The sequence below is a fragment of the Mytilus trossulus genome, chromosome 11 (genome assembly GCF_036588685.1).
Source record: "Mytilus trossulus isolate FHL-02 chromosome 11, PNRI_Mtr1.1.1.hap1, whole genome shotgun sequence".
NCBI lineage: Eukaryota > Metazoa > Mollusca > Bivalvia > Mytilida > Mytilidae > Mytilus > Mytilus trossulus.
Window position 1 is genome coordinate 54290505 of NC_086383.1, and position 72089 is coordinate 54362593.

The following is a 72089-nucleotide window of genomic DNA, read 5'->3' on the forward strand; positions in this document are numbered from 1 at the left end:
TAAATTAAACAGTAAAGCAGATGAATTATTTCAGTATTTGCACTTTCAGGCATTTTTTATTAAGCATTTAAATCATCATCATACTGCATTAATTTATATAGAAATAAAAGAAAACATGATTATGACGTCAACATTTTTTTCAACAACATACTATTCAGCCTCAAAAACTGTATCCCATGATGATGCTTTTGTTTTAAAGTCTAAATTGTTTTTGGCAGGAGGATGTTGAAACCAGACGAGCACTATTGTACAGTGAGGTAGAGGAATTATTTAAAGACCACGAGGGAAGAAATCATCTTGTCCTTGACAAACAAATATTTGTCAATGCAACTGATAAAGATGATATAGAAATTAAATCATTAAAGAAAGCCATCACAGAGCTTACTTTCGATCATCCATGTTGGGGAGAGGACATGCCGAACGCTTGTGTTCCCCTTGAACTGGAGATTGCTGAAATGGTAGCTTCAGGAAAGCAAATCTTGTCATTGGTAGAACTTGAAGAATTGAATTCAATCAGCAAGGTGTCCGTTCTGAATTTAGATCAACTTCATGATTTCTTACACTTCCAACATTCCCTTGGCAAGATCATCTACTTTAATACCCTTCAGCTCCGAGATTATGTTATAATTAACCCGCTTCTCATGGTGGAGGTTATGAGATCATTTGTGACAGGTAATTATAAATTGTAAATTATGTTATAGTCGAACATGGTGAAGATGTCATTGGTGTCATCTCTGACATCATACAATATACAAAGAGTGAAGATGTTAACAACTATAATTGGTATTAAAATAAGCAATGCTTTGGTCAGAAAAAACACTGACAAATCAAAATGTATTTTGACTTTTTGATTTGTTTTCGTACTGATTTATTTTTCCTCTGATTTTCCTATATTAATTTCATTGTCAGTTTGTGTGTTGGAATGTAATTCAGAAGTTTGTATACCATTAATTTGACAACAGGGAATTGAAATCAACCCAAATAGCCAGTCAAATGATGTTTTGTTAAATTTACAGGCACCTGTTTAATTTTACTGTTTGTTTTTTTTCAAATGAAAGCTTGTTGTTTTGAAGATTATTAACATGATTAATGTGTCTTGTTTTGAGAATGCGCGACATCTGGATGTGTCTTTTATTTTGGAGAAAATTCAGATTAAAAGTGGAGCAAAACTAGTTTTCTGGTTAAAAATAGCTTATTTTTGATTTATTTGCTTTGGGGATGCATATTTTTTTATACGCTTTGTTAAATTACACCGTTCCAAATTTATTCCTGGTATCAATCAATTTCTATTAGCTTGATCATGTTGATGCAAATGCACAAAACACGTTAAAATTCAAAACAAAACTTTGACATGCAGGTGAAATGACAAGACTTGTATCACATTGAAAACGAATTATAAAAATATTAATAGGTCACCAAATTCAATGTTAAACAAAATCTTTAACCATACATCAAAAAGGGAAAAGCAAGGATGAATATTGGATTAAAAGGTGTAGAATAAATGTATACAATAAACATGGTGAAATTAAACAAAAGTGTTCCTTTATATTTTTACTGAAAATTCAGAAATGTTGTCTGCCTTTATTATTCCAATTTTTAAGAATGAACACAAATAAGGGATTATAATTGCGATTTCAGGAAAATCTGCATCAAGATATTTGAATTGATATAAAATAACTCACTACAGTCGCATTATCGTTATCAATGAAAACTTATCACTAATTACAGAATTTACACTTAACCCTTTGCCTTTCACACCTGTACAGCCCATAATCAATATGAATAAGAAAAATCATGCCGTCCTCAGAGGGTGATTATCTCTGTATGTTTCTTTCAGACATAGGATTTTGGCCAAAGAAAAGAAGAATGCAGGTAATATTCAGTAGAATGTCAGAAAGTGGAATCATACACCGAGAAGACCTGTATCAGATTTGGGAACAAAAGGATTTCCGTCCAATTTTACCGTACAAAGAGTTTATATTCAACATCCTCATTCATTTAGATATTCTGGCAGAGCAAAGAAGATATGACACAGGTACAGGAAGTCGGTTACCAGTAGAGAACTTCTTTGTTCCCTGTATGGTTACAGAAAGAAACACAACCAGCTTTATGGAAAAAGAATGTACACCAGAGAAAGCAATATGTCTAGCCTTTGTTTTTAAAGGAACTGTCATACCACCAGCTTTGCCCAATCGTCTGATCAGTGCGTGTCTGAGCATGTGGACTCTGAAGCAATATGAAGGGAAAAAACTCCTTTTTTCAGGATTTATTGTAGTATCATTTGACAAGGCACATGATGTTGTAGTATGTGTCGAAGGCAACCAGATTCTTCTTTATCTCGTCCATAAAACCTCGGCTGGACTTATAGTACCAGATATTGCCACCGCAGTAAAGGAATGCTTGTTTACAACAATGGAGAGAATATCAGATTTCTATCAGTCCACAATCCATGTAAAACACGGCCAACAATTACCTTTCCATATTGAATATTCATGTTTTGAATTGAAATGCTTCATAAGTGAAGAGGCAGCTTTGCAGATCAGTGAATGGGTTTGTGACAAACATAAACTTACACACAGACAAGGAAACTGGGTTGTTTGGAATCAAGATAAGGTAAACATTATATATATAAATAGTACGGTCAGTAAGCAAATTGCAAATTAATTTAAAGAATAAACAAGATTGAAAACTCAAAAAACAGAACCCCAGTTTTTAAACTCTTTTCTTGTGTAGTAACAAGTAGTTGTAAATAAAACTATAAAGATTCATTTTATCAACGTGCTAATTATCATTAGATAATACACTATTTTTCATATTTTAAATATTACTAAAAAAACATTTGACTGTACAACAACAAATGGCTGTGTTCGTGGTACAAATGTACATAGTTAGTCTACTCTGTTTTGAGTCTGTTCATTGTGTTACTCCCTTTTTGTGTAGGAGTTATGTTCTTCACAAGGTGGAGATTTCCAAAACTGATAATGATAGTAGATTTGGTGCATATTTTGATAAATGAAATATCTCCTATTCTATAGATGATTAAAATTATTGCATGTATGTATGTTTTATTTTTACAGATAAAAGAACAGTGTGAACTTCATTGTCCAGGTAAGATTACTCTAACGTAGCTGCACATAACAAGTTACAAAGTGAATGCATGCTTATCTGAACATAATATATTTACTTTTATGAATTTAAACATTTCACAAAGAACTGATAGACGGCACATTTTCAATTGTTGTCACAAATCTGAACAAAGTTGTAAGGTGATTGCTTATAGAAGTGTTTCCCCTTAAATGCATTTGTCAGTATTTTCTTTATTGTAGATAAATGAAAAGTCACGTTAAAAAGTTAAAATATCTGCAAAACATGATCTATGAATAAGTCGAACTGCTTAATTTGTCAAAAGGTTCAGCATTTAAGTACATCACAACTTTTCCCTTGGTTTTAGCTGATAGATAGGCGAAAAAATAATAGAAACAGATCAAGTTTAAGTTTCGTTCCGCTCCGCTAATTTTTACAGAAATTATGGGCTTTTGTTGAAAAGCACAGTTATATATGGGCTTTTTTCTAAACGCTTTCAGATATTGGGATAATTTTTGGAATGTGAGTTAACCAAGATGAATTACAGATCAAGTTTAAGTTTGGTTTTGCTTTGCTAATTTTTGCCGAAATTATGGGCTATGTACTTTGATAAATTGTTGAAAATCACAATTAAATGAACTTTTTTTCTAAACTCTTTCAGATATCGGGCTGATTTTTTATATGAGCGTTACCCATGATGAGTTCCAGATCAAGTTTAAGTTTTGTTTCACTCGGCTAATTTTTGCTGTAATTTTGGGCTTTGGACTTTGATAAATTTTTGAAAAATTGTGTAATACAGACTTTTTTTCTAAATGCTTACATAAATTGGGCTGTTTTTTGTATGTGAGCTTACTATTATGAGTTGCAGATCAAGTTTAAATTTCGTTTTGCTCAACTAATTTTTGCCAAAATGAAGGGTTAACAACTTTAAAAATTGTTGAAAATCACAGTTTTACAGACTTTTTTTCTATACGCCTCTAGATTTTGAGCTGATTTTTGACATGTGAGACTTCCATCATGTTGGTGTCCTTATGTGTTATTGAAATTGCAAATCTTTTAAATTTTGAGACGGGGCCATTCATGTCGTTTTGACACATAAAGTTTCTAATCTTTTTTCAAAAAATGTTTATGAATCTACTGAACAAATCTAACCAAACTTAGCCCAAATTATTTTTATATTATCTAGTTGCATGTGTCCGTTGACCCCATCTATCAACCAAGATGATTGTAATGGCTTTTAACCTTATTTTCTCTTATGTGTAAAAGCTATAGACGATAGAGAGAAACATTTACATTTGTTATATCGCAAATCTAAATTGATTTATCTTTACAATGGTGTATAACATGCCTACATTTGTTGTCGGAATCATCCGTAGCAATCCTACCAAAGTATGTCAATCGTAATAATTTTGCCAACTGCTAATGAATTGACAATAAACGCGTCACATCTGCTTATATATCACGGTTTCTGATTTGTCAATTTTATGGGAAAGTCTAAATGATTATCAGAGTTATCTGATCTTGTTCGATTTTTATACGTAAAGTTAAGAGAGAGTCTGAATGACATTAATGTCATGGGAACATTTGTATCTAAAAAAGGAACCTCTGAACTTATTAGACATACCACAATAAAACAATTGTGAGGTTTTTTCTCAAGGTATCTTATATAATTTTACTAACTGGCCGGGGGATAAGTTCTATTCAGAGAAAAAATAACAGTTTTTTCCTGAAACAGTTTTTATAATTAATCATTTACTGCGAGACGTTTATTTCCAAATTTTCAGTGGTTGGCAAAATTATTACAATTGACATACTTGGGTAGGATTGCTTCGAATAATTCCGACAACAAATGTAGGCATGTTATACATCATTGTAAAAATAAATCAATTTAGATTTACTATATAACAATTTTAAATGGGGTTGAAAGACTAGAAAGTGTCATATAACAGAATTTACTCACGCCAGACATTTTTCTAAAATGCAAGTTAAGTACCTTGTGTTATATAAAGGTATATAGGAAAAAAAATTCTAAGACAAGTGCCTGTGGAGAGAAAATATAAACAAGAAAAAGATCAGAATCACATTACAAAAGGTATTACCAAAAGAACAATTTTACCATGAATTATATTGCAGTCTACATAGTTAGCAAAACTGAAGATGTACAAAGACCTAAAGGAGTCACACAGGCCTGTATAGCCTCTTGTTTGTGTCTTTTTGTCGGTGTTTTTTCAACCAATGAATTTTGATATAATGGTTAGGTTTACAATTTTGCCTTTGATACATTTAGCCATCTATCCTTTGTAAACTGTACAATTATATCAGAAGATATAATGAACATTCTTTGATTATTCATCCCTAACCATGTTAAACAAAGTAATCTATCAAGATCTTAAATTTTACTAGTATTATGTATCTTTTTTATACAATTATAGGTTTACAAGATAGTGCCTTAAATCAAATTCCAAGTGACGTTGAACTTCATCGATTAGCAGCAGGATGTGACGAAACCACAATACGAGAGTTGGCCATACATATTGGTATGACTCTTCAAGATTGGGATACACTTAGTTCTAATAATGCTCGGATTGAGATTGTAAAGTATAGAATACTGGTCAACTGGCGGGAAAAATACTCAGGAAGATTTAACAGTATAGCAAAAGCTTTAACAGATATGGACTTACCGGTCCATACACTATGTCAGGTAACTAGTTTAGATACACTGCATACACATTATTATATAGATAAAAAAAAGATGTGGTGTGAGTGCCAACATAGATGTTTTTCCCATCATTTTGTTTAATTAAATATCTCGGAAAGGAGCTTGATAACTTATCTGTATTTAAGCTTATTTTGTTCCTTAACTAATCCTCTTCTGACTTATAGTATTCATCATAAATTCTTGATATTGTGTTATTTCATATTAAGGAAGACTAATAATACCGGATTGAACATCCATTACAAATAATTGGAACCGGCTGCAGTTTGATAATGTATAAGGAATGTAGAGGAAAATGTCTGAATTTCTTCAGGATCTACATTTGTTTCAATCAGTAGGCCCTTCACAATTTAGTTGTCAATGGCCAGATGCGGTGGGTCACAGTGTTTTTTAGTTTCATTTTTAGTTACTATCATTTAGTTTCCTGTTTGTGCTACATAATGTAGTAAAGATTACAACTTAGAATAAATGATTATATTTTTTAGTAGTTATTGTAAACACTTCAGTTCATTTTAGTAAAGATATGTAAAAATATTTTATGAAAACAAATGTCTCCCTAAAAGTCCAGTATACCATATTTGATAGGTTTCGGGGTTTTTTGATAATAAATATAACGAGCCATTCCATTTTGATTTACAATGTTCCGAATATTTAAACAAAAAATCACTATTCCATCTTACTATTTCAAAATCATCATGTGCTTTTAAGTTTAAGGGGAAATTATAGTTTGGATCGATACAGTGATTTCGAGTCTGACATTTTGGCTTTGGTTTACACTTTCTCATATCAATATCGTTATATGTGTTTTACTTGCACATAGTATTACACAAAAGCCCACATAATAACATATGAATATAAAATGGTTACCCTGAATATGATCGAGGTAATTATTCTGATACCAAAACCTTTGAATAATTAAAATTGATATGCAGTTATGGTAGACCTCCATTCCCATATATGTTGTATTTGCACACTATGTTTGCCCACTTGGAGTATATGTTTAGAACAACAATTACATTAACACATGAAAGTATCTAGGACTTTTAGTATTCCTTTTAAATATTTAAAGATCTGTTAAAAGAGAGATTAAACTCTGTAAATTCATTGCTATGTCTATAAACAAAGCTGACTTTTGTTAAATTATGGACGAATGTGCTCCATTAAATTGTTCCTACAGATAACGGGTTCATCTGGAAACTTATAACACTATATCATGATCTCATTTTCAACAATCAACAAAAGATGATAAATCAAATTTAGTCATTGTTGATACTGCTCATGGCATGTATATGGTGCATGTATCATCTTAGAATGATTATGGTGTATGTTTCGTTTTGGAATGTGGATGCATGGTACAAATGTATATGTATCGTTTGGTATACATATGGTGTATGTATTGTCTTGGTATGTATTTGGTGTACGTATCGTCTTGGTATATATATGGTTCACGTATTGTCATGGTATGAAGTTTTTTATGTATCGTCTTGGTATATACATATATATGGTGTATATGTTGTCGTGGTATGTGCATGGTATATGTGTTGTCGGTATGTATTTGTGTATGTGTCATCTCGGTATTTATATTATGTATGTGTTGTGACAGTCTTGGTTTGTAGTTTTGTATGTATCGTCTTGATATGTACATAAATATGGTGTATGTGTTGTCTTTGTATGTATATGCTGTACTTGTTGTCTTTAGTATTGGTGTAAAATTGCGTGTTTGAAATTCGCACAGGTAGACATAAAAATAATTTTGTCTTTCAAAGTATGATGGCATACATACATGCAGAGTCAGGTAAAGTAGATATAACAAAAAACAGACTTAACATAAAGTAATAATAATAAATAAAATAATTGTGTGGTTCAAAGTATGACGGGATACATACATGTTTTGATGGTATATGTGTGGTCTTGGTATGTACATATGGTGTATGTGTCGTCTTGGCATGTAGATAGTATATTTGTCGTCTTGGTATGTAGATGGTGTGTGTGTTTTCTGGGTATGCCAGTATGCCAGTACCATTTCAGAAATATGACAGTTGTTATCAATTTGATTTTGCCATTTGATCATGGACTTTCAATTTGAATTTCCTTGGAGATTGTTAGTCTTGTTGATTTACCTTTTTCATAGTGAATGTGTTGTCATAATTTTACTTGTTGTAGGTTAAAAGAGAAAGAAGAGCAGAGACAGGTATGTATTGATGTTGAATGGTAAACATGGTAAACTTCATGTTTTTTCCTTCGAAATATAACACGAACAATTACATTTCCATAGGTGTAAACTATATTCGTCTTGTAAACATGATATATGACGATTTAAACTAACCTATACATGCAGGTATATAGTGTTTCAGTCTGTCCATTTGAAATTATGCAAGCTTTTGTCATCACTTGGTGTCCATCGTTGTACTCTAGTTGGTCTGTAATTGTTTAATTTAAAAAAAAGTCTCCTTTAACCTGATTTTTCAGTAATAATTGCCACGCTTTGGTTTAATATTTCTGGGGTGTCAGGTTTAAAATGTGTTTATCTGGGATTTTTTTCATTAACAAATATGACCCCTGATACATCTTTTTTATGGTCATATTTATTGATCAATTTCATTGTTTGTATACTATATTATGTTGCTGTTGTTGAACACAATATGTGCTTGAGTGTATTAGTAATAAACTTTGTGAAATATAGATATTAAAAAAATGTGGTATGAGACAACTCTACATCCAAGTCAGACTTCTGCAAAAGTAAATCATTATAGGTCAAAGTACGGTTTTTAACAATGAGCCTTGTCGCACATCGAACAGCAAGCTGTAAAGGGTGTAAAAAATGATGTGTTAAACCATTCAAACGGGAAAAAAACAACAGTCTACTCTCTGTAAAAAAAGGTAACGAGAATATGTATGAACCACTTCAAAACGCGACAATTTCTGAACAACATATTCCATTTTAAGCACAGGTGCAAATAATTGAAGCGGGTTAAAACGTCTTCATAGGAAACACCCTTCACAATTATATGAAACAATCGTGAAACGTGATGACGTCACAATATTCAAAAAGACGCTGTAAAATATCAATATCATAACGCTGTTTGTTAGAAAGAGAACATGGCTTATATGTAGTTTTTGACTAGTCCCTCAAACTAGTTAGAACAAATTTGATACAAAACAGGAGAAGAGTTGATCAACATTTCAATTACTATCTGCGGAATTAAAATAAAAATTGTACAGACCATTTTGGAGTCCTACAAACGGAGTTATTACCCTAGAAACTCTTTTATCATTTTTGTTTCATTGGTTAAATGTCAATAATGCAATAACAGTAAACATTTTGTTAAATTGGACAGTTACAATACTTACGTTTATATTGAGATACGTGAGTTGTTTTAATTTGTAATTCAGTCATTGTGCATGGTTAAACTAAAACGCATAAGTCAAGAATACTTCACGTTGATGTGAAAGGTGAAATGGGATGCAATTTATCACAACACTTAAGTACATGTTGACTGTTACGGTATATAAGTCAGAGTAAGTATATTGTAAGATTGTTCTGGTCTCATTACTCATTTTAGGGTATCAAGATCGCCTATAAAAACATCCATACATTATTCAGTCATTTGATGGATCCTGCAATTATGTCAAAGGTGTGTTTAAATACAAGAAAACCTTTTTATTATGCATGATTTATTACATTAGTTTTGCAGATAAACGCCTGATAACTTTACACACAAAACTAGATCTATATTATTGAACATGCGATATTTAAAAAATAATATACATTAATTCATATTAAAATTTCAGACATTCCTTTGGAATATCTAGATTGTATACCGACGGATGAGATACTAGATAAACTAGCACCCCAAATTGGTCAAGTATATTTTCAACTTGGCGCTGCTATTGGGTTGTCAATTGGAATCTTGGAAAATATTCAGAGCAATAATCCCAGAGATTTAGCAGCTCAGAATAGAGAGGTATTATTCGCATGGAGAGAAGACAAAACAGTGAAACCTACAATACAAGTACTGGTACAGGCTTTAGTTAACATTGGGAGAGGAGCTCTTTGTTTACAGGAAGTTTTAACGAATGTTGATCATAATACCCTTAGAGAATCAGAAAAAGTGAGAGATAAAGGTGCAATATCCAAGAAATTAAACAAATGTTCAATAGCTTGAAAGCGGTTACCACAGAGTACAGTTACAACAACAATGCAGGAGAAAAAGAATACTGCAGCTAAGGAGAAAACTATAAAATGCAATCCGGTTTTATAGTTTCTAAAATACCTTCACTTTTGCATTTTACTTGTTCCATATTTTCTGCGTGCGGCAGGTGACATAGGTATAGTCTTATCCTGTCTGTTGTTCTTCCTTCTGATACAACAATGCTAAGAGACTGTCTGACAGAAAGCTTTCATACAATGTTCTTTATCATTTATTTTCATATATTTGTTTTCCGTACTGTATTGTTATTTAGATTTCACAATTGAAAGCGGATTTAATAAGATTTTTTGGACATTGTAACGCAATTATTTTTTTCTTTTGGAATTGGTTTGATCAGTAAAGACAGAATAAACTCGTGTTTACTGTTCCAGTGTTATGTTACTTGAATGTTTGAAAATAACTAAGTTTTGATGTTTCTGTATAATCAATGGAGAAAACCATTTTCATAATTGATTCGTAAAATTCTGAAATAGTGGCAAGCTCGTGCAATATAAAACAATACTCTAAACATTATTCATGCAATAAACCATACTGTTGGAAAATGTAAGTGTATGTTCCCTCATATGATAATGTAGTATAATAATGCAGATACTGTTCATTTTGTGAAATAGTTTGTATATATAAACATGAACATGGACATGATTGCTTTTTATACGACCGCAAAAATTGAAAATATTGCTATCACGTTGGTGTCGTCTTCGTCGTCGTCGTCCAAATACTTTTAGTTTTCGCACTCTAACTTTATTAAAAATGAATAGAAATCTATGAAATTTTAACACAAGGTTGAAGACCACAAAAGTAAGGTTGGGATTGATTTTGGGAGTTTTGATCCCAACATTTTAGGAATTAGGGGCCAAAAAGGGCCCAAATAAGCATTTTCTTGATTTTCGCACAATAACTTAAATTTAAGTATATAGAAATCGATGAAATTTAAACACAAGGTTGATGACCACAAAAGAAAGGTTGGGATTGATTTTGGGAGTTTTGGTCCCAACAGTTTAGGAATTAGGGGACAAAAAGGAGCCCAAATAAGCATTTTTCTTGGTTTTCGCACCATAACTTTAGTATAAGTAAATGGAAATCTATGAAATTTAAACACAAGGTTTATGACCATTAAAGGAAGGTTGGGATTGATTTTGGGAGTTTTGGTTTAAACAGTTTAGGAATAAGGGGCCAAAAGGGTCCAAAATTATACTTTTTTTTGTTTGATTTCATCAAAAATTGAATAATTGGGGTTCTTTGATATGCCGAATCTAACTGTGTATGTAGATTCTTAATTTTTGGTCCCGTTTTCAAATTGGTCTACATTAAGGTCCAAAGGGTCCAAAATTAAACTTAGTTTGATTTTGACAAAAATTGAATCATTGGGGTTCTTTGATATGCTGAATCTAAAAATGTACTTAGATTTTTGATTATTGGTCCAGTTTTCAAGTTGGTACAAATCGGGGTCCAAAATTAAACTTTGTTTGATTTCATCAAAAATTGAATAAATGGGGTTCTTTGATATGCAAAATGTAACTGTGTATGTAGATTCTTAATTTTTGGCCCTGTTTTCAAATTGGTATACATTAAAAGTCCAAAGGATCCAAAATTAAACTTAGTTTGATTTTAACAAAAATTGAATTCTTGGGGTTCTTTGATATGCTGAATCCAAACATGTACCTAGATTTTTAATTATGGGCCCAGTTTTCAAGTTGGTCCAAATCAGATCCAAAATTATTATATTAAGTATTGTGTGATTATTGTGCAATAGCAAGAAATTTTCAATTGCACAGTACTCAGCAATAACAAGAAATCTTCAATTGCACAGTATTGTGCAATAGCAAGAAATTTTCAATTGCACAGTATTGGGCAATAGCAAGAAATCTTCAATTGCACAGTATTGTGCAATAGCAAGTATTTTCAATTGCACAGTATTGCGCAATAGCAAGAAATATCTAATTGCACAATTTCAATTGGAGTTATCTTTCTTTACATATAGGAAGATGTGGTGTGAGTGCCAATGAGACAACTCTCCATCCAAATAACAATTTAAAAAGTAAACCATTATAGGTTAAAGTACGGCCTTCAACACGGAGCCTTGGCTCACACCGAACAACAAACTATAAAGGGCCCCAAAATTACTAGTGTAAAACCATTCAACCTGGAAAACCAACGGTCTAATCTATATAAACAAAACAAGAAACACGTATATATTACATAAACAAACGACAACTACTGTACATCAGATTCCTGACTTAGGACAGGTGCATACATTTGCAGCGAGATTTAACGTTTTAATGGATCCAAACCTTCTCCCTTTTTCTGAAACAATAGCATAACATCACAACATAGAAAAACACACGATAAAATATCAATTGGCAGACTTAACTCAATCAAAACACGTATGATTACAAAAGTTTGTCCAGAATAGTAGTTGAATCAACTTAAATCATTGTTTTATACAATATGCAAAGTATATTCACTTTTACTACCAACTGATAAATTAAAACAATCTTTACCATTCAGTGATAACAAGCACTTTTTTTACATTTTAATATTTTATGATGTAGTTAAATGAATTATTGTTGCAAACTCCATTAGAAATTTGAATTGAGATCGGTTTTGGAATAAAGGAAAAGGGGATGTGAAAAAAAATTTGAGGGGGGGGGGGGGGGGGTTCAATTTTTTATACGACCGCAAATTTTGAAAAAATTTTCGTCGTATATTGCTATCACGTTGGCGTCGTCGTCGTCGTCGTCGTCGTCGTCGTCGTCGTCGTCGTCGTCGTCGTCGTCGTCGTCGTCCGAATACTTTTAGTTTTCGCACTCTAACTTTAGTAAAAGTGAATAGAAATCTATGAAATTTTAACACAAGGTTTATGACCATAAAAGGAAGGCTGGTATTGATTTTGGGAGTTTTGGTCCCAACATTGTAGGAATTAGGGGCCAAAAAGGGCCCAAATAAGCATTTTCTTGGTTTTCGCACTATAACTTTAGTTTAAGTTAATAGAAATCTATGAAATTTTGACACAAGGTTTATGACCACAAAAGAAAGGTTGGGATTGATTTTGGGAGTTTTGGTTTCAACAGTTTAGGAATTAGGGGCCAAAAAAGGGCCCAAATAAGCATTATTCTTGGTTTTCGCACAATAACTTTAGTTAAAGTAAATAGAAATCAATGAAATTTAAACACAATGTTTATGACCACAAAAGGAAGGTTGGTATTGATTTTGGGAGTTTCGGTCCCAACAGTTTAGGAATTAGGGGCCAAAAAGGGACCCAAATAAGCATTTTTCTTGGTTTTCGCACCATAGCGTTAGTATAAGTAAATTGAAATCTATGAAATTTAAACACAAGGTTTATGACTATAAAAGGAAGGTTGGTATTGATTTTGGGAGTTTTGGTCCCAACAGTTAAGGAAAAAGGGGCCCAAAGGGTCCAAAATTAAACTTTGTTTGATTTCATCAAAATTGAATAATTGGGGTTCTTTAATATGCCGAATCTAACTGTGTATGTAGATTCTTAATTTTGGTCCCGTTTTCAAATTGGTCTACATTAAGGTCCAAAGGGTCCAAAATTAAACTTAGTTTGATTTTAACAAAAATTGAAACCTTGGGGTTCTTTGATATGCTGAATCTAAAAATGTACTTAGATTTTTGATTATTGGCCCAGTTTTCAAGATGGCCCAAATCGAGGTCCAAAATTAAACATTGTTTGATTTCATCAAAAATTGAATAATTGGGGTTCTTTGATATGCCAAATCTAACTGTGTATGTAGATTCTTAATTTTTGGTCCAGTTTTAAAATTGGTCTAAATTAAAGTGCAAAGGGTCCAAAATTAAACTAAGTTTGATTTTAACAAAAATTAAATTCTTGGGCCTCTTTGATATGCTGAATCTAAACATGTACTTAGATTTTTGATTATGGTCCCAGTTTTCAAGTTGGTCCAAATCAGGATCTAAAATTATTATATTAAGTATTGTGCAATAGCAAGTCTTTTCAATTGCACAGTGTTGTGCAATGGCAAGAAATATCTAATTTCACAATATTGTGAAATAACAAATTTATTTTTAATTAAGAGTTATCTTTCTTTGTCCAGTATAGTAAGCAAGAAATATCTGCAAGATTTTTTTTAATTGGAGTTATCTTTCTTTGTCCAGAATCAACTTAAATCTTTGTTATATACAATATACAATGTATATTCACTTTTTACTACCAACTGATAAATTTAAATAATCTTTACCATTCAGTGATAACAAGCAGTTTTTTACATCTTAATATTTTATGATGTATTTAAATGAGTAGTAATTGTTGCAAACTCCATTAGAATATTTTAATTGAAATTAGTTTTGGAATAAGGGAAAGGGGGATGTGATTAAAAAATTGGGTTTAATTTTTCTCATTTGAAATTTCATAAATAAAAAGAAAATTTCTTCAAACATTTTTTTGAGAGGATTAATATTCAACAGCATAGTGAATTGCTCTAAGAGAAAACAAAAATTTTAAGTTCATTTGAATACATTCATTCTGTGTCAGAAACCTATGCTGTGTCAACTATTTAATCACAATCCAAATTTAGAGCGGAATCCAGCTTGAATGTTGTGTCCATACTTGCCCCAACCGTTCAGGGTTCAACCTCTGCGGTCGTATAAAGCTACGCCCTGCGGAGCATCTGGTCTCATTTGAAATTTCATAAATAAAAAGAAAATTTCTTCAAATTTTTTTTTAAGGATTAATATTCAACAGCATAGTGAATTGCTCAAAGGCAAAACAAAAATTTTAAGTTTATTAGACCACATTCATTCTGTGTCAGAAACCTATGCTGTATCAACTAATTAATCACAATCCAAATATAGAGCTGAATCCAGCTTGAATGTTGTGTCCGTACTTGCCCCAACCGTTCAGGGTTCAACCTCTGCGGTCATATAAAGCTGTGCCCTGCAGAGCATCTGGTTCTCATTCTGGAAACATTTCATTAATTTCAGGACTGTTTGTTCAAATCTTTTGTCTTTAATATAAAGTTTGTAATTACAACTAGAAACAGATTATGTAACTTCTTAGTTTCCCTTTTGCAGCAGCAATAATAGCTAACTTAAATAAAAGTTTCCTCTTCCTGAAGCAAGGAGTATTTACTCAAGAACTTGCTGATGACCTCAATATTCAAAGAGCAGGAATATAGTGTACATGTATTTCAGCAGGAGCAAGCCAGACTAGGCCGTATATTTCTATATTTCAACAAATAGAGACCTGTTTTTTTGTAATAATCACTGATCAGAATGAAAAATAATGAGATAGTGTGTGATTCAATGAGAAAACTATCCACCAAATGGTAAAATCATGTGAATTTAAGCAACTAAAGCAGAATGTACCGCATTCATCAAAAAGCAAAATCGATTTATTGTAAGCTAAAAAAAAAAGGCCCTACATGAAAAAAGGTGAAACAATTCAAACTGATTTATGATCAAACAAATAACTACTAAAAAGGTGGTTTTTACTGACCTTCACTTCCCATTAGGGTGCAACATGATCGGTCTCCTTTTTTTATATTTTTTTTTTTATTGCAGAAATGCATATCTAAAAGGTTGTCTCCCTTTATATAGGACACCATCTATAAGTACACATAGTATTAATAATGAAATTTGTATATATATGTTCACCATAATTTTAACATATAAACAAGCTGTGTTTTTATTGTGTGATTATCATTATGTATTATCATGTATAGTTATTGTGTATTATAAATGTATTAAAATTGTCAACATTTTAACAGTTTTTTTTCTTTTAATACGATATCATTAATGCACCTGTATTTTAATAACAAACCCACATTTGCTTGAGGATACTTTCACCGCTACATGCAACATGTTAAACCCCGCCATATGCTGTATGTGTATGCCTGTCCCAAGTCAGGAGCCTGTCTATACAGTTTTTTTTTATATATATATATATAAAGGACATTCCATAAGCATCAAAAATATTGTTAAAACTGAAAAAGTTGCAGATCAAAGATACAGAAGGGCATTTAAAAGTTGTCTTAAAGAAAGGCAGACGACGCAATGGCTATGAAAGAAAGAAAAAATCAAAAATCAAACATCAGTGCACACAACTCCTCACAGAAAAGCTAAGACATGAGAAACATCAACTTAATCAAAAACGGGTGATCACATGAGCTCCAGAAGGGTAAGAATATTCTGGTTCACTAGTGAAACCTGTCATATTTTTTTCTTGGTAAGCAAACATTTGGTGAAAAGTGACATACGTTGATGTCACCGTCAAAGAAAATAAATTAGATTGTGACTTAGACATTTAGACCAAATCCGTGGTCCTCCTTTACACAGATGTTCTTAACGATAACAAATGATGGCGTCTTGTATGTTATAAGTAATGACTTCAACTAAATAGTGTTCAATAAATTTATTTATTGCAGCAAGCCTCTTTAATAAAAATAATGAATGGAGTTCATGTCATTAGTGGAATAGCTAGTTCCTCCTCTGATTTAAGGGAGTTAATGTCATTAGTGGAAAAGCTAGTTCCTCCTCTGATTTCAGGTAGTACATGTCATAAGTGGAATAGCTTGTTCCTCTTCTGATTTAAGGGAGATCTTGTCATTAGTGGAATAGCTAGTTTATCCTCTGATTTTAGGTAGTTTATGTCATTGGTGGAATAGCTAGTTCCTCCTCTGATTTTAGGGAGTTCATGTCATTCGTGGAATAGCTAGTTCCTCCTCTGATTTTAGGGAGTTCATGACATTAGTGGAATAGCTAGTTCTTCCTCTGATTTTAGGGAGTTCATGACATTAGTGGAATAGCTAGTTCCTCCTCTGATTTAAGGGAGTTAATGTCATTAGTGGAAAAGCTAGTTCCTCCTCTGATTTCAGGTAGTACATGTCATAAGTGGAATAGCTTGTTCCTCTTCTGATTTAAGGGAGATCTTGTCATTAGTGGAATAGCTAGTTTATTCTCTGATTTTAGGTAGTTTATGTCATTGGTGGAATAGCTAGTTCCTCCTCTGATTTTAGGGAGTTCATGTCATTCGTGGAATAGCTAGTTCCTCCTCTGATTTTAGGGAGTTCATGACATTAGTGGAATAGCTAGTTCTTCCTCGGATTTTAGGGAGTTCATGACATTAGTGGAATAGCTAGTTCTTCCTCTGATTTTAGGGAGTTCGTGTCATTAGTGGAATAGCTAGTTCCTCCTCTGATTTTAGGTAGTTAATGTCATTAGTGGAACAGCTAGATCCTCCTCTGATTTTAGGATGTGCATGTCATTAGTGGAATAGCTAGTTCCACCTCTGATTTTAGGGAGTTCATGTCATTAGTGGAAAAGTTAGTTCCTCCTCTGATTTAAGGGAGTTCATGTCATAAGTGGAATAGCTAGTTCCACCTCTGATATTAGGGAGTTCATGTCATTAGTGGAATAGGTAGTTCCACATCTGATTTTAGGGAGTTCATGTCATTAGTGGAATAGCTAGTTCCTCCTCTCAATTCAGGGAGTTCATGTCATTAGTGGAATAGTTAGTTCCTCCTCTGAGTTTAGGGAGTTCGTGTCATTAGTGGAATAGCTTAAGTTCCTCCTCTCAATTCAGGGAGTTCATGTCATTAGTGGAATATCATGTCATAAGTGGAATAGCTAGTTCCACCTCTGATATTAGGGAGTTCATGTCATTAGTGGAATAGGTAGTTCCACATCTGATTTTAGGGAGTTCATGTCATTAGTGGAATAGCTAGTTCCTCCTCTCAATTCAGGGAGTTCATGTCATTAGTGGAATAGTTAGTTCCTCCTCTGAGTTTATGGAGTTCGTGTCATTAGTGGAATAGCTAGTTCCTCCTCTCAATTCAGGGAGTTCATGTCATTAGTGGAATAGGTAGTCCCTCCTCTGATTTTATGGAGTTCATGTCATTAGTGGAATAGCTAGTTCCTCCATTCAGGAGTTCATGTCATTAGTGGAATAGCTAGTTCCTCCTCTGATTTTATGTAGTTCATGTCATTAGAGGAACAGCTAGATCCTCCTTTCAGGAGTTCATGTCATTAGTGGAATAGCTAGTTCCTCCTCTGATTTTAGGGAGTTCATGTCATTAGTGGAATAGCTAGTTCCTCCTCTTATTTTAGGGATTTCATGTAATTAGTGGAATAGCTAGTTCCTCCTCTGATCTAAGAAAGTTCATGTCATTAGTGGAATAGCTAGTTCCTCCTCTTATTTTAGGGAGATCGTGTCATTAATGGAATAGCTAGTTCCTCCTCTGATTTTAGGGATTTCATGTCATAAGTGGAATAGCTAGTTCCACCTCTGATATTAGGGAGTTCATGTCATTAGTGGAATAGCTAGTTCCACATCTGATTTTAGGGAGTTCATGTCATTAGTGGAATAGCTAGTTCCTCCTCTGATTTTAGGTAGTTCATGTCATTATTGGAATAGCTAGTTCCTCCTCTGATTTTAGGGAGATCATGTCATTTAGTGGAATATCTAGTTCCTCCTCTGATTTAATGGAGATCATGTCAGTAGTGGAACAGCTAGTTCCTCCTTAAAGAGTTCATGTCATTAGTGGTATAGCTCGTTCCCCCTCTGATTTTATGATGTTCATGTCATAAGTGGAATAGCTAGTTCCACCTCTGATTTTAGGGGGTTCATGTCATTAGTGGAATAGTTAGTTCCTCCTCTGATCTTAGAGAGTTCATGTCATTAGTTGAATAGCTAGTTCCTCTTCTGATTTTATGGAGTTCATGTCATTAGTGGAATAGCTAGTTCCTCCTCTGATTTTAGGTAGTTCATGTCATTAGTGGAACAGCTAGTTCCTCCTCTGATTTTAGGGAGTTCATGTCATTAGTGGAATAGCTAGTTCCTCCTCTGATTTTAGGGAGTTCATGTCATTCGTGGAATAGCTAGTTCCTCCTCTGATTTTAGGGAGTTCATGACATTAGTGGAATAGCTAGTTCTTCCTCGGATTTTAGGGAGTTCATGACATTAGTGGAATAGCTAGTTCTTCCTCTGATTTTAGGGAGTTCATGTCATTAGTGGAATAGCTAGTTCCTCCTCTGATTTTAGGTAGTTAATGTCATTAGTGGAACAGCTAGATCCTCCTCTGATTTTAGGATGTGCATGTCATTAGTGGAATAGCTAGTTCCACCTCTGATTTTAGGGAGTTCATGTCATTAGTGGAAAAGTTAGTTCCTCCTCTGATTTAAGGGAGTTCATGTCATAAGTGGAATAGCTAGTTCCACCTCTGATATTAGGGAGTTCAAGTCATTAGTGGAATAGGTAGTTCCACATCTGATTTTAGGGAGTTCATATCATTAGTGGAATAGCTAGTTCCTCCTCTCAATTCAGGGAGTTCATGTCATTAGTGGAATAGTTAGTTCCTCCTCTGAGTTTAGGGAGTTCGTGTCATTAGTGGAATAGCTAGTTCCTCCTCTCAATTCAGGGAGTTCATGTCATTAGTGGAATATCATGTCATAAGTGGAATAGCTAGTTCCACCTCTGATATTAGGGAGTTCATGTCATTAGTGGAATAGGTAGTTCCACATCTGATTTTAGGGAGTTCATGTCATTAGTGGAATAGCTAGTTCCTCCTCTCAATTCTAGGAGTTCATGTCATTAGTGGAATAGTTAGTTCCTCCTCTGAGTTTAGGGAGTTCGTGTCATTAGTGGAATAGCTAGTTCCTCCTCTCAATTCAGGGAGTTCATGTCATTAGTGGAATAGGTAGTCCCTCCTCTGATTTTATGGAGTTCATGTCATTAGTGGAATAGTTAGTTCCTCCTTTCAGGAGTTCATGTCATTAGTGGAATAGCTAGTTCCTCCTCTGATTTTATGTAGTTCATGTCATTAGAGGAACAGCTAGATCCTCCTTTCAGGAGTTCATGTCATTAGTGGAATAGCTAGTTCCTCCTGTGATTTTAGGGAGTTCATGTCATTAGTGGAATAGCTAGTTCCTCCTCTTATTTTAGGGATTTCATGTAATTAGTGGAATAGCTAGTTCCTCCTCTGATCTAAGAAAGTTCATGTCATTAGTGGAATAGCTAGTTCCTCCCCTTATTTTAGGGAGATCGTGTCATTAATGGAATAGCTAGTTCCTCCTCTGATTTTAGGGAGTTCATGTCATTAGTGGAATAGCTAGTTCCTCCTCTGATTTTAGAGAGTTCATGTCATTAGTTGAATAAATAGTTCCTCCTCTGATTTTTAGGGAGTTCATGTCATTAGTGGAATAGCTAGTTCCTCCTCTGATTTTAGGGATTTCATGTCATAAGTGGAATAGCTAGTTCCACCTCTGATATTAGGGAGTTCATGTCATTAGTGGAATAGCTAGTTCCACATCTGATTTTAGGGAGTTCATGTCATTAGTGGAATAGCTAGTTCCTCCTCTGATTTAAGGTAGTTCATGTCATTATTGGAATAGCTAGTTCCTCCTCTGATTTTAGGGAGATCATGTCATTTAGTGGAATATCTAGTTCCTCCTCTGATTTAATGGAGATCATGTCAGTAGTGGAACAGCTAGTTCCTCCTTAAAGAGTTCATGTCATTAGTGGTATAGCTCGTTCCCCCTCTGATTTTATGATGTTCATGTCATAAGTGGAATAGCTAGCTAGTTCCACCTCTGATTTTAGGGAGTTCATGTCATTAGTGGAATAGTTAGTTCCTCCTCTGATTTTAGAGAGTTCATGTCATTAGTTGAATAGCTAGTTCCTCTTCTGATTTTATGGAGTTCATGTCATTATTGGAATAGCTAGTTCCTCCTCTGATTTTAGGTAGTTCATGTCATTAGTGGAACAGCTAGTTCCTCCTCTGATTTTAGGGAGTTCATGTCATTAGTGGAATAGCTAGTTCCTCCTCTGATTTTAGGGAGTTCATGTCATAAGTGGAATAGCTAGTTCCTCCTTTGATTTTAGGTAGTTCATGTCATTAGTGGAATAGCTAGTTCCTCCTCGGATTTTAGGGAGTTCGTGTCATTAGTGGAATAGCTAGTTCCTCCTATGCTTTTAGGGAGTTCATGTCATTAGTGGAATAACTAGTTCTTCTGATTTTAGGGATTTCAGGTCACTTTTTGAACAGCTTGTTCCTCCTTTAGTAGCATGCATCAATTTAGGAATAGCTAGTTACTCCTCTGATTTTTGGGAGTTCATGTCACTTTTGAAACAGCTAGTTCCTACACAGGTTTAAAAGAGTACAAGTCCCAATTGAAGCAGCATGACCTTCTACGGGTTTAAGGGAGTTCGTGTTTCAAGCGATTCAGCTAGTTTCTCCACAGGTTTAATTGAGTCCATGTTCCTTGTAGAGCAGCTCGTTCCCATACTGGATTGATCGAGTTCATGTCACTTGTGGATCAGTTATTTCCTCCACAGGTTAAACATAGTTCATGTCACTTGTGAAGCAGCTAGTTCCATCATTTGTTTAGATGATGATGCACGATTATGAAAGGGGCCAACGTTTTGGTGGGATATGCAAAACGTCTATACGTTAGCCATATATGTAGCTCTATAAGGGAGGCTGCTCCCCCCTTAACCCGTCTCTTTATAGAAGGTCAGAGTTGGCTGTCTGAATACTTATTAGTAGATACTTTGTCCGAGCTGTCCATATTCAATGACAAGTTTAACGATAGAAAATATGGGGTAACACGAGTGTTGTCTATTACTTTGCAAACTGTTATAGATAAAAAATCTAACTGCTGCAGAGATGGTAAGAAAATCTCAAATCTACCTGGATGTACTGAAGTCTAGGAGACAAAAGCTGTCAGCCACCTCAGATCTACCTGGATGTACTGAAGTCTAGGAGACAAAAGCTGTCAGACCACTTATTTTCCTTTAATGCCTTTCTAACATTTATAGCATTTGGATGAACACGTGTACTTTTAAAAACTGTAATAGAAAATGAGGAAGTGTAAGAAACAAGAATGAGCAACAGGACAACATCTACCAAAAAGTTAAAAGACTAAAATCGGTTGTCAACTCCATATTGCCCCTGAATGACAATTTTTACCCATTTTTCGTATTTTTGTGGGAACTATCAGATAGAGCAAAACTGTAAAAATATCATCAACAGGAGAAGATCTATTCGTTGGTTAACACAAAACTTCAGTCATCATTATAGGAGAGATTTTTTTTAAATGATGATTTTATTTTGGCTAGAAACTGAAAAAAGTAAAAATAATCGGCAAGACTAGATGTACAAATAAGTCAACGTAGCTTTAATATTCAGTCAGTTCATAGGTCTGGACTTAATTTATATATTTTTTTTCAGTATTTTTGGGATTATGTTGCAGATGAATATAAAAAGAAACTAATTAAAACCATGATCAGCTAAACCAGACCTATTTATGTGTCAAGGTTGAAATAGCCAGGCATCTTCTCATGGAAGTCAATGATTGCACATAATTGGTGATCATAATTATACCATTTTTTAGGGAAACTATTGTAGATTACAGAATGTGTAAAAAATAAATAAAAAATAAGCAGAACAAATCTACAAAAAGTTACATGGAACAAATATATGATAACTGACTTTATAATTTTAACATTCAGTTTAGTTTTTTTAAATAGTAACTTACCTTAATATAGATATATGCCTAAAATCAACACCGTTTTTCTGTGACGAAACTATTTGGCTGTTCATTTTTTGTGTTGTTGAGTTGCTGTCTCATTCAGGTATAATAAACTGTCTAATAGGTCTAGAATGACCTGTTACAATGCAACATTTTTGTCTGTTTCAAACATTCCCGTCATTTTTCAGTGGCAGTCTAAATTTCCCGCTCTTTATCTTCAGGTCGACCTACATGTACCTTGCAGCACCTACCTATAGCATCAGTATGTCTTGCCCTTCATCCTGGATGAACTATTTACCACTGGACATTAAGCAAACACAAAACAATCAAACGATCAGTGACGTATACCCTAGATCTACTTTTTAGTCAAATGTTTTATACATTGTGTTGTATTTCTTACAATATAACAACGTAATTATTTCATGGAACGTTTGTTGATATCAGCTTACTAAATGAAGGTCAACTTCATCAATCCTTAATACCTCGTATCATCAGTATGTCAACTAGAAACTTATATGTGGGACACTACAGTGTGAACCACAAAGTACACATATGGTGATGTAACACTATACACTGTTATAACTATTGTAAGTCATCTTTTTGGCGCATTATCAAATGATTTTTAGTTAATTCAAGACTCGAGGCAATGAAATACTCCACATATTGAAGAGAACTCCGCCAAAAGCTTTACGTCCGTTTTTTTAAATTTTTAGATTGGTTTGGTTTATGTCTAGTGTCTAGCGTTTTAGTCCTTATTTTGATCTCTATAGATTGTTCTAATTTTTGTGTAGAAGTGTCTAATGTTTTAGTCCGTATCTGATTTCTAGATTGGTTTATTTTCTGTGTTGTTGTGTCTAATGTTTTAAGTCCGTATTTTAGTCTCTATAGATTGGTCTAATTTCTGTGTAGTTGTGTCTAATGTTTTTAAGTCCGGATTTTGATCCCAAGATTGGTCTAATTGCTGTGTAGTTGTGTCTGATGATTTAATCTCATATTTTGATCTCTATAGTTTGGTCAAATTTCTATGTAGCAGTGTTAAATTTTTATGTCCGTATTTCGATTTCTAGATTGGTTTGATTTCTATATAGTTGTGTCTAATGTTTTATGTCCGTATTTTGATCCCAAGATTGGTCTACATTTAATTTCTATATAGTTGTGTCTAATGTTTTAAGTCCGTATTTTGATCCCAAGATTGGTCTAATTTCTATACAGTTTTGTCTAATGTTTTAAGTCCGTATTTTGATCTCTAGATTGGTTTAATTTCTATATAGTTTTGTCTAATGTTTTAAGTCCGTATTTTGATATGTAGATTGGTTTAATTTCTATATAGTTTTGTCTAATGTTTTAAGTCTGTATTTGATCTCTAGATTGGTATAATTTCTATATAGGTGTGTCTTATGTTTTAAGTCCGTATTTTGATCTCTAGATTGATTTGAATTCTGTGTAGTTGTGTCTTTTGTTTTAAGTCCATATTTTGATCCCAAGATTGGTTTAAATTCTATATAGTTGTGTCTAATGTTTTAAGTCCGTATTTTGATCCCAAGATTGGTTTAAATTCTATATAGTTGTGTCTAATGTTTTAAGTCCTTATTTTGATCCCAAGCTTGTTTTAATTTCTATATAGTTGTGTCAAAAGTTTTAAGTCCGTATTTTGATCCAAAGATTGGTTTAAATTCTATATAATTGTTTCTTATGTTTAAAGTCCGTAATTTGGGTCTCTAGATTGGTCTAATTTCTATATAGTTGTGTCTAATGTTTTAAGTCCGTATTTTGACATCTAGATTGTTTTAATTTCTATTTAGTTGTGTCTAATGTTTCAGGTCCATATTTTGATTTCTAGATATGTCTAAATTTTTTGTAGTTGTGTCTAATGTTTTAAGTCAATATTTTGATTTCTTTAGATTGGTTTAATTTCTGTGAAGTTGTGTTTAATGTTTTAAGTCCATATTTTGATCTCGAGATTGGTTTAATTTATGTGAAGTTGTGTCTAATTTTTCAGGTCCATATTTTGATTTCTAGATATGTCTAAATTTTTTGTAGTTGTGTCTAATGTTTTAAGTCAATATTTTGATTTCTTTAGATTGGTTTAATTTCTGTGTAGTTGTGTCTTATGTTTTAAGTCCATATTTTGATCTCTAGATTGTCATGTGTGAGCTAGGTGTAGAATTGAGAATTGAAACGGGAAATATGTCAAAAAGATAACAACCAGACCAAAGAGCAAAAAATAGCTCAAGGCTAACAATGGTTCTTTAATACAGAGAGACAATCTTGCACTCAGAGGCGGTCTTCAGCTGACCCCTAAATAATAATGTATACTAGTTCAGCAAAATGGACGCTACACTAAACTCCGAAACATACAAATAAAAAAACACAAGACTAACAAAGACTAAACAGGTTCCTGACTTGGGACAGGCGCAAAAATGTGGCGGTTTTAAACATGTTCTGTGAGATCTTAACCCTTCTTAACCCTTCTGTATACTTCTATCCAATGTGGAATAAACAAATGCACAGCAATACGCACAATAAAACTCAGTTTTAAAGAAGTCCGAGTCCGATGTTAAAAAAGGTAACTGAAGAAACTACGCAAAATTACAATGATCAACATGAATTAACAAAAGACTAATGGCAGTTACTGACATGCCATCTCCAGACGTCAGATCGACAGATTAAGTCTTCATCATATGGGTTGCAGATGGTGAACCATCTTGGATTTTGAGAAAATCCTATGCAAAATTGAACTAGTTAAAATATTTATGTTTCAAAGTAAAGTGCAGAAACGTTTTTAAGTATTGGTACATCAAGTATGTAAAAATTATGTTCGAGTAAAGTAAACATTTTGGATATAAGACCGATGACACACGAAACAAGTAATTGAAATAGCGATCATCTGGGATCAACCATATGTGGAAAAAGAAATTGTAAACATTGGATAGAGCTATGTTATTTAGGTTTGGAAGTTTAGATATTTTTCTTCTCCAAGGACAAACTAGATCTCGGGGAGGATGTCTTCTTGAATATTGGAAAATTCCTTGTAAACTAAGTTTAGTAGCAGTCTACAACTTGAAAATTGAACTGATCCTTTGTAACCTAAGCTTAGGGTTAATAAACATCAGTAATAAATCATGGCAAACTATATAAACATTATAATAGAAGTGATAAACATATTTCATATTCGGCAGATGTTCGTTAGTTTCAGGAACAGTGATGAAGATCGTACGTTGACCTCTAGATGTCTGAGTTTGTTTGGTCGCGTGGTTGCTGTCTTAAATTATTAACTTTCACCAAACTCTTACTTGTATGTATTATATGTAACGGTCAACATCGTATTTTAATTCTAAAATCATTGATTCTTACATTTCGCGAGATTAACTTTCAATCAGTAATTGACTGTTGTTTAAAAGGATAAAATGCGAAAATGTGTTTCTTTCTAGATTTGAAGTACACACATGTATGTGTATGCCCAAGATTTCTTTTTTAAATTTTACGAAATACATGTTAGAACAATCTTTTTTTACGTTTCTCTTTTACGTTGTGATATTTCTTACTTTCACCTGGACATTGTCAGTTAGAAGTTTTCATTGCTCACTTTCAAGTTAACATTTCTTAGTTTAAACTTTATCGGTTGTTTATCTGAGGAATCCATGACAGCTTCATCTGCACTAGGAACGGAACACATCGTGTTACTGCACGGGTTGTTTGTCTCATCCATGACTGCTCACTCTGTTTTCGGAACACATTGCATTACTGCATGGGAAGAACATAACAATGCATTTCGTTAGTATCCATGACAACGCCCTCTGCATTAGGAACACATCATGATACTGTACGGGAAAAACCTTACAACTGCGTTCGGATTCATGACATCGCCGTCTGCATTAAGTGTCTCATCCATGATAGCTCAATTAATTGTGTTCGTGATACAGATGGAGCGTCATTGATTCCTGAAACAGACAACTATGCAGTTAAAAGATGAGAACACAATGGATCTGTCATGGATGAGACAAACAGCGCATGCAGTAACACGATGTTGTCCTATTAATACAAAACCTTAAAACTGCACTCCTTTCTGTCTATATGACATCGATATCTGCAAAAAGAACACATCTTGCTATTGCACGGGTTATTTCTCTCATCCATAACAGCTCCATTATGTTCTTAAAAGAGATTGAGCTGTCATCGATGAGATTAACATCGAATGCGGTAACACGATATGTTCCTAACGCAGATAAAAGTGTCATGGACGAGACCAACAACAAATGTGTTCCTAATAAATGTGGAGCTGTCACGGAATCATGTGGAAAACAACCTATTTGCCTATTATTTTCTATTCTTTATTAATATTGCCTTTTTTTTTCTTCTTTTTTTTAAATTTTTGTTGCCATGTATTCTGTCCTTTTTGCTCATTATTCTCTATTTTGTAAATCCAAACAGATCCTCATACAAGTGGGTTTGAAAAGCACCACTGACTCATGCCATGGACTTGTTCATATACCTCAAGTCAAATTTATAAATAGAGCGACAACAAAGGAGTTCCTGTGTAGTCCATATTAAATAAGAATACGACGTGTTCCTTATGAAAATTGAGTTTGCATGTATGACCCAAATAACCCATAACAACATAATGTGTTCCTTTTGGAGATGCAGCTTTCGTGGATTCGTGAAACATACAACCAATGGCTGCAGTAACACGATGTGTTCCTAATGCATGTGAAGCTGTCGTGGATGAGACCAACAACCCATGTAATAACATGATGTGTTCCTTATACATGGGGTGCTCTCATTGATGAGACAAACAACCCATGTGGTAACACGATGTGTTCCTTATACAGGGGGTGCTCTCATTGATGAGACAAACAACCCATGCAGTAACAAGATGTGTTCCTTATACAGAGGGGTGCTCTCATTGATGAGACCAACAACCCATGCAGTAACACGATATGTTCCTTATACAGGGGGTGCTCTCATTGATGAGACAAACAACCCATGCAGTAACACGATGTGTTCCTTATACAGAGGGGTGCTCTCATTGATGAGACCAACAACCCATGCAGTAACACGATATGTTTCTTATACAGGGGGTGCTCTCATTAATGAGACAAACAACCCATGCAGTAGTACGATGTGTTCCTTATACAGAGGGTGCTCTCATTGATGAGACAAACAACCCATGCAGTAACACGATGTGTTCCTTATACACGGGATGCTCTCATTGATGAGACAAACAACCCATGTGGTAACACGATGTGTTCCTTATACAGGGGGTTAACTCATTGATGAGACAAACAACCCATGCAGTAGAACGATGTGTTCCTTATACACGGGGTGCATCATTGATGAGACAAACAACCCATGTAGTAACACGATGTGTTCCTTATACATGGGATGCTCTTATTGATGAGACAAACAACCCATGTGGTAACACGATTGTTCCTTTTACAGGGGGTGCTCTCATTGATGAGACAAACAACCCATGCAGTAACACGATGTGTTCCTTATACATGGGATGCTCTTATTGATGAGACAAACAACCCATGCAGTAACACGATGTGTTCCTTATAAAGGGGGTGCTCTCATTGATGAGACAAACAACCCATGCAGTAACACGATGTGTTCCTTATACAGGGGGTGCTCTCATTGATGAGACAAACAACCCATGCAGAAGTACGATGTGTTCCTTATACAGGGGGTGCTCTCATTGATGAGACAAACAACCCATGCAGTAACACGATGTGTTCCTTATACATGGGATGCTCTTCTTGATGAGACAAACAACCCATGTGGTAACACGATGTGTTCCTTATACAGGGGGTGCTCTCATCGATGAGACAAACAACCCATGTAGTAAGACGATGTGTTTCTTCTTCAGAAGGTGCTCTCATTGATGAGACAAACAACCCATGCAGTAGTACGATGTGTTCCTTATACAGGGGGTGCTCTCATTGATGAGACAAACAACCCATGCAGTAACACGATGTGTTCCTTATACACGGGATACTCTCATTGATGAGACAAACAACCCATGCAGTAACACGATGTGTTCCTTATACAGGGGGTGCTCTCATCGATGAGACAAACAACCCATGTAGTAAGACGATGTGTTTCTTCTTCAGAAGGTGCTCTCATTGATGAGACAAACAACCCATGCAGTAGTACGATGTGTTCCTTATACAGGGGGTGCTCTCATTGATGAGACAAACAACCCATGCAGTAGAACGATGTGTTCCTTATACACGGGGTGCATCATTGATGAGACAAACAACCCATGTAGTAACACGATGTGTTCCTTATACCGAGGGGTGCTCTCATTAATGAGACAAACAACCCATGCAGTAACACGATGTGCTACTTATACACGGGATGCTCTCATTGATGAGACAAACAACCCATGCAGTAACACGATGTGTTACTTATACAGGGGGTGCTCTCATTGATAAGACAAACAACCCATGCAGTAACACGATGTGTTCCTTATACAGGGGGTGCTCTAATTGGTGAGACAAACAACCCATGCAGTAACACGATGTGTTCCTTATACACGGTGTGCTCTCATTGATGAGACAAACAACCCATGCAGTAACACGATGTGTTCCTTATACACGGGGTGCTCTCATTGATGAGACAAACAACTCATGCAGTAACACGATGTGTTCCTTATACAGGGGGTGCTCTCATTGATGAGACAAACAACCCATGCAGTAACACGATGTGTTCCTTATACACGGGGTGCTCTCATTGATGAGACAAACAACCCATGTGGTAACACGATGTGTTCCTTATACAGGGGGTTCTCTCATTGATGAGACAAACAACCCATGCAGTAACACGATGTGTTCCTTATACACGGGATGCTCTTATTGATGAGACAAACAACCCATGTGGTAACACGATGTGTTCCTTATACAGGGGGTTCTCTCATTGATGAGACAAACAACCCATGCAGTAACACGATGTGTTCCTTATACATGGGATGCTCTTATTGATGAGACAAACAACCCGTGTGGTAACACGATGTGTTCCTTTTACAGGGGGTGCTCTCATTGATGAGACAAACAACCCATGCAGTAACACGATGTGTTCCTTATACATGGGATGCTCTAATTGATGAGACAAACAACCCATGCAGTAACACGATGTGTTCCTTATACAGGGGGTCCTCTCATTGATGAGACAAACAACCCATGCAGAAGTACGATGTGTTCCTTATACAGGGGGTGCTCTCATTGATGAGACAAACAACCCATGCAGTAACACGATGTGTTCCTTATACATGGGATGCTCTCATTGATGAGACAAACAACCCATGCAGTAACACGATATGTTCCTTATACAGGGGGTGCTCTCATTGATGAGACAAACAACCCATGTGGTAACACGATGTGTTCCTTATACACGGGGTGCTCTCATTGATGACACAAACAACCCGGCATGCAGTAACACGATGTGTCCCTCATGCAAGGGGTGCTTTCATTGATGAGACAAACAACCCATGCAGTAGAACGATGTGTTCCTTATACAGAGGGGTGCTCTCATTGATGAGACAAACAACCCATGTGGTAACACGATGTGTTCCTTATACAGGGGGTTCTCTCATTGATGAGACAAACAACCCATGCAGTAGTACGATGTGTTCCTTATACACGGGATGCTCTCATTGATGAGACAAACAACCCATGCAGTAACACGATGTGTTCCTTATACAGGGGGTGCATCATTGATGAGACAAACAACCCATGTAGTAACACGATGTGTTCCTTATACCGAGGGGTGCTCTCATTAATGAGACAAACAACCCATGCAGTAACACGATGTGTTCCGTATACACGGGATGCTCTCATTGATGAGACAAACAACCCATGCAGTAACACGATGTGTTACTTATACAGGGGGTGCTCTCATTGATGAGACAAACAACCCATGCAGTAACACGATGTGTTCCTTATACAGGGGGTGCTCTAATTGGTGAGACAAACAACCCATGCAGTAACACGATGTGTTCCTTATACACGGGGTGCTCTCATTGATGAGACAAACAACCCATGCAGTAACACGATGTGTTCCTTATACAGGGGGTGCTCTCATTGATGAGACCAACAACCCATGCAGTAACACGATGTGTTCCTTATACACGGGGTGCTCTCATTGATGAGACCAACAATCCATGCAGTAACACGATGTGTTCCTTATACAGGGGGTGCTCTCATTGATGAGACAAACAACCCATGCAGTAACACGATGTGTTCCTTATACACGGGGTGCTCTCATTGATGAGACAAACAACCCATGCAGTAACACAATGTGTTCCTTATACAGGGGGTGCTCTCATTGATGAGACCAACAACCCATGCAGTAACACGATGTGTTCCTTATACACGTGGTGCTCTTATTGATGAGACCAACAATCCATGCAGTAACACGATGTGTTCCTTATACAGGGGGTGCTCTCATTGATGAGACAAACAACCCATGCAGTAACACGATGTGTTCCTTATACACGGGGTGCTCTCATTGATGAGACAAACAACCCATGTAGTAACACGATGTGTTCCTTATACAGGGGGTGCTCTCATTAATGAGACAAACAACCCATGCAGTAGAACGATGTGTTCCTTATACACGGGATGCTCTCATTGATGAGACAAACAACCCATGCAGTAACACGATGTGTTCCTTATACACGGGATGCTCTCATTAATGAGACAAACAACCCATGTAGTAACACGATGTGTTCCTTATACACGGGGTGCTCTCATTGATGAGACAAACAACCCATGTAGTAACACGATGTGTTCCTTATACAGGGGGTGCTCTCATTGATGAGACCAACAACCCATGCAGTAACACGATGTGTTCCTTATATAGGGGGTGCTCTCATTGATGAGACAAACAACCCATGCAGTAACACGATGTGTTCCTTATACAAGGGGTGCTCGCATTGATGAGACAAACAACCCATGTGGTAACACGATGTGTTCCTTATACAGAGGGGTGCTCTCATTGATGAGACAAACAACCCATGCAGTAACACGATGTGTTCCTTATACAGGGGGTGCTCTCATTAATGAGACAAACAACCCATGCAGTAACACGATGTGTTCCTTATACACGGGATGCTTTCATTAATGAGACAAACAACCCATGTAGTAACACGATGTGTTCCTTATAAGGGGGTTCTCTCATTGATGAGACAAACAACCCATGTAGTAACACGATGTGTTCCTTATACAGGGGGTGCTCTCATTAATGAGACAAACAACCCATGCAGTATAACGATGTGTTCCTTATACAGGGGGTTCTCTCATTGATGAGACAAACAACCCATGTAGTAACACGATGTGTTCCTTATACAGGGGGTGCTCTCATTAATGAGACAAACAACCCATGCAGTAGAACGATGTGTTCCTTATACACGGGATGCTCTCATTCATGAGACAAACAACCCATGCAGTAACACGATGTGTTCCTTATACACGGGATGCTCTCATTCATGAGACAAACAACCCATGCAGTAACACGATGTGTTCCTTATACACGGGATGCTCTCATTAATGAGACAAACAACCCATGTAGTAACACGATGTGTTCCTTATACACGGGGTGCTCTCATTGATGAGACAAACAACCCATGTAGTAACACGATGTGTTCCTTATACAGGGGGTGCTCTCATTGATGAGACCAACAACCCATGCAGTAACACGATGTGTTCCTTATATAGGGGGTGCTTTCATTGATGAGACAAACAACCCATGCAGTAACACGATGTGTTCCTTATACAAGGGGTGCTCTCATTGATGAGACAAACAACCCATGTGGTAACACGATGTGTTCCTTATACAGAGGGATGCTCTCATTGATGAGACAAACAACCCATGCAGTAACACGATGTGTTCCTTATACAGGGGGTGCTCTCATTAATGAGACAAACAACCCATGCAGTAACACGATGTGTTCCTTATACACGGGATGCTCTCATTAATGAGACAAACAACCCATGTAGTAACACGATGTGTTCCTTATACAGAGGGTTCTCTCATTGATGAGACAAACAACCCATGTAGTAACACGATGTGTTCCTTATACAGGGGGTGCTCTCATTGATGAGACAAACAACCCATGCAGTAACACGATGTGTTCCTTATACAGGGGGTGCTCTAATTGGTGAGACAAACAACCCATGCAGTAACACGATGTGTTCCTTATACACGGTGTGCTCTCATTAATGAGACAAACAACCCATGCAGTAACACGATGTGTTCCTTATACACGGGGTGCTCTCATTGATGAGACAAACAACTCATGCAGTAACACGAGATGTTCCTTATACAGGGGGTGCTCTCATTGATGAGACAAACAACCCATGCAGTAACACGATGTGTTCCTTATACACGGGGTGCTCTCATTGATGAGACAAACAACCCATGTGGTAACACGATGTGTTCCTTATACAGGGGGTTCTCTCATTGATGAGACAAACAACCCATGCAGTAACACGATGTGTTCCTTATACACGGGATGCTCTTATTGATGAGACAAACAACCCATGTGGTAACACGATGTGTTCCTTATACAGGGGGTTCTCTCATTGATGAGACAAACAACCCATGCAGTAACACGATGTGTTCCTTATATATGGGATGCTCTTATTGATGAGACAAACAACCCGTGTGGTAACACGATGTGTTCCTTTTACAGGGGGTGCTCTCATTGATGAGACAAACAACCCATGCAGTAACACGATGTGTTCCTTATACATGGGATGCTCTAATTGATGAGACAAACAACCCATGCAGTAACACGATGTGTTCCTTATACAGGGGGTCCTCTCATTGATGAGACAAACAACCCATGCAGAAGTACGATGTGTTCCTTATACAGGGGGTGTTCTCATTGATGAGACAAACAACCCATGCAGTAACACGATGTGTTCCTTATACATGGGATGCTCTCATTGATGAGACAAACAACCCATGCAGTAACACGATATGTTCCTTATACAGGGGGTGCTCTCATTGATGAGACAAACAACCCATGTGGTAACACGATGTGTTCCTTATACACGGGGTGCTCTCATTGATGACACAAACAACCCATGCAGTAACACGATGTGTCCCTCATGCAAGGGGTGCTTTCATTGATGAGACAAACAACCCATGCAGTAGAACGATGTGTTCCTTATACAGAGGGGTGCTCTCATTGATGAGACAAACAACCCATGTGGTAACACGATGTGTTCCTTATACAGGGGGTTCTCTCATTGATGAGACAAACAACCCATGCAGTAGTACGATGTGTTCCTTATACACGGGATGCTCTCATTGATGAGACAAACAACCCATGCAGTAACACGATGTGTTCCTTATACAGGGGGTGCATCATTGATGAGACAAACAACCCATGTAGTAACACGATGTGTTCCTTATACCGAGGGGTGCTCTCATTAATGAGACAAACAACCCATGCAGTAACACGATGTGTTCCGTATACACGGGATGCTCTCATTGATGAGACAAACAACCCATGCAGTAACACGATGTGTTACTTATACAGGGGGTGCTCTCATTGATGAGACAAACAACCCATGCAGTAACACGATGTGTTCCTTATACAGGGGGTGCTCTAATTGGTGAGACAAACAACCCATGCAGTAGTACGATGTGTTCCTTATACAGGGGGTTCTCTCATTGATGAGACAAACAACCCATGTAGTAACACGATGTGTTCCTTATACAGGGGGTGCTCTCATTAATGAGACAAACAACCCATGCAGTAGAACGATGTGTTCCTTATACACGGGATGCTCTCATTCATGAGACAAACAACCCATGCAGTAACACGATGTGTTCCTTATACACGGGATGCTCTCATTAATGAGACAAACAACCCATGTAGTAACACGATGTGTTCCTTATACACGGGGTGCTCTCATTGATGAGACAAACAACCCATGTAGTAACACGATGTGTTCCTTATACAGGGGGTGCTCTCATTGATGAGACCAACAACCCATGCAGTAACACGATGTGTTCCTTATATAGGGGGTGCTTTCATTGATGAGACAAACAACCCATGCAGTAACACGATGTGTTCCTTATACAAGGGGTGCTCTCATTGATGAGACAAACAACCCATGTGGTAACACGATGTGTTCCTTATACAGAGGGATGCTCTCATTGATGAGACAAACAACCCATGCAGTAACACGATGTGTTCCTTATACAGGGGGTGCTCTCATTAATGAGACAAACAACCCATGCAGTAACACGATGTGTTCCTTATACACGGGATGCTCTCATTAATGAGACAAACAACCCATGTAGTAACACGATGTGTTCCTTATACAGGGGGTTCTCTCATTGATGAGACAAACAACCCATGTAGTAACACGATGTGTTCCTTATACAGGGGGTGCTCTCATTGATGAGACAAACAACCCATGCAGTAACACGATGTGTTCCTTATACAGGGGGTGCTCTAATTGATGAGACAAACAACCCATGCAGTAACACGATGTGTTCCTTATACAGGGGGTGCTCTCATTGATGAGACAAACAACCCATGTAGTAACACGATGTGTTTCTTATACAGGGGGTGCTCTCATTGATGAGACAAACAACCCATGTGGTAACACGATGTGTTCCTTATACAGGGGGTGCTCTCATTGATGAGACAAACAACCCATGTAGTAACACGATGTGTTTCTTATACAGGGGGTGCTCTCATTGATGAGACAAACAACCCATGTAGTAACACGATGTGTTCCTTATACAGGGGGTGCTCTCATTGATGAGACAAACAACCCATGCAGTAACACGATGTGTTCCTTATACAGAGGGGTGCTCTCATTGATGAGACAAACAACCCATGTAGTAACACGATGTGTTCCTTATACAGGGGGTGCTCTCATTAATGAGACAAACAACCCATGCAGTAGTACGATGTGTTCTTAACACAGACAAACATTACTATCTGCCATTACTAATATTTAGATGCTTATAATTTTTTTTCGGGGTCCTCACTTATTATTTGATGGCTAAAATAAACATCAGCGGGAAAAATGACAAAATTTCATTTGGTGCCTCAAAGTTGTTCAAAATAATTCTTGGTAAGTTCCAATATATTAAATTCTACATTAGCATTTCATAAATTCGAGTTTAAAATAGCAATATATGTATTGCACTTTATTTAGCCCAAAACTGACTAAAGAGTTTCATGTTTCAAAGAGGTAAAAACAAAATACATAAATACAAAACCAGTTATATGTGCGCTACTATTTCATACATCCTACACCACGATGGTGTAGATAATGTACATGTAATTGTTAAAAGCATGCACCCTTTCCAAGATATATTATTTACTGTCAACTCTCTTAAATTAAATTCTCTATTTAAGAAAAATATGACATGTAATTCCAAACTTTGTTCACACTGCTAATAATTTGAAAATCCATATGAGTACTATAGATCTTCTGAGATAAAAAAATATCTTGCATAATGAGATATTGTTTTCACTGTTATGACTACTGAACATTAAATCCGTTTTATCTGTACTGATTGATACTTAAGTCTGGGATAATATGATTTATTTATCAATTGTTTTTTTACTTTGAATTACATTTTAGTTACTATGAGTAATTCTATGTCGGTGTTTTATGTCTACCCAAGAGATGATGCTTGTAAATGTATATAGGTGAATCATCTACTATGTAGACATTCTATATAACTGCTGCTGGTTAGAGTACCCAAGTGTATCATCTATCAGTGTTTGTACCACACTGGTATGGAGATAGGACTTGGATTGTTCAAGTAAATAATCTACCATTTAAAGAGTGTTTAATACCACTTCTGGTAAGGGTACCCAAGTGTACAATTTACCCAGGATAAAGTGGTCAATGCCTGAGCTGGTAACGATATCTAAGTCTACCATCTGCTCAGTAGACATTATTTAACACCACTGCTGGTAAGGGTACCCAAGTGTACAATTTACCCAGGATAAAGTGGTCAATGCCTGAGCTGGTAACGATATCTAAGTCTACCATCTGCTCAGTAGACAGTATTTAACACCACTGCTGGTAAGGGTACCCAAGTGTACAATTTACCCAGGATAAAGTGGTCAATGTCTGAACTGGTAACGATATCCAAGTCTACCATCTGCTCAGTAGACAGTCTTTAACACTACTGCTGGTAAGGGTATCTATCACATTATATAATCTTCACAGTAGATCATGTATTAAAGCTCCACTGGTAAATGTATACAACTGTATCATATACCAATGAGACGGTTTGAGAACCACTGCTGGTAAAGGTATACAACTGTATCATTTACCAAGAAGACAGTTTAAGTACCACGGCTGGTAGAGGTATACAACTGTACCATCTGTCAATGATACTGTTTAAATACAACTGCTGGTAAATGTATAGACAACAGTATCATATACCAAGGTAACAGTCTAAGTACCACTGCTTCTAAAAGTATACAACTGTATCATCTACCAGGGAGACAGTTTTAAGTACCACCGCTGGTAAATGTATATACAACTTTACACTCTACAAAGGATACAGTTTACATGTATCCACCACTGGTAAAATGTATACAACTGTATAATCTACAAAGGAGACAGTTTAAATAATATACAAGTTATATAGTGTTAAGTACCACTGCTGCTAGGGTATCCAAGTGTACTATCTACCCAGTAGACAGTGTGAGTTTCACTGCTGTTAAGGGTATCGAAATGTATCATATTTCTGGCAGGGAGTGTTAAGTAACAAAGCATGTGAAGGTATCCAAGTCTATCACATACCCGGTCGACAGTGTGAGTTTCACTGCTGCTAAGGGTATCGAAATGTATCATATTTCTGGCAGGGCTAAGGGTATCGAAATGTATCATATTTCTGGCAGGGAGTGTTAAGTACCAAAGCATGTAAAGGTATCCAAGTCTATCACATACCTGGTCGACAGTGTTTATACCCATTACTGCTAATTGTTTCCAAGTGAACCATCTACCAAATAGATTCTGGTTATCATCACTGGTGTTAAGGGTATCGTCTACACAGCAGAAAGTGTTTAACATCACTGTTTGTAAGGGTATATAAGTGTGTAGACATTCTGTATTACCCCTGCTGGTTAGAGTACCCAAAATGTATCAAATATCAGTGTTTGATACCACTCTAGTAAGGAGATTGGAATTGGATCATTTATCTACCATTTAGAGAGTGTTTATTACAACTACTGGTAAGGGTTTCCAAGTGTACAATGTGCATATGATAAAGTGGTCAATACCACAGCTTGTAACGATATATAAGTCTAGCATCTGCCCAGTAGACAGTCTTGAGCAGTACTTCTTGAAAGGGTATCCCATTATATCATCTTCACAAAATTTTCAGGGGTACCTAATTTGATCATATACCCAGTAAAGTATTAAGTACCACTGTTTGCAAGGGTACTTAAGTTGATCATATACCCAGCTGTAGAGTATAAAGTACCACTGTTTGCAAGGGTACCTAAGTTGATCATATACCCAGTAGAGTATTAAGTACCACTGCTATGAAGTGTATCATATACCCAGACAGTGTTGGATACCACTGCTGGTATGGATACCGTCTACCTAACAGACAGTGTTAAGTATCACTGCAGGTAAGTATACCATCTACACAGTAAAAAGGTTAGTACCACTGCTGGTACTGGTATTGAAGTGTATCAGCTACCCGAAAGATGGTGATTAGTACCACTGCTGGTACTGGTATCCAAATGTATCATATAACCAGTAGACGGTGGTTAGTACCAATGCCTGTTAGCGTTTCATCTATCCAGTACAGTATTTTATACTACTGCTTTTAAAGGTATCCTAGTGTATCAGGCACCCAGTAGACAAGAGGTCATTACAGTTGTGGTAAGGGTATCCTTACCATCAGTGGTGCTTAACTCTATTTACTGGGTAGATGATAAACTTTAAAAGAGCAGTGGTACTTAACAATGTCTACATTTGGTTACTATAACCAGCAGTGGTATAAACAATTGTCTTCTCAGTGGCAATAACCAGCGTGTACTGGGAGGAGTAACAATGTCTACATTTTGGTACTATAACCAGCAGTGGTATAAACAGTTGTCTTTTCAGTGGCAATAGCCAGCCTGTACTGGGTAGAGTTACAATGGCTTTATTTGGTTACTATAACCAGCAGTGGTATAAACAATTGTCTTCTCAATTGCAATAACCAGCATGTACTGGGTAGAGTGTCAATGGCTTTATTTGGTTACTATAACCAGCAATGGTATAAACAATTGTCTTCTCAGTGGCAATAACCAGCGTGTACTGGGTAGAGTAACAATAATTATTTGTGTTAATTATGAAATAATCTAATTGTGGATGTAACGCGTCTTCTGATTGGCTGACAAGTGTTTTGTCTATCATCTCATAGACAACATTTTGTCATGTGACCGTGACGTCATCAATGTTATTCATGATTTACTCCGGCTTAAAATTGAATTGAGAATGAATTATAAGGAATAACTGTATTATTTTTGCTGTGTATTGAAATACGCGTTACTCAGTGTGCACCACATTTTAAAGTTATTTCTCTATAGACAATAACATTAATGTAGTATACTATATGTATATAAAAAAAAAGACATGGTTTGATTGCAAATGAGACAAATCTTCAGAAGAGACCAAATGACACAGAAACTATAATAGGTCACCAAACAGCTTTCAACAGTGAACAACTCCCATACTGCATTTACATGTATGTATACAAAGTCATATTAAACGAACTTGTTGAAGAATGAACCAGGACAGAAAACAGACAGAGCCATGCAGATGCTCGAGAGATGTATATGGTCTCCGCTTTGAGCATTCTTAAAGGCAAAGGTTTGAGTCCATTTTAGATGGTACATTTTATTATTTTATATTATATGGACGGACTAATGACATGAAATATAAACATATTACAATACAAAATCGTTAATATATTCATCAAGCATGAAGTCGATGTCTTTGAGAGCTCCCACAGCAAGCGGAAGTACGCACTCAAGTCCACGGAATAATGACTGCTCCCGAGGAAGTATCTTTCTTGCCCAGACGGGATGAATCACAATTTTGAGCGGAGCTTCCGGTTTCATTAATTCTTGTCCAATGTTAATTTTCCTGCGTATGTCTCTTTTAATTTGTTTTTGTTTTTCGCTTTCACAAATGGAATGAACTTGTAGTAAGGGTACATATAATTGTGTAAACGCTTCCGTGAATGTGGTTCGTAACTTCCCTAACATGTCTATGAACTGGTCAATAATTTTTGTGTTTTTGACACGTGATGTTCCTTTGTCCATTTTGTAATTTGTTTCGAACTCTCGTATAGTTTTTAATTCGAGTACACCTTGTGGTAGTATCTGTTTCATGGTAAGAGCAAATTCTCCTAACGATAATTCAATGTTTTCCTCCGTGTCCTTCAGGGATTGCACATTATCGGTGAAACTCTTTTGTTGTTCTGCCAATCTTAGCACCATTTTCTTGTCTACTTCTGGAAAGTCAATAGTACAAATGTTTATGCATGTTTAATATTGTGTCTTAAAATGAGATGCGTTGGATAGAAATCGACCTTTTACAAATCAACATCAATGCATCTGTTAACCTATTTAGGTTTTGAAAACAAATTCAAGTATTGGACTGTTTGCAAGTTGAATTGTTAATCGAATGCTACAAAACGGACAAAACTTCATCTTTCATTTTATTGTATTTCGTAAATGAATGCTCAAAAATAAATCAGAGTAATGTACATGTATATTATCACGTTAATTTGCATAAGGTCGATTTCTATCCGACGCAGCTCATTTAATATTAATTCAACCGTGTACAATGAATACAGTGGTGGCTTTAGGGTGCGGGGGTTTGGTAACCCCCATTTTTGGAAGATCTATACATTTGAATGAGGACATATGGTTGGAACACCTCCCCCTTTTTTTAATGGCTGGAACCGCACTATGAAATCTTGCTGACAAAAAATATAGAATGTTAATTGTTCACATGAAAAGTATACACCGCCAAACATACACATCAAATCGTAACCCTTTACGACAAAATAATCGTTTACCTCGCTACTTTGGTCAAAATCAGAATAGTTCTACTGTATGGACACGATCCGCCAAACAGTCGGCAAAAAGGAAGAGGAAAGAACAATCATTATAATACGATTGAAGTAATTTATACAATGCAATAACAATCTTTTGCAATAACAAAAAAAGTACTACTTAGTATAACTCTTGGCATTGGAAACTCAAGAATTATTTATCATCTGTTTTGAAATATTATCAAACGGAATTGAAAACGTGCAATAACCATAACTCTTGGCATGGGAAATTCAAGTTTTTTTTCAAATGCATGTAATAATATAGAATCCAACGGAATCTTTATACGTGGTACATATATCAATATCCCTGTCATGACAATAGGTCAAAGTAAACTAATTACCTCTAGTTTTTATATCCCTACCCTGACGACAGTACACGTCAATGTAAGATAATTACCTCTAGATTTTATATCCCTACCACGACGTTACGTCACTGTAAGATAATTACCTCTAGATTTTATATCCCCACCACGACAATACGTCACAGTAAGATAATTACATCTAGTTTGTATATCCCCACCACGACAATACGTCACAATAAGATAATTACCTCTAGTTTGTATATCCCCACCACGACAATACGTCAAAGTAAGATAATTACCTCTAGTTTGTATATCCCCACCACGACAATACGTCACAATAAGATAATTACCTCTAGTTTGTATATCCCCACCACGACAATACGTCAAAGTAAGATAATTACCTCTAGTTTGTATATCCCCACCACGACAATACGTCACAATAAGATAATTACCTCTAGTTTGTATATCCCCACCACGACAATACGTCACAATAAGATAATTACCTCTAGTTTGTATATCCCTACCATGACAGTACGTCACAGAAAGATAATTACCTCTTGTTTGTATATCCCTACCACGACAATACGTCACAGTAAGATAATTACCTCTTGTTTGTATATCCCTACCACGACAATACGTCAAAGTAAGATAATTACCTCTAGTTTGTATATCCCTACCACGACAATACGTCACAATAAGATAATTACCTCTAGTTTGTATATCCCCACCACGACAATACGTCAAAGTAAGATAATTACCTCTAGTTTGGATATCCCCACCACGACAAAACGTCACAGTAAGATAATTACCTCTAGATTTTATATCTCCACCACGACAATACGTCACAGTAAGATAATTACCTCTAGTTTGTATATCTCCACCACGACAATACGTCACAGTAAGATAATTACCTCTAGCTTGTATATCCCCACCACGACAATACGTCACAGTAAGATAATTACCTCTAGTTTGTATATCCCTACCACGACAATACGTCAAAGTAAGATAATTATCTATAGTTTTTTATAACCCTATCACGACAATACGTCACAATAAGATAATTACCTCTAGTTTTTGTTTCTAGTCTTTTCATTTTTCTACTTAACAGTTCGTTTGTACAGTTGTTGTATTCAGATTCCAAGATTTTAGATCTGAGTACAATCTTGGACGTTTTAAGCTTCTTTAATACCGTACTATTGACAATAACGTCCTGGAACGTCATGCTCAGTTTCCCTCTCTGGTACAGATCCCAAAGTGAATCTAATGCACCTATATCATCAAATCCTACAGCTAAAATTATTCCTGAAATTGTAAAATAATTGATAATCAAATAGTTGTTATTTTTCTGATTGTAGATCCCAAAGTGAGTCTAATATCAGGGGCGAATGTAGCCATTTTAAAAAGGGGGTTCTCAATCCGGGATAAAGGCGGGTTCCAACCACATGTCCCCATTCAAATGCATTGATCGTCCAAAAAGGGGGCTAAAACTATTCCTGAAATTGATAAATTGTTTTTAACTTGCTGGTTGTAGATTTTAGATTGCGTTTAAAAATACCATTGAAATTTTGTCCAATAAAAATCCACGTGACTTCATGTTCCTTATTACCACTCATTTTCAACGTGTTTTTTTTATTCGTCTGACACTGATCAACAGAGTTCCCATACCTCCCCCTCCCTTTCCACCATCATTGAGAATCAATCTGAACATTATTTATATGGTCCAAGAAAATTGAATTTTATATTAACCCAATTTAGATGTTAGGCATCCTTCTTGAACTGTGACTTGTTTAAGGCTAACATTATATCTGATCCAACTATAAATGTGGTTTGGATATTGAGAACATGCACCATTTTTTCTTTGATTGTCCTTTTTAGCTAAATGAAAGGGCTATTCTGTTTAATGGTCTCAACTGGCTTCCCGAAGGCTGCGATTTGGACTTAAAACTACTGGTTTTTGGAAAAGAAACTCTTTCCTATGATCAAAATGTGTAAATTGTTAAACAAGTATTAAATTTTATAAAGAGATCAAAACGATTCCTCGTAGTATAGTATCAACATAGGTAAAACGCACATCATCATCATTATCATCATCCTAATCTCTGTCGTTCTTTCCTCATTCCCTCTCCTATTTTCAGTATAGTTTAGTAATATTTATGTTGTTTATATTATATGATGCATGCTCACGTGCAATTTGTATTGTCATATATATTGTATTGTGGAGAAGACTTTATAAGTACGTTTTACTTGCATTGTGTCTGATCCTTTTTTGCTTTGAGCAAATAAAATATGTTTAAACTAAATTTAACTAAACCCCATCATAATCTGCGTGAATGGTTTTTATAAAACGTGTTAAAACGATAACAAGTTCCAAGCTGCATTATTATATCCTACGTATTTTCTTTTTATTTTCGTTTAAATGGTTGAAAACAAACGATATCCACGTTAGCTGGTACAAGCAATCAAAACAAAAACAGGAAGTATTCTGAAGGTTATTTAACAATTATTTCTTAATAAGAATTATTCTAGTATTCTATAATTTCAATCAAATCTATTCTTTTGTTTTCAATCTCTGATAGAGTATATATATTTGATACTGTTTAATGGCAATCTCTGATAGAGTATATAGATTTGATACTGTTTAATGGCAATCTCTGATAGAGTATATAGATTTAATACTGTTTAATGGCAATCTCTGATAGAGTATATAGATTTGATACTGTTTAATGGCAATCTCTGATAGAGTATATATATTTGATACTGTTTAATGGCAATCTCTGATAGAGTATATAGATTTGATACTGTTTAATGGCAATCTCTGATAGAGTATATAGATTTGATACTGTTTAATGACAATCTCTGATAGAGTATAAATATTTGATACTGTTTAATGGCAATCTCTGATAGAGTATATAGATTTGATACTGTTTAATGGCAATCTCTGATAGAGTATATAGATTTGATACTGTTTAATAGCAATCTCTGATAGAGTAACTATATAGATTTGATAGTATTTAATGGCAATCTCTGATAGAGTATATAGATTTGATACTGTTTAATGGCAATCTCTGATAGAGTATATAGATTTGATACTGTTTAATGGCAATCTCTGATAGAGTATATATATTTGATACTATTTAATGGCAATCTCTGATAGAGTATATAGATTTGATACTATTTAATGGCAATCTCTGATAGAGTAACTATATAGATTTGATACTGTTTAATGGCAATCTCTGATAGAGTATATAGATTTGATACTGTTTAATGGCAATCTCTGATAGAGTATATAGATTTGATACTGTTTAATAGCAATCTCTGATAGAGTATATAGATTTGATACTGTTTAATGGCAATCTCTGATAGAGTATATATATTTGATACTATTTAATGGCAATCTCTGATAGAGTATATAGATTTGATACTATTTAATGGCAATCTCTGATAGAGTAACTATATAGATTTGATACTGTTTAATGACAATCTCTGATAGAGTATATAGATTTGATACTGTTTAATGGCAATCTCTGATAGAGTATATAGATTTGATACTGTTTAATGGCAATCTCTGATAGAGTATATAGATTTGATACTGTTTAATAGCAATCTCTGATAGAGTATATATATTTGATACTGTTTAATGGCAATCTCTGATAGAGTATATACTAGATTTGATACTGTTTAATGGCAATCTCTGATAGAGTATATAGATTTGATACTGTTTAATGACAATCTCTGATAGAGTATATAGATTTGATACTGTTTAATGGCAATCTCTGATAGAGTATATAGATTTGATACTGTTTAATGGCAATCTCTGATAGAGTATATAGATTTGATACTGTTTAATGGCAATCTCTGATAGAGTATATAGATTTGATACTGTTTAATAGCAATCTCTGATAGAGTATATAGATTTGATACTGTTTAATGGCAATCTCTGATAGAGTATATATATTTGATACTATTTAATGGCAATCTCTGATAGAGTATATAGATTTGATACTATTTAATGGCAATCTCTGATAGAGTAACTATATAGATTTGATACTGTTTAATGACAATCTCTGATAGAGTATATAGATTTGATACTGTTTAATGGCAATCTCTGATAGAGTATATAGATTTGATACTGTTTAATGGCAATCTCTGATAGAGTATATAGATTTGATACTGTTTAATGGCAATCTCTGATAGAGTAACTATATAGATTTGATAGTATTTAATGGCAATCTCTGATAGAGTATATAGATTTGATACTGTTTAATGGCAATCTCTGATAGAGTAACTATATAGATTTGATACTGTTTAATGGCAATCTCTGATAGAGTAACTATATAGATTTGATACTGTTTAATGGCGGTAAAATCGACTATTTAGCTCTGTTTATTTGGGTCTGTTTAATGGCGGTAAAATCGACAATTTAGCTCTGTTTATTTGGGTCTGTTTAATGGCGGTAAAATCGACAATTTAGCTCTGTTTATTTGGGTCTGTTTAATGGCGTAAAATCGACAATTTAGCTCTGTTTATTTGGGTCTGTTTAATGGCGGTAAAATCGACAATTTAGCTCTGTTTATTTAGGTCTGTTTAATGGCGGTAAAATCGACTATTTAGCTCTGTTTATTTGGGTGTTATGTCACTAATGAAGTGATTTGATTCTAATATTGATAATTATTTAGTTTTAATTGTCATCAGGAATCGAGGGAGGGCCTTTGAAAGGGTTATAAAAAGAAGAAATTCAATTATTTTCCCATTTAATGTCTTCGATTGATGACTGTTTTGCTAACGAATGTGTCTGTATTGACTTTCTATGAAGTGACTTTAATTAGCAGAACAAATATTGACCATGCATCATTAAATGGGATTGCTCATAATTCTTAAGGCTTTGTTTCACAGTTTCGACTCATTTCGTATAGACGTCATGGTTCTCAGTCAGAAGCGGGTTCTGTCAATTTGAACAGATGTTCTAACCCCGGAATTCCATGAAATGTTCACAAAGTTAAAGAAAAAACGGAAAGGGGAGGGGTTGTTTCCGCTCATGCAAGCGGATGCGAACAGCTATAATAGTAATATAGGTCGCTAATGGTTTACGATCTTACAGTAAAAATAAGATATTGAAATGCTGTCTCTCTTGTTATCGTAGAAGTAATGACCACACGTTCATCTCTCTTTTCCCATTGTCATTTTATCACAATATTGGTAAATACTTCTGACATTAAAAAAAAAGAAAGATTGGTGCTCTTCAACTTCGATATCGTAGTTTATTTGGCACCTTTTTAGCATAAATGATTCGAGTGTCATTGATGAGTCTTCTGAAGACGAAACAAATTTTAATCCTGATATCTGTGATCAAGTTTATTTGCATAATTTGTCACGTGGTGCACCAAATCATTAGACGTTACTTCACTGCATTCGTTTAAAGGCATTGTTTTCAATCTCATCATATTCTAATAATTTAATTTTGGATGTAACGCGTCTTCTGATTGGCTGACGTCGTTTTGTTTATCAGCTTATAGACATAATTTTGTCATGTGACCGAGACTTCATCAATGTTTTTTCATGTTTTACTCCGGTTTAAAATGGAATTGAGAATTGAATTATAAGAAATTACTGTAATATGTTTTCTACCTATTCGAAAAAAAACATTAAAAAAACAAGAATAATTCAGTCACTCCTAACAATCTATCTCTTCTACTTGCGAGACATCACTGAAGAGTAGCAAAATATAACGACTGGATTATTCGGGTTAAAATCCATCATCATAAAAGCACATTAATAAAGACCATTCAAACAGTCCCTTTACTACCCTCAGTTTCCCAAATACCATTCAAACAGTCCCTTTACTACCCTAACATCAATAAAGACCATTCAAACAGTCCCTTTACTACCCTCACATCAATAAAGACCATTCAAACAGTCCCTTTACTACCCTCAGTTTCCCAAGTACCATTCAAACAGTCCCTTTACTACCCTCACATCAATAAAGACCATTCAAACAGTCCCTTTACTACCCTCACATCAATACAGACCATTCAAACAGTCCCTTTACTACCCTCACATCAATAAAGACCAATCAAACAGTCCCTTTACTACCCTCACATCAATAAAGACCATTCAAACAGTCCCTTTACTACCCTCAGTTTCCCAAGTACCATTCAGACAGTCCCTTTACTACCCTCACATCAATAAAGACCATTCAAACAGTCCCTTTACTACCCTCACATCAATAAAGACCATTCAAACAGTCCCTTTTCTACCCTTACATCAATAAAGACCATTCAAACAGTCCCTTTACTACCCTTACATCAATAAAGACCATTCAAACAGTCCCTTTACTACCCTCACATCAATAAAGACCATTCAAACAGTCCCTTTACTACACTCAGTTTCCCAAGTATCATTCAAACAGTCCCTTTACTACCCTCATATCAATAAAGACCATTCAAACAGTCCCTTTACTACCCTCAGTTTCCCAAGTATCATTCAAACAGTCCCTTTACTACCCTCACATCAATAAAGACCATCCAAACAGTCCCTTTACTACCCTCACATCAATAAAGACCATTCAAACAGTCCCTTTACTACCCTCAGTTTCCCAAGTACCATTCAAACAGTCCCTTTACTACCCTCACATCAATAAAGACCATTCAAACAGTCCCTTTACTACCCTCAGTTTCCCAAGTACCATTCAGACAGTCCCTTTACTACCCTCACATCAATAAAGACCAATCAAACAGTCCCTTTACTACCCTCACATCAATAAAGACCATTCAAACAGTCCCTGTACTACCCTCACATCAATAAAGACCATTCAAACAGTCCCTTTACTACCCTCAGTTTCCCAGGTATCATTCAAACAGTCCCTTTACTACCCTCACATCAATAAAGACCATTCAAACAGTCCCTTTACTACCCTCACATCAATAAAGACCATTCAAACAGTCCCTTTACTACCCTCAGTTTCCCAAGTATCATTCAAACAGTCCCTTTACTACCCTCACATCAATAAAGACCATTCAAACAGTCCCTTTACTACCCTCAGTTTCCCAAGTATCATTCAAACAGTCCCTTTACTACCCTCACATCAATAAAGACCATTCAAACAGTCCCTTTACTACCCTCAGTTTCCCAAGTACCATTCAGACAGTCCCTTTACTACCCTCAGTTTCCCAAGTGCCATTCAAACAGTCCCTTTACTACCCTCTGTTTCCCAAGTACCATTCAAACAGTCCCTTTACTAACCTCAGTTTCCCAAGTACCATTCAAACAGTCCCTTTACTACCCTCAGTTTCCCAAGTACCATTCAAACAGTCCCTTTACTACCCTCACATCAATAAAGACCATTCAAACAGTCCCTTTACTACCCTCAGTTTCCCAAGTACCATTCAGACAGTCCCTTTACTACCCTCAGTTTCCCAAGTACCATTCAGACAGTCCCTTTACTACCCTTAGTTTCCCAAGTACCATTCAAACAGTCCCTTTACTACCCTCACATCAATAAAAACCATTCAAACAGTCCCTTTACTACCCTCACATCAATAAAGACCATTCAAACAGTCCCTTTACTACCCTCAGTTTCCCAAGTACCATTCAGACAGTCCCTTTACTACCCTCAGTTTCCCAAGTACCATTCAAACAGTCCCTTTACTACCCTCAGTTTCCCAAGTACCATTCAAACAGTCTCTTTACTACCCTCAGTTTCCCAAGTACCATTCAAACAGTCCCTTTACTACCCTCAGTTTCCCAAGTACCATTCAAACAGTCTCTTTACTACCCTCAGTTTCCCAAGTACCATTTAAAACAGTCCCTTTACTACCCTCAGTTTCCCAAGTACCATTCAAACAGTCTCTTTACTACCCTCACATCAATAAAGACCATTCAAACAGTCCCTTTACTACCCTCAGTTTCCCAAGTACCATTCAAACAGTCCCTTTACTACCCTCAGTTTCCCAAGTACCATTCAAACAGTCCCTTTACTACCCTCAGTTTCCCAAGTACCATTCAAACAGTCCCTTTACTACCCTCACATCAATAAAGACCATTCAAACAGTCCCTTTACTACCCTCAGTTTCCCAAGTACCATTCAGACAGTCCCTTTACTACCCTCAGTTTCCCAAGTACCATTCAAACAGTCCCTTTACTACACTCAGTTTCTCAAGTAACATTCAAACAGTCTCTTTACTACCCTCAGTTTCCCAAGTACCATTCAAACAGTCCCTTTACTACCCTCAGTTTCCCATGTACCATTCAAACAGTCTCTTTACTACCCTCAGTTTCTCAAGTACCAATCAAACAGTCCCTTTACTACCCTCAGTTTCCCAAGTACCATTCAAACAGTCCCTTTACTACCCTCACATCAATAAAGACCATTCAAATAGTCCCTTTACTACCCTCACATCAATAAATACCATTCAAACAGTCCCTTTACTACCCTCACATCAATAAAGACCATTCAAACAGTCCCTTTACTACCCTCACATCAATAAAGACCATTCAAACAGTCCCTTTACTATCCTCAGTTTCCCAAGTACCATTCAAACAGTCCCTTTACTACCCTCACATCAATAAAGACCATTCAAACAGTCCCTTTACTACCCTCACATCAATAAAGACCATTCTAACAGTCCCTTTACTACCCTCAGTTTCCCAAGTACCATTCAAACAGTCCCTTTACTATCCTCAGTTTCCCAAGTATCCGTTTGTTGCCGTTATAATATGTTATGATGGATCACTTTAATATCTGATAAAATCAGTTATATGTTGAATTCCATTTTATAATGGCGCTAATCGTGTCGATTTCACATAGATTTTTGACATTCTAGATTACATTGACAAATATGGTTCACACGAAATCTGATTTTATTTCTGATGGTTTTAGAGATATTTGTTTGTTCATGACAAAAGACTTAATTAAAAGTTAAATCGATTATATATTTTTTTCTACAGTTATAGAGTACTGTTTAATTAATTGCAGGTTGCATTTACAATTTGCACTTGCAAAAGCTTTTAACAACTACAAAACAGTTCAACGAGTACAATTTTTTGAATTGTAACAGTAGTATCTTTACCACTAAAGGAAAAAGATTCCTCTGAAACCATACACTGCACTTCCTAAATTTTCCTTTTGAAACAATCTTTTTTCCAAAGAAAACGTCAATTTTAGAGAAAATATATAAATTCGGAGTCCCATATCGATCCGTGTCTTATACGCTTTCGTACATGCTCAGTCGACGTAATGCCCTCGAATTTCAAGAAGCTCTTTAATAGTCTCCACACTTGCCCAATTGAAATGCGATTTCGCGGGAATCTTCAAGTTAACAAAAAAATATTTAAAACATTATTTATTCATGAGATGAAAAAACGTATATTTATGTGTAATTTTTTTCTGACTATAACGTCGATGTTATTGTATGTATGTATAAACAGTTATTCTATCGCACTGCTATAGTCCCACTTAAATTGAAGGAATCTATTACAGCCGATTGCATTGAGTGTGTAGATAAAGATATTATTGTTGGAAAGCTTGCTTGCAAGCTGAACCGGGAAGTCATTATTATGTTAGGTAAACTTTTCTCCTTTAAGAGTAGACTATAGACATACAGATAACCAATCTGTCTATCTGTAGGACTAGGATACTTCGAAAGGAGGGTAGTATACCTTACATAATGATGACTTCATGGTTCAGCTAGCAAGAAAGCTGACCAAAGAGCATACATTTACCTACACTCCCAATGCAATGGGCTTTAAAATAAAGTTTTACTTTCATTTTGGTTGATGTTTTGAACTATAAATTTACTTATTTTTCCTAAAAGCATATTAAATAATTGGCCCTCTTGTGTATGTCAACAGTTGAAACTTATGTTGGAATTAACTGTTTAAACCTTTTCCAACTCTCTCGCAACCATTTTTCTTAAGTAATTGTGACAGATGTCTTAAGAGAAAGAAAGACCCACACAGAGCTCCATTGATCAACATTTGATCATCACAGCCTATGGAGTTAATGTGTTTGGACTTTTTAACATTGGAACCATCTAAAGGAGGCATACAGAATATCCTTGTTTTTACTGACCATTATACACGATATGCTCAAGCTGTACGAACAAGGAACCAGACCGCTCGAACAACAGCAGAAGCTCTGTTTAACAGTTTTATAGTGCATTATGGAATACCACAGAGATTGCACTCAGACCAAGGACCCAACTTCGAAAGCAATGTGATTAAGGAACTTTGTCAGCTACTTGGAGTACAGAAATCAAGAACAACACCTTATCACCCCATGGGAAATGGCATGACTGATAGGTTCAACAGGACTCTACTTGGCATGTTGGGAACCTTACAGCTACACCAGCAGATAAATTGGAAGACTCATGTTGCTCCACTTGTACATGCTTCCAACTGTACCCGCCATGAAGCTACCAGCCATTCGCCTTATTTTCTGATGTTTGGTCGAGAACCTAATTTGCCTATAGATATAGCCTTTGGATTAACCACAGATACAGTCAGACAGCCACAGTCCAAATACATTCAGGAACTAAGAGAAAGACTTGTTAAAGCTTATGAGTTGGCATCTAAGGCTGCAGACAGAGCTAGAGAGAAACAGGAGATAGGATATGATTTAAAAGCCAGAGGAGCTACTTTAGAAATTGAAGATAAAGTATTGGTGAAAGTGGTAGCCTATGATGGAAAACACAAGATAGCTGACCGTTGGGAAGATGATGTGTATATGTTATAATTGGTTAACCTAATAGTGATGTACCAGTTTACACTGTACAGAAGGAGAACGGAGAGGGCCGTAGACGCACACTTCATAGAAATCATCTTTTGCCTGTGGGTAACATCAATCAGAGAAAGCCAGAACCACAACCCAAACCAGTACCACTTCCAAGAACACGATTAAGACAAAGAATTGAACAGCCATCACCAGAGCCATCTGATTATGAAAGTAGTGATGAGGAGTTAGATGTTCTTGTTAGATTAGATTATGATATTCCACAATATCATATGGAACCTATTCTACAAGATATGGACACTCCAGTACAGAATGACACATAATTAGATGGGGACGCCCACTCTACTGCAACTGGTGCCAGTGGAGATTCTGATGATCAAAGCACAGAAGGAAGCGCTTCAGGAGATGAACAGGCTGAGATAGTGACAAACCTGAACCAGTTGTAATTCCATTACCTCCGATACCTGTACCTAGACGGTCAACACGTACCCGCCTTGAACCAGAATGGATGCGCTCAGGTAAGTTTGTTCACAAGGTTGCTGTTCCTGTACAGCAACAGTGGGAACAAAAGGCTAAGTTTATATCGGATTGTTTGAGACATGGTTTATTTCCAGGATTAGAGAGACAAGCAGGCGAGGCACTACTCGCAGTGATTACTAATGATTAGTATTTTATTATATTTATTTTAGGACATTTTATTATTGCTATTTTTATATGTATGTATTTTTCCTTGTGAATGACCGGGACGTCATTTTACATCGAGGGGGAGTTTGTGGCAGAGTCATATTTGATTGATATATCAAATATGATATTGATGATATTAATTTTATTGGAGTGTTTGATAATTTGGTTACTCATTGTTTCTATTTCTAGCACTATTGTTCTAGTATCATTCTCTTTTCCCTTTGGTGAACCTCTTTTCTTTCATATCATTTTGGAGGGAAAATTCTAACCTTTTGATTGGTCAATCTTTAGGCCAAAGGTCTTACTATATGTTTTCATTGTTTCTGGTAGTTTTAGACTGCAGACATATTGGAATGTAGTGAAAATTTCCTGCTTGATATATTAAATTCTGACATTGATGATATTTGTATTATACTTCTTGGATTTTCAATATTCTTATATTCAGGTCAGTTGATTAACCTTATTTCTAATTAACAGACTAATAGTATGTCATTTTAATACTTTGTAAAAGGATTGATTGTATGTATTGAATGGAGGAATATTTGGAGTATGAAAGAGTAAAAGGTTAAATCATTTTATAAAAACACAGAGTCATATTAAACATTTTAATATTAAACATTCTAGTACTTTAAATATTATAAAGTTACAATAAAAGTGAAAGACAGATAAATTTGGTATTTGAATAATACAGAACTCTGAAACTACATATTTTAGATGTAGTTGTATATTTTATTTAATTGGTGAAATAGTCCTGCCACTGGACTTATGGATGTTATATTTGTATTTATTTAGGATATGGATTAATACCTTGTCAAGTTGTCAAATGAGTAGTGCTCAGATTTTAATATACATAGCACTGTGATATTCCAGCTAGTACACTGACCTTTGTACCATATACATGGTAAGCATTGTGTTCTATGTTGTTTATTTGTAATGTCTGTACTGTCTATGTTTTATTCAAGTAATTGTCTGTTTATGTGAAGTGTAGTTTATGTAATATCTTAATTTATGTTGGTCAGAATTTGTATACTGATATATTTATAAAATGGACAACTCATTAATAGATTTGAGATGTATATTATTATTAAATATTATGAGATACATATGAATATTGTATTGGAAAGTTAACCAAAGAGTTAGATTTGAGTGCTTTTAGGACTTATTTCAGTATATAGATATCTAAAGGAATAAATATGAATTGTAGTTATTCCCCTTTGCCCATATGTTATATGTACTGTCTTGTCATGTGAATATTTATTATTTGTTATTATATGTTGTAGGGTCTTAAATATTTGTGTATTAAAAGAACAGAACCCTAGATTATTTTTCGTTGTATTTGACCAGAAAATACCCCGTTACATAAATCTAAAGGCAAGGTGGTGTTATGTCTAACTCGACAAATGACCATATTGTGAATTTATAAATGCATGAGTCCGTAGCGATTTGTGAATTTTTCTCCTTCAGGAACGCCGCCATGTGTAGGATTGGTATGTCTACGTACGTAATGATTGATTGAACGATCATACATAGGTATATATACATCCTATTAACATGGTAAAACGAGGGTATGCTGGATAGGGACAGACATTTAGCCTAGCCAAATACGGACTTACCAAAGAGTTTTTGTACGGGTTCCTAATGTGCAAAGAGAGTGGCACTCTCTTTACGCCAGGCATTTGATCTATTGTCACCATTCTGACCAGATGTGGCTGTGATTTGGACATTCCATACAGCCAAACGTTATGGCGAGGGTTTTACTGCCGGTCACAGGGAGACCAATGGTTACAATATTTCTATTCCCTAATTACTTTTATTTTGTGGGAGACTTACGTCAAGAGCTACATTAAAAAAAGACTATTATCTTTTCGATCTTTATTTTTATATATATATGTCAATTATGTACAAGATACCTACATGTAGTACTAGTCTAAATGTGGCTTCTTATAGTTTACAAAATGAATAATTACCCCTTGAAAAGCGTTCAATATAAGCTCCATGAAGAGCGCCCTTCTTTTCCAGGTCTTCTCTTAGTTTAACGATGTCGGCCGACGATAAGTGGTCGAATAACTTGTCTGTCAAATCCATGTAATAAAATCTTTCTGATCCATAAGACTTGAGATTTTCTGCTTTGGCATCGTAAATGGTCATGTATATTCCGACTTCACCTGGAAAATAAAATTGAGAATGAAAATAGGGAATGTGTCAAAGACAACAACCCGACCAACGTGCAGATAACAACCGAAGACCATCAATGAGTCTTCAACGCAGCGATAAAATCATGGCTTATTCTTGATTTTAAAGTAATCATGCCTTCCGTTTTAGTTAATTGGTTTTGAAAATGAAAAGTTTTGCTCTCAGCAGCCTGTAAAGATGTTTTTTGCATAGGTATGATGATTAAAAAAAAAGAAAATTAACAGCAATCACTAACGAAATGTAAAAACCGAAGAAAGTCAATATGTTTTTGTAAATTTTTAAGTCGATTAGAAATAGAATGTGTCCACAAAATAAATAGTATATACATCAAAAATCGGGTTACAAGATGACACATCTTAGAACATTAAAATAAAGTTGAAATTTAAAAATGACTGACAATTTATTTGCTGAAAGATCTCAGTCAGATTTTTAAACTTGGCGATTGTATCGCTTGAAATATCCCATATAAAAACGTTAATTAAGTTTATATTTTGATGTATTGCATTGAACTCTCTGTATTACAAATTGACTTTTCTATTGCCACATCTTGTGTCAACTTGTTTTCTACTTAAAAGTAATTTTTATTTAACGGTTTTAAAAGTCAGCAATTAACCTATAGATAACCCTTCATTATAGGTTTTGTAATTACAGTGAAACCTGACGTAACCGAAACCTGTATAAACCGAAAACCTGTATGAATACCAACATGTTCGTAAGCACCGTCATATCAAATAACTGTGCGTTGTGAACTTGATAAAACCGAAGATCGGCCAAAACCGAACAAAATCCCGAAGAGGTTCGGTTTAAACAGGTTTCACTGAAGTTGAGATTGAAGAATACGAAACCGACACACCACTATACATGTACCTCTGGGTTTTAGATATATCTTTCATTGCAATGAATAATGTCAATATAAAAGGATTATAAAGTCATGCCACATTTGAATTGCCTTCAAAACACAAGGTCGGTTGATTAATTTGTTGTTACTTATTTAACGTCAAGTGGCAAATATTTCAAGTACATTCAGGAGGGTGTGGATTGGGTGTTACCGAATTGAGAATAATGAGGGGCTAAAATATAAAGAATAGAGAATACTGGGGTGTTCAGATATAAAGAATAGAGAATACTGAGGTGTTCAGATATAAAGAATAGGGAAAACTGAGGTGTTCAGATATAAAGAATAGAGAATACTGGGGTGATCAGATATAAAGAATAGAGAATACTGGGGTGTTCAAATATAAAGAATAGAGAAAACTGAGGTGTTTAGATATAAAGAATAGAGAATACTGGGGTGTTCGGATATAAATAATAGAGAATACTGGGGTGTTCAGATATAAAGAATAGAGAAAACTGAGGTGTTCAGATATAAAGAATAGAGAATACTGGGGTGATCAGATATAAAGAATAGAGAATACTGGGGTGATCAGATATAAAAAAAAAATAGAGAATACTGGGGTGTTCAGATATAGAGAATAGAGAATACTGGGGTGTTCAGATATAAAGAATAGTGAAAACTGAGGTGATCAGATATAAAGAATAGAGAAAACTGGGGTGTTCAGATATAAAGAATAGAGAAAACTGAGGTGATCAGATATTAAGAATAGAGAATACTGGGGTGTTCAGATATAAAGAATAGAGAAAACTGAGGTGATCAGATATAAAGAATAGAGAAAACTGAGGTGATCAGATATAAAGAATAGAGAAAACTGAGGTGATCAGATATAAAGAATAGAGAAAACTGGGGTGTTCAGATATAAAGAATAGAGAATACTGGGGTGTTTAGATATAAAGAATAGAGAATATTGGGGTGTTTAGATATAAAGAATAGAGAATACTGGGGTGATCAGATATGAAGAATAGAGAATACTGGGGTGATCAGATATAAAAAAAAATAGAGAATACTGGGGTGTTTAAATATAAAGAATAGAGAATACTGGGGTGTTTAGATATAAATTATAGAGAATAATGGAGGGCCACCCCTTTCCCATTCTGTCCGAGCACAAATGATTAAAGTAAATTATGCAAGGACTGACCGTCTGACATAAGGATATGCGGGATAGGACATACATCGTGTCTAGCAAAGGCTACGGGCGTGGTTATATATAAGTTTATCCGTTCAGTGTATGTTCATTTGAGTTAATATGGTTTTTGATTGAGTTAAACCATTCCAGTAGATATTTTATAGTGTGTCTTTCTATGTTGTGAAAAACTTGTGATGTTACACTATAATTGTTTCAGGGATGGTGAAGGTTGATATCTATCATAACGTGTAAACCCGAACAATCTGCAATTTTTGCAGGAACCTGATGTTCAGTGGTTGTCGTTTGTTGATGTGATTCATAAGTGTTTCTCGTTTCTCGTTTTTTATATATAGATGGGACCGTTGGTGTTCCCGTTTGAATGGTTTTACACTAGTCCTGTATAGTGTGCTGTTCGGTTTCAGCCAATGCTCCGTGTTGAAGACCGTACTTTGATCTTTAATGGTTAACTTTTATAAATTGTGACTTGGAAGGAGATTCGTCTCATTGGCACTTATACCACAATTTTCTATATACCTATATATATAATATACTGAGCCTTTTCAAACTTTTTAGGTTGTAATATTTTAATGAAATTATTTTTCTTTTTTTATCTATATATAAAAAAAAAAATTTTTCTGTGACGTATTAAATTTATATTAACATCTTGTGATCAATTTTATTTGGCAATCGTCAATGGCAGTCAGCAGGGTTAAAGAACATCAGTTGTTCGACCTGCTAGTCAAATGCGTTTTGTTTAAATATACTTTTTCACGCTTTTGGTCTTTTGGAAAATGTTGTTTGTGCTGTTTTTAGACCCTTCTACAACGAAATTTGTTTGACATGCACACGTATAAAAATTGCGGTTTTTATCCAACGCAGTCATAGGTTTGAACGTAGTTTTCAATTTAGACTCGTTTATATATATATATATATACAACTCGTCTAAACATCAACCCAACAATGTTAGATCTGTAAATTTGCTTTCGCAAATTTTTGGTTCTTCCCTCGCCGGGATTCGAACCCATGCTCCTGTGATATCGTGACACCAAATCGCCTGCACTGCAGCCGTCCCGCTAGACCACACGACCACCTGGGCTCTCAAAAAAAGAGCTTTCGGTGGGCATGTGTTACCTTTCCATGTCAGTTTTAATCTAGCGGCGTACTACAGTACATGATATATAAGGCATGATATATATATATATATAAACATGACGACACAAATAACAAAAGTACATCAGCATACGACATACATCAACAAGACAGAAACCTGACGACACAAATAACAAAAATACATCAGCATACGACATACATCAACAAGACAGAAACATAACGACACAAATAACAAAAATACATCAGCATACGACATACATCAACAAGACAGAAAAATGACGACACAAATAACAAAAATACATCAGCATACGACATACATCAACAAGACAGAAACATGACGAAACAAATAACTAAAATACATCGGCATACGACATACATCAACAAGACAGAAAAATGACGACACAAATAACAATAATACATCGGCATACGACATACATCAACAAGACAGAACAATGACGACACAAATAACAAAAATACATCAACAAACGTAATACATCAACAAGACAGAAAAATGACGACACAAATAACAAAAATACATCAGCAAACGACAAACATCAGCAAGACATAAAAATGACGACACAAATAACAAAAATACATCAGCATACGACATACATCAACAAAACAGACACATGACGACACAAATAACAAAAATACGTCAGCATGCGACATACATCAACAAGACCGAAAAATGACGACACAATTAACTAAAATATATCAGCATACGACATACATCAACAAGACAGAAACATGACGACACAAATAACTAAAATACATCAGCATACGACATACATCAACAAGACAGAAACATGACAACACAAATAACAAAAATACATCAGCATACTACAAACATCAACAAGACATAAAATTGACGACACAAATAACAAAAATACATCAGCATACGACATACATCATCAAGACAGAAACATGACGACACAAATAACAAAAATATATCAGCATACGACATACATCAACAAAACAGAAACATGACGACACAAATAACAAAAATACATCAGCATACGACATACATCAACAAGACAGAAACATGACAACACAAATTACAAAAATACATCATCATACGACATACATCAACATGACAGAAACATGACGACACAAATAACAAAAATACATCAGCATACGACATACATCAACAAGACAGAAACATGACAACACAAATTACAAAAATACATCATCATACGACATACATCAACATGACAGAAACATGACGACACAAATAACAAAAATACATCAGCATACGACATACATCAACAAGACAGAAACATGACAACACAAATTACAAAAATACATCATCATACGACATACATCAACATGACAGAAACATGACGACACAAATAACAAAAATACATCATCATACGACAAACATCAACAAGACAGAAAAATGACGACATAAATAACAAAAATACATCAACATATGACATACATCAACAAGACAGAAAAATGACGACACAAATAACAAAAATACATCAACATACGACATACATCAACAAGACAGAAACATGACGACTCAAATAACAAAAATACATCAGCATACGACAAACATCAACAAGACAGAAACATGACGACACAAAAAACAAAAATATATCAGCATACGACATACATCAACAAGACAGACACATGACGACACAAATAACAAAAATACATCAGCATACGACATACATCAACAAGACAGAAACATGACGACACAAATAACAAAAATACATCAGCATTCGACAAACATCAACAAGACAGAAAAATGACGACATAAATAACAAAAATACATCAACATATGACATACATCAACAAGACAGAAACCTGACGACACAAATAACAAAAATACATCAGCATACGACAAACATCAACAAGACAGAAACATGACGACACATGTAACAAAAATACATCAGCATACGACATACATCAACAAGACAGACACATGACGACACAAATAACAAAAATACATCAGCATACGACATACATCAACAAGACAGAAACCTGGCGACACAAATAACAAAAATACATCAGCATACGACATACATCAACAAAGCAGTAACATGACGACACAAATAACAAAAATACATCAGCATACGACATACATCAACAAGACCGAAAAATGACGACACAAATAACAAAAATACATCAGCATACGACATACATCAACAAGACAGAAACATGACGACACAAATAACAAAAATACATCAGCATTCGACAAACATCAACAAGACAGAAAAATGACGACATAAATAACAAAAATACATCAACATATGACATACATCAACAAGACAGAAACATGACGACACAAATAACAAAAATATATCAGCATACGACATACATCATCAAGACAGAAACATGACGACACAAATAACTAAAATACATCAACAAGACAGACACATGACGACACAAATAACAAAAATACATCAGCATACGACATACATCAACAAGACAGAAACCTGGCGACACAAATAACAAAAATACATCAGCATACGACATACATCAACAAAGCAGTAACATGACGACACAAATAACAAAAATACATCAGCATACGACATACATCAACAAGACCGAAAAATGACGACACAAATAACAAAAATACATCAGCATACGACATACATCAACAAGACAGAAACATGACGACACAAATAACAAAAATACATCAGCATTCGACAAACATCAACAAGACAGAAAAATGACGACATAAATAACAAAAATACATCAACATATGACATACATCAACAAGACAGAAACATGACGACACAAATAACTAAAATACATCAGCATACGACATACATCAACAAGACAGAAACATGACAACACAAATAACAAAAATACATCAGCATACTACAAACATCAACAAGACATAAAATTGACGACACAAATAACAAAAATACATCAGCATACGACATACATCATCAAGACAGAAACATGACGACACAAATAACAAAAATATATCAGCATACGACATACATCATCAAGACAGAAACATGACGACACAAATAACTAAAATACATCAACAAGACAGAAAAATGACGACGCTAATAACAAAAATACATCAGCATACGACATACATCAACAAAACAGAAACATGACGACACAAATAACAAAAATACATCAGCATACGACAAACATCAACAAGACAGAAACATGACGACACAAATAACAAAAATACATCAGCATACGACATACATCAACAAGACAGACACATGACGACACAAATAACAAAAATACATCAACATATGACATACATCAACAAGACAGAAACCTGACGACACAAATAACAAAAATACATCAGCATACGACAAACATCAACAAGACAGAAACATGACGACACATGTAACAAAAATACATCAGCATACGACATACATCAACAAGACAGACACATGACGACACAAATAACAAAAATACATCAGCATACGACATACATCAACAAGACAGAAACCTGGCGACACAAATAACAAAAATACATCAGCATACGACATACATCAACAAAGCAGTAACATGACGACACAAATAACAAAAATACATCAGCATACGACATACATCAACAAGACCGAAAAATGACGACACAAATAACAAAAATACATCAGCATACGACATACATCAACAAGACAGAAACATGACGACACAAATAACAAAAATACATCAGCATTCGACAAACATCAACAAGACAGAAAAATGACGACATAAATAACAAAAATACATCAACATATGACATACATCAACAAGACAGAAACATGACGACACAAATAACAAAAATATATCAGCATACGACATACATCATCAAGACAGAAACATGACGACACAAATAACAAAAATACATCAGCATACGACATACATCAACAAGACAGACACATGACGACACAAATAACAAAAATACATCAGCATACGACATACATCAACAAGACAGAAACATGACGACACAAATAACAAAAATACATCAGCATTCGACAAACATCAACAAGACAGAAAAATGACGACATAAATAACAAAAATACATCAACATATGACATACATCAACAAGACAGAAACCTGACGACACAAATAACAAAAATACATCAGCATACGACAAACATCAACAAGACAGAAACATGACGACACATGTAACAAACATACATCAGCATACGACATACATCAACAAGACAGACACATGACGACACAAATAACAAAAATACATCAGCATACGACATACATCAACAAGACAGAAACCTGGCGACACAAATAACAAAAATACATCAGCATACGACATACATCAACAAAGCAGTAACATGACGACACAAATAACAAAAATACATCAGCATACGACATACATCAACAAGACCGAAAAATGACGACACAAATAACAAAAATACATCAGCATACGACATACATCAACAAGACAGAAACATGACGACACAAATAACAAAAATACATCAGCATTCGACAAACATCAACAAGACAGAAAAATGACGACATAAATAACAAAAATACATCAACATATGACATACATCAACAAGACAGAAACATGACGACACAAATAACAAAAATATATCAGCATACGACATACATCATCAAGACAGAAACATGACGACACAAATAACTAAAATACATCAACAAGACAGACACATGACGACACAAATAACAAAAATACATCAGCATACGACATACATCAACAAGACAGAAACCTGGCGACACAAATAACAAAAATACATCAGCATACGACATACATCAACAAAGCAGTAACATGACGACACAAATAACTAAAATACATCAGCATACGACATACATCAACAAGACAGAAAAATGACGACATAAATAACAAAAATACATCAACATACGACATGCATCAACAAGACAGTAACATGACGACACAAATAACAAAAATACATCAGCATACGACATACATCAACAAGACAGAAAAATGACGACATAAATAACAAAAATACATCAGCATACGACATGCATCAACAAGACAGAAAAATGACGACATAAATAACAAAAATACATCAACATACGACATGCATCAACAAGACAGAAACATGACGACACAAATAACAAAAATACATCAGCATACGACATACATCAACAAGACAGAAAAATGACGACACAAATAACAATAATACATCGGCATACGACATACATCAACAAGACAGAACAATGACGACACAAATAACAAAAATACATCAACATACGACATGCATCAACAAGACAGAAACATGACGACACAAATAACAAAAATACATCAGCAAACGACATACATCAACAAAGCAGTAACATGACGACACAAATAACAAAAATACATCAGCATACGACATACATCAACAAGACAGACACATGACGACACAAATAACAAAAATACATCAGCATACGACATACATCAACAAGACAGACACATGACGACACAAATAACAAAAATACATCAGCATACGACATACATCAACAAGACAGACACATGACGACACAAATAACAAAAATACATCAGCATACGACAAACATCAACAAGACAGAAACATGACGACATAAATAACAAAAATACATCAGCATACGACATACATCAACAAAGCAGTAACATGACGACACAAATAACAAAAATACATCAGCATACGACATACATCAACAAGACAGAAAAATGACGACATAAATAACAAAAATACATCAACATACGACATGCATCAACAAGACAGAAACATGACGACACAAATAACAAAAATACATCAGCAAACGACACACATCAACAAAGCAGTAACATGACGACACAAATAACAAAAATACATCAGCATACGGCATACATCAACAAGACAGAAACATGACGACATAAATAACAAAAATACATCAGCATACGACATACATCAACAAAGCAGTAACATGACGACACAAATAACAAAAATACATCAGCATACGACATACATCAACAAGACAGAAAAATGACGACATAAATAACAAAAATACATCAACATACGACATGCATCAACAAGACAGAAACATGACGACACAAATAACAAAAATACATCAGCAAACGACATACATCAACAAAGCAGTAACATGACGACACAAATAACAAAAATACATCAGCATACGACAAACATCAACAAGACAGAAAAATGACGACATGAATAACAAAAATACATCAACATATGACATACATCAACAAGACAGAAAAATGACGACACAAATAACAAAAATACATCAACATACGAAAAAATTCAGTTAGACATCAAATGATATTATTGTGTATTTTGTAAAGGGGAAGAAACCATTAACCCTGTGCTAATATTTGTTTAACGGACAGGTTTGAAAAAGAAAGTGTTTTAAAAAACCTACTGCATTTTGAATATCAAATATTAAATCTGATTAAAAATAGATGTTTCTTTTTGTTAAATTAGATTTGTTGGTTGCTCCGGTAAGTACACTTAGCTCAGTTAGATGTTGGTCGCTCGTGTAAGTACATTTTTCTCAGTAAGATATTGGTCGCTCGTGTAAGTATACTTTGCTCAAATATATTTTTTTGTCGCCCGTGTAGGTACACTTTGCTCAGTTATATTTTTATCGCTCGTGGAAGTACACTTCAACAAAAAAAAAGAAAACGATTAAGGTCAGTAGATTTATTCCTCTTTTTTTGTATTTTTGTTGTGTTTTCTATTGATTCTGCTCTCAACATTGCATTGATTCCTTGATAATTTAAGCTTATGTCATGTATGTAGCGATGTCCGATCTTAAATTTTGAACAAAAAGTACTTTTCTAGCATGGCAGACACAATGTGAAGCCCAAATTTTCTGTACAAAGATAACCCCGATTCCATTCTTCAAATACATACACCACTGTACAAAGATAACCCCGATTCTATTCTTCAATTACATACACCACTGTCCAAAGATAACCCCGATTCCATTCTTCAATTACATAAACCACTGTACAAAGATAACTCCGATTCCGTTCTTCAATTGCATACACTACTGTACAAAGATAACCCGATTCCATTCTTCAATTGCAAACACTACTGTACAAAGATAACTCCGATTCCATTCTTCAATTACATACACCACTGTACAAAGATAGCCCCGATTCCATTCTTCAATTGCATACACCACTGTACAAAGATAACTCCGATTCCGTTCTTCAATTGCATACACTACTGTACAAAGATAACCCGATTCCATTCTTCAATTGCAAACACTACTGTACAAAGATAACCCCGATTCCATTCTTCAATTGCATACACCACTGTACAAAGATAACCCCGATTCCATTCTCCAATTGCATTCCCCACTGTACAAAGATAACTCCGATTCCATTCTTCAATTACATACACCATTGTACAAAGATAACTCCGATTTCATTCTTCAATTGCATACACTACTGTACAAAGATAACCCCGATTCAATTCTTCAATTACATTCACCACTGTACAAAGATAACTCCGATTCCATTCTTCAATTGCATACACTACTGTACAAACATAACCCCGATTCAATTCTTCAATTACATTCACCACTGTACAAAGATAACACCGATTCCATTCTTCAATGGCATTCACCACTGTACAAAGATAACTCCGATTCCATTATTCAATTACATACACTACTGCCACTGTACAAAGATAACTCCGATTCCATTCTTCAATTGCATACACCACTGTACAAAGATAACTCCGATTCCATTTTTCAATTGCATACACCACTGTACAAAGATAACTCCGATTCCATTCTTCGATTGCATACACCACCTGCTTGTTATCAGTGCATACACCACTGTACAAAGATGACAACGATTCCATTCTTCAATTGCATACACCACTGTACAAAGATAACTCCGATTCCATTCTTCAATTGCATACACAACCTGCTTGTTATCAGTGCATACACCACTGTACAAAGATAACCCCGATTCCATTCTTCAATTGCATACACTACGGTACAAAGATAACCCCGATTCCATTCTTCAATTGCATACACCACTGTACAAAGATAACTCCGATTCCATTCTTCAATTGCATACATCACTGTACAAAGATAACTCCGATTCCATTCTTCTATTGCGTACACCACTGTACAAAGATAACCCCGATTCCATTCTTAAATTGCATACTCCACTGTACAAAGATAACCCCGATTCCATTCTTCAATTGCATACTCCACTGTACAAAGATAACTCCGATTCCATTCTTCAATTGCGTAGACCGCCTGGTTGTTATCAGTGCATACACCACTGTACAAAGATAACATCGATTCCATTCTTCAATTGCATACACCACTGTACAAAGATAACTCCGATTCCATTCATCTATTGCATACACCACCTGGTTGTCATCAGTGTATACACCAGTATACAAAGATAACACCGAGTCCATTCTTCAATTACATACACCACTGTACAAAGATAACCCCGATTCCATTTTTCAATTGCATACACCACTGTACAAAGATAACACCGAGTCCATTCTTCAATTGCATACACCACTGTACAAAGATAACTCCGATTCCATTCTTCAATTGCATACATCACCTGCTTGTTATCAGTGCATACACCACTGTACAAAGATAACACCGATTCCATTCTTCAATTGCATACACCACTGTACAAAGATAACTCCGATTCCATTCTTCAATTGCATACACCACCTGCTTGTTATCAGTGCATACACCACTGAACAAAGATATCCCCGATTCCATTCTTCAATTGCATACACCACTGTACAAAGATAACTCCGATTCCATTCTTCAATTGCATACACCACCTGCTTGTTACCAGTGCATACACCACTGTACAAAGATAACCCCGATTCCATTCTTCAATTAAATACACCACTGTACAAAGATAACACCGATTCCATTCTTCAATTGCATACACTACTGTACAAAGATAACTCCGATTCCATTCTTCAATTGCATATACCACTGTACAAAGATAACTCCGATTCCATTCTTCAATTGCATACACTACTGTACAAAGATAACCCCGATTCCATTCTTCAATTGCATACACCACTGTACAAAGATAACCCCGATTCCATTCTCCAATTGCATTCCCCACTGTACAAAGATAACTCCGATTCCATTCTTCAATTGCATTCACCACTGTGATTATAATACCCTAGCTTACAGTGATTCTTATACGCATTCTAACAGTGATTCTAATAAGCAAGTTAACGACGATTCTTACGCAAGTTAACAGTGATTGTAATACCCTAGCTAACAGTGATTCTTATACGCAAACTAACAGTGATTCTCATACCCTAGCTTACAGTGATTTTAATACCCTAGCTAACAGTGATTCTTATACCCTAGCTAACAGTGATTCTTATACGCAAGCTAACAGTAATTCTTATACGCAAGCAAAAGTGATTTTTATACGCAAGCTAACAGTGATTTTAATACGCTAGTTAACAGTGATTCTAATAAGTAAGCTAACGGTGATTCTTACGCAAGCTGACAGTGATCTAATACGTTAGCAGTAACAGTGATTCTAATACGCAATCTAACAGTGATTCTAATACGTTAGCTTACAGTGATTCTAATACGTTAGCCAACAGTGATTCCTATACGCAAGCTAACATTATCTGTACTGTGATTCTGATCCGCAAGCTAACATTATCTGTACTGTGATTCTGATACGCAAGCTAACATTATCTGTACTGTGATTCTGATACACAAGCTAACATTATCTGTACTGTGATTCTGATACGCAAGCTAACATTATCTGTACTGTGATTCTGATCCGCAAGCTAACATTATCTGTACTGTGATTCTGATACGCAAACTTACATTATCTGTACTGTGATTCTGATACGCAAGCTAACATTATCTGTACTGTGATTCTGATAAGCAAGCTAACATAATCTGTACAGTGATTCTAATACGCTAGCTAACAGTGATTCCTATACGCAAGCTAACATTATCTGTACTGTGATTCTGATACGCAAACTTACGGCCTTAATGAACAATTCATAAGTTCTTTCACTTGCAAAGATTCATCTTCTATGCCAAAATAAAAGTTCAAGACCCCATCAAACTATGTCAAACTGGAAATATGCTAGTGCTGTATCTATTTTTTATTGGTGTCCCGATGTCCGCGCGAAGGCCCAAATCTAGTGTTTGCGTCCGCGCGCAGGTCCTAATATAGCGCTCGCGTCCGCGTCCAAGGTTTAAGGGTCATACTCCTCACCTATCACTACTGGAATGTTGCTACATAGAAATGGAAAGTTTACAATTTCTGAAATCTTCTCTTTTGTAGTAAGGTTTTGTTTTCAACCGACCCTCCTTTTCAGATTATAGATGAAAGTCAAAAAATTGAGGCAGACTTTACTGTTTCTGTTGTATTCTTTATCTCAAGTTCAATGGGATAGATGCGTTCAACATTTTGAATTATTTGTGAGAGAACCTCATCTTTATAGCGGAAAGTGGGGTTAAAGTACACTGCTAACTTCATTTATCTGTTCCTTAGAAGTTCCTGTATGAGGTCAGTCTCATATGGTTAAAGGAACAAGTCGGCAAGAAGAGGAGCACAGTTGGTTTCCATTGGGATGCCGATTGTTTGTTGAAAAATTTGTCATCCAAACGTAGCAAATATGTTGTCAATCATGAAATGAAGCATCTTTATAATGTCAGCGTCAGAGAAGTTTTTGTTTTAATACGAGTGATTTTTACAAAGTAAGATTTATCCTTCTGTAAGACAAGATACTTGTATCTACGAAGACCATTCTCTTTCAGGAATCAAAGCAGGGCCAACTATTTCAATTGACTTTTAGTTTGGAATGGGGAATATTGGTTTAAAGTGTAGAAAAGTCAAATGTTTTTATACTATTGCGAGATGAAAGAGTCTTACGTTGTATTTACTCTCAAAAAATCTTTGGATTTTTTTAGTATATGCATCTGATTCATGCAACCTCTAGAATAGGTAGTTTCACAACAGCTTTGTAGCTCGGTTTTGAAATAAAATTAATGTTAATAATTAAGAAAGAGGTTTCTTGAGGGCACTTATAATACCAAGACAGGATGAATATTAAACACTATGTGTTGCCCACTAACAGGATGAATGTTAGACACTGTATGTTGCACATTAGACATCTATTGCTTATTTGTGTTGTTGGATTGTTGTCTCTTTGACATATATCCCACATCTCCTTTTACTCGTACGCTGTGTGTTGTCCACTAGATGTCTTTTGATTATTTTAGTTGTTGGATTGTTGTCTCATTGACGTTAATCCCACATTTCCTTTTCCTCGTACACTGTGTGTTGTCCACTAAATGTCTGTTGGTTATTTGTGTTGTTGGATTGTTGTCTCATTGACATATATCCCATGCCTTCTTTTACTCGTACGTTGTGTGTTGTCCACTAGATGTCTATTTGTTATTTGTGTTGTTGGATTGTTGTCTCATTGACGTATACCTCACACCTCCTTTTACTCGTACGTTGTGTGTTGTCCACTAGATGTCTATTGGTTATTTGTGTTGTTGGATTGTTGTCTGATTGACGTTGATCCCACACCTCATTTTACTCGTACGTTGTGTGTTGTCCACTAGATGTCTATTGGTTATTTGTGTTGATGGATTGTTGTCTGATTGACGTTTATCCCACACCTCATTTTACTCGTACGTTGTGTGTTGTCCACTAGATGTCTATTGGTTATTTATGTTGTTGGATTGTTTTCTCATTGACGTATATCCCGCACCTCCTTTTACTCGTACGTTGTAAGTTGTCCAGTAGACATCTATCGGTTATTTGTATTGTTGGATTGTTGTCTCATTGACGTAAATCCCACATCTCCTTTTATTTGTACGTTGCGTGTTGTCCAACAGATGTCTTTTGGTTATTTGTGTTGTTGGATTGTTGTCTCATTGACGTTTATCCCACACCTCCTTTTACTCGTACGTTGTGTGTTGTCCACTGGACGTCTATTGGTTATTTGCGTTGTTGGATTGCTGTCCCTTTGACGTTAATCCCACATCTCCTTTTACTCGTACGTTGTGTGTTGTCCACTTGATGTCTATTGGTTATTTGTGTTGTTGGATTGTTGTCTCATTGACGTATATCCCGTACCTCCTTTTACTCGCACGCTGTGTGTTGTCCACAAGATGTCTTTTGATTATTTTATTTGTTGGATTGTTGTCTCATTGACGTATATCCCACATCTCCTTTTGCTCGTACGCTGTGTGTTGTCCACTAGATGTCTATTGGAATTATTTGTGTTGTTGGATTGTTGTCTCATTGACGTATATCCCACACCTCCTTTTACTCGCACGTTGTATGTTGTCCACTAGATGTCTATTTGTTATTTGTGTTGTTGGATTGTTGTCTCATTGACGTATATCCCGTACCTCCTTTTACTCGTACGCTGTGTGTTGTCCACTAGATGTCTTTTGATTATTTTAGTTGTTGGAATGTGTCTCATTGACGTATATCCCACATCTCCTTTTACTCGTACGCTGTGTGTTGTCCACTAGATGTCTATTGGTTATTTGTGTTGTTGGATTGTTGTCTCATTGACGTCCTTTTACTCGTAAGTTGTATGTTGTCCACTAGATGTCTATTTGTTATTTGTGTTGTTGGATTGTTGTCTCATTGACGTATACCTCACACCTCCTTTTACTCGTACGTTGTGTGTTGTCCACTAGATATCTATTGGTTATTTGTGTTGTTAGATTGTTGTCTGATTGACCTTTATCCCACATCTCATTTTACTCGTACGTTGTGTGTTGTCCACTAGATGTCTATTGGTTATTTGTGTTGATGGATTGTTGTCTGATTGACGTTTATCCCACACCTCATTTTACTCGTACGTTGTGTGTTGTCCACTAGATGTCTATTGGTTATTTGTGTTGTTGGATTGTTGTCTGATTGACCTTTATCCCACACCTCATTTTACTCGTACGTTGTGTGTTGTCCACTAGATGTCTATTGGTTGTTTGTGTTGTTAGATTGTTGTCTTCTTGATGTATATCCCACACCTCCTTTTACTCGTACGTTGTATGTTGTCCACTAGATGTCTATTGGTTATTTGTGTTGTTGGATTGTTGTCTCATTGACGTATATCGCAAACTTCCGTTTACTCCTCGTACGTTGTGTGTTGTCCACAAGATGTCTATTGGTTATTTGTGTTGTTGGATTGTTGTCTCATTGACGTTTATCTCACACCTCCTTTTTCTCGCACTTAGTGTGTTGTCAACTAGATGTCTATTGGTTATTTGTATCGTTAAATTGTTGTCTTATCGACGTATATCCTACCCCTCCTTTTACTCGTACGTTGTATACTGTCCGCTAGATATCTATTGGTTATTTGTGTTGTTTGATTGTTGTCTCATTGACGTTTATTTCACATTCACTTTTACTCGTACGTTGTGTGTTGTCCACTAGATGTCTATTGGTTATTTGTGTTGTATTGTTGTCTCATTGACGTTTATCTCACACCTTCTTTTACTCATACGTTGTGTGTTGTCCACAAGATGTCTATTGGTTATTTGTGTTGTTGGATTGTTGTCTCATTGACGAATATCTCACACCTCCTTTTACTCGTACGTAGTGTGTTGTCTATAGGTTATTTGTATCGTTGGATTGTTGTCTCATTGACGTTTATCTCACACCTCCTTTTACTCGTACGTAGTGTGTTGTCAACTAGATGTCTATTGGTTATTTGTATCGTTAAATTGTTGTCTTATTGACGTATATCCAACGCCTCCTTTTACTCGTACGTTGTGTGCTGTCCACTAGATATCTATTGGTTATTTGTGTTGTTGGATTGTTGTCTCATTGACGTTTATCTCACATCTCCTTTTACTCGTACGTTGTATGCTGTCCGCTAGATATCTATTGGTTATTTGTGTTGTTGGATTGTTGTCTCATTGGCGTTTATCTCACATCTACTTTTACTCGTACGTTGTGTGTTGTCCACTAGATGTCTATTGGTTATTTGTGTTGTTGGATTGTTGTCTCATTGACGTTTATCTCACACCTCCTTTTACTCGTACGTAGTGTGTTGTCCACTAGACATCTATCGGTTATTTGTGTTGTTGAATTGTTGTATCACTGACGTTTATCACACCTCCTTTTACTCGTACCAGGGGCGGATTTAGGCGGGGGCGTGGCGGGCGTGTGCCCCCTCTAAAATTTGCAAAGCATGGGCGGACTTCAACATATTTTTAAGTATCAGAGGAGACCATTCAATCTTTTTTAACATTCAAAGTTTATAAAACAGTCAGTTTAACAGAATCAACGTGATTACTAATCAAATGACCTGCGGTATATTTAAGTTCTATAAACAACATCAAAGGAAGGTGTCAAACGCAGAGCTGCTTTTGATGACAAATATAATAGTTTTTAGCTCACCTGTCCCGAAGGGACAAGTGAGCTTATGCCATCACTTGGCGTCCGTCGTCGTCCGTCGTCTGTCGTCTGTCGTCCGTCGTCTGTCGTCGTAAACTATTTCAAGAATCTTCTCCTCTGAAACTACTGGGCCAAATACT

The 72089-nt window shown here is 35.6% G+C and overlaps 2 protein-coding genes across 2 annotated transcripts in view; one reads left to right on the plus strand and one right to left on the minus strand.

Annotated features, from left to right (window-relative positions):
- The window catches only part of LOC134691313 (uncharacterized), a 15014-nt gene extending 5012 nt beyond the window's left edge, over nt 1–10002 (plus strand). Inside the window, exons 4-9 of the mRNA XM_063551764.1 lie at nt 219–672; nt 1838–2613; nt 3078–3108; nt 5517–5785; nt 7964–7991; nt 9593–10002. Coding sequence (XP_063407834.1) covers nt 219–672; nt 1838–2613; nt 3078–3108; nt 5517–5785; nt 7964–7991; nt 9593–9966 — 1932 coding nt within the window. The 3' untranslated portion in view covers nt 9967–10002. The remainder of the gene's footprint in view (nt 1–218; nt 673–1837; nt 2614–3077; nt 3109–5516; nt 5786–7963; nt 7992–9592) is intronic.
- Nucleotides 10003–39406: 29404 nt separating this feature from the next.
- LOC134690464 (uncharacterized) lies at nt 39407–54505 on the minus strand. The gene is made up of 3 exons (XM_063550436.1): nt 54312–54505; nt 42000–42236; nt 39407–40026 (listed from the first exon to the last, which is right to left on the minus strand). The coding sequence occupies exons 1-3, from the start codon at nt 54490–54492 to the stop codon at nt 39458–39460; spliced, it is 987 nt and encodes a 328-aa protein (XP_063406506.1). The 5' UTR covers nt 54493–54505; the 3' UTR covers nt 39407–39457.
- Nucleotides 54506–72089: the final 17584 nt, after the last annotated feature.

Bases quoted from the DNA above. Each gene is read 5' to 3' on its own strand.
- LOC134690464 (XM_063550436.1), bottom strand. From the start codon at position 54,492: ATGACCATTTACGATGCCAAAGCAGAAAATCTCAAGTCTTATGGATCA. The intron at 42,237-54,311 runs GTAATTATTCAT...TTACAATTTCAG, and splicing joins TATTGAACGCTTTTCAAGGG to GAATAATTTTAGCTGTAGGA. The intron at 40,027-41,999 runs GTAATTATCTTA...TTGACTTTCCAG, and splicing joins ACTAGAAACAAAAACTAGAG to AAGTAGACAAGAAAATGGTG.